Raw genomic sequence first — 72,089 nt, forward strand, 5'->3', positions numbered from 1 at the left:
CAGAGGTTGACTTTAGTCAAACAGAGTTTTAGATACCTCAAACAAATGATACACTCTTTTGAAACCTAAAATTTGTTTATTAACTAGAAATTTGGTTTTTTAAAACAAAGGTTAAATGTCTGTTCACTTTTGGTCTCAGATGTTTGTTTTTCCTTTTGTAATCTTTGATTTTGATACAGAGGTTAGGATTTCAAACAGTGGTATGAGAAACATATGTTTGATACCTCTCTTTGGTTACAAACAGAGTCTTGAGAAACAGTGATTTGGCGAAACAGAGATTACCCTTTACAACCAGTGGTTGACTTTAGTCAAATAGAGTTTTAGAGACCTAAAACAAATGATACACTCTTTTGAAACTTAAAATCTGTTTATTAACCAGAGGTTTGGTTTTTGAAAACAAAGGTTAAATGTTTGTTTACTTTTGGTCAATCAAATGTTTGTTTTTCCTTTAGTAATCTATGTTTTGAAACAAATGTTAGGATTTGAAACAGTAGTATGAGAAACATTTAGTGATTCGTTGTTTAATAAAATATGGTATGAATGGTTTTTAAAAACAACCTGTGTTTGCTTATACTTTCAACTAGATATCACCATTTAAAATAGTAGTCATTACTGCATCATAAAGCCTAATATAGATAACACGTTTTGGTACAATATCTATACATGTATCTATATGTTCTATCAATATGTGTTATGCATGGTTTTCTAAGAAACGACCCGTGTTTGCACACGGGTCTTACCGCTAGTTAATTTAAAAGGGTAAACAGTAACTTTATCATTGATTTATTTAATTGATAACATTCCATAACCGCCACCCTTATTTATAGGAACATGATTTTTTAAAGATCTCTATAAAAACACTATGAATAACACTGCAACCAACATTCAGCACATATATAACACCATCCAATAATTATATATAACACCATTCAATAAGTATATAACACCATTTTAAAGATCTCTATAAAAACACTACGAATAACACTGCATCCACCATTTAGCACATATATAACACCATTCAATAATTATATAACACCATTCAATAAGAATATAACACCATTCAATAAGTATATAACACCATTTTAAAGATCTCTATAAAAACACTACGAATAACACTGCAACCACCATTCAGCACATATATAACACCATTCAACAATTATATAACACCATTCAATAAGTATATAACACTATTAAAGACACTACAGAACACCATTCAACAGTTCATAACACTTTAATAAGTACATAACACTACAAAACAAGATATAACACTACAATTCACTATAAAAACACAATGAATAGTATATAACACAATATTACCCTATTATAACTATGTATAACACTACAACCCCGTCGTTCCATTGCTTGCACCACCACAGCCGCCCGCCGTCGTGGGGAGGTGGCCGGCGCCGCCTCTATACAGTCTCTCTTCTCTTTCTCTCACTCGAAGCCAACCACCCGACACCACCTTGTCGTCGCTCCACTGCCGGCACCACCGCTGATGATGATGATGATGATTCGAGATGGACTGATCTGAAGAAGAAGGATGATTCGATAATCTGTAGAAGAAAGAGGATTCGAATATCACACCCCAACCGATGGCGGAAACATCGGGATGAGAAGAACAAATTACTCAAAACTTCATAACACTATGTGACAATATAATTTAAATTCAAATTTCATTGCAATAGTAAATTGCCATACAAAGATTTACAATAGAACAACATTGTCTCAAAACAAACATAACATTAAAATGATAGATTAATCTAGGTGTGTATCTAAGTCCACCTAAATTGCATTTCTTCTCAACATCATCTCATCAATCAACCTGCAACATGTATTAAAATATATCAACAAAAAGTTGGCGAGTATACAAGATTTGTTACATAGCATAATATAGAATAAAAATCGTTTAAAGTCTCATATCCAACATGAATCATAATGTGCAAGTCTACTAGCATGCTGAAACGGTGTATAATATGTTCAAACCCAAGAATCCAACGCGTTAATATAGCCTATCCCAAAGAATAACGGGAGGTTAACATGTTTAACTTAACAATACCCCAAGTTTCGTGGGCGGTGCCTTACTCCTATAGCGCTATAATTGTTAAGGTAGGCTAGCAAAGTTAATGAAGCATATATCGACACAAAAAGTTTACATAGCATACAAGTCTAACAAGCACCATATAGTTTCATGTTAAAGCATGGATAGAGTGTGATTGAAATAGTTTCATGTGAAGTGTAATTTTGTATAACATACATGTTGCACCCAAAAGTGATTAAAAGGAAAACGGGATCAAGTATACCCACAGTTTTGCAAGCTTCCTACTTGATATCCCGAGAATGTTTGGTTGATTAGATTGGAGCACCTTGTCCTTCTACACGAAGAAACATAGGTGTGTGAGTATGGGGAGTTTAACGGAAGATCAAAGTTTCGGAGCTTAAATTACATGAAACTAACATATGAGAAAGTAATCATCTAGCACACATATACTTTTCTTGACACTATGAAACTCAAAGAGTTCAAATGTTTTCATGGGACAAAACCCATTAGAATCATGACAAGCATTATGGTCCTTAGATGATATAACCTACTATCTTGACAAATGACCACTAGTTCATCATCAAAAGTTTGATTATTTGGATAATATATAAGTATTATATAGTGTACATTATGCCATATAGGTCAAGCATGAGGTAGGAGGATGAATCCCCCATTTAGGAACCTCTTTATAATTCACATAAGTCATGCATGAGGTAGGAAGAACAAGTCTTCCATTTAGGTACCTCTTCGGTGTTCACCACTACACTTGTTGTTATAAACAATCAAGGAGGGTCATGAACATACAAATAAAGAATGAATAAGTACAACTAATCTAAGGAAAACATCAAGTAATGTGTGGATTTTCAAGTAGGATAGCCCAAGCTAGTCCTATAATCACATAAACTACAAGCTTTAAGCTTGTACACTACTTGTGGGTTAAACCCTAACCAAAACAGAAAGTTTATGAGATTTTAACCTCTGATTTTAAGTGTCGCAACCTTGTTTTTAAGTCCAACTAACCATTCAATTGATTATGAGCATAAGGACATAGGAATGTGTATGAGAAACCTCAAGTTCAAGCAAGTTTAACAAAGTTTAAATCAAAACAGAAAGTTTGTTCACTTTGGAGCCTGTTTTGGTGAAGTTCCAGGCCTTGGTTTTCCATGGAAAACCTGTGGAATCATCCCTTAGGTTGTTCCAAGTGATTAGGAAAAAGAATCAAAGGAAAAGACTAAGAAAGGAAAAAGTTATGCATACTTAAACAATTTGTGATGAATCTGTCCTAGTTCTTGATTTCTAGCACATTGAGAGTGAATTGAGAGTGCTTTGAGAGAGTTGTAAAGTGAAAAATGTGTGGAAGACACTTGGTTTTTTTAGGGAAGTGTTAGTGTAGGGTTTGGTGAGCATTTAAGACAAGAAACACACTTTAAAACCCAACTAAACCACACAAACTCATCCAATCAGCAAAGCTGATCAACCTGATCTCGAATTCGATTGCCTCGCAGGCTGCGAGGCTGGATGGTCATGCGGGTCGCGGCCGGTGAGCCACACCCCTTGATGTTCCAAGTTTGGATTTTGTACAATTTCCCCCCTATACTTCCTTATGAGCATGCTTTAAGTGTAATCCAGGGTGTTTCAACTATAAAAGTCATATTTAAGGGTATGCTATGCAATTATATCATAAACCAAATATAAAACAAGTATAATCATGTATATTTGTCGATAATAAGTGTCGTTTTAGCGTAAGTTGAACATATGATCGTGTGTTTGCAAGTTGACGTATTTAGCACATAGTATAAACAAAGTATCACATGTTTAATATTTTTGAACGTATAAACATGTATGAAGTGTATATAACATAAATGTAATGAAAAACACGAATTTCATTATGATCCAAGTCTCGGATTTTACATCGATTACAATGAAAGAACGATTACAAGAACATAAGACTTCCAAAAATAGAATTACAAGCAAAGGTTTCTAATTATGGAAAGTATGAAAACGCAGGGCGTTACATCGAAGATCTGGAGAAGAAAGAGATTCGAAAATATAGGGATTTGATTTACAGTTTCCTATTTCAAGTGGATATAAATGACTCTATTACCCCTACAATTTTCAAATCAGTCCAAAATAATAAAACTCATTTTACAATTTGGTCTCTATTAATCTCAATCATTAGATCAAAGATCTAATGGCTGAGATTCTTTCTTACCCTTCTCACACTTTTGGTCTTTTTTACATGGTCTTTTTTACAGGAACCTCAATCTATATATATGTGTATATATATATATACACATATATATATATATATATATACTACTTTAATAAGCATATAGGAAGGGCAAGAATGGTCATTTGCCATTGTACAACCATTTGAAGCCCATTGTACAAACATTTAAGCATGAATGTGTTGAAACTTTCTCCATCACGTGGAGCAGCTCATGGATCCTCTTTGACCCGTTTTACCTCTTATGGATCCAATATAATGTTTCTTTCACTCGATTTCTAAACCCTAACTTCATTTCATCCACAGCCGCTCCTCCTTCTTTCTCTCTCTGGTGATTTTCAATTTAGGGTTTCACGAGATCTGTGGTATGAGCAAGATCTCACCAGATCCAACAATGGTGTGGTGATCTCTGGCGATATATGTGCTTCAGTTTTGTTAACCATCTCCTTCCTTTCTCCAGGCGATTCTAGGGTTTCTTTATAAGTCGCTTCAAGATCTACGCTTCCTCAGTGATGAATCTCTCTAGATCCGACACTAGAGTCGACCGCTCGGTACCTTACTTTTTACCATATCTTTTTTTTTGTTATTTGAATCGGATCTGTGTAATATTTCAGATTACCTGGTGGTTGTGGTGGAAGATGGTGGCGATGACACAGATCTACCGTTTGGTGGCCAGATCTACCGTTTGAAGTTGAAGGTACTGGTTGTGGTATGATTCTTTTCTTTCGTTCTCATTTGTGTGTTCATTTATATGGTTGTCTGTTGGTCTCATTGTTCAGGTATACAAGCTTTCTACCGGATCTGTGTGTTCACTCGCGTGGCCGTCCAACTTTTTCATTGTTCAGGTTCTTAGTGACTTCACCAATAAAGTTCTAATGGTACCCCCCACCCCCTTTACATTTGATATCTCAAATAGTCAAAGGATAAGTGATGTTTATGAAGTGCGAATGAATTCAGTAATTATTTGCAGACATTGGTGGAATTGGAGTGTAAAAAGATCCATAAAGAGGAGTGAATGTCAAATATGAAACCAAAAACAACAAAAAAGGACACAAAGCTGGTGCTCTTCGTGAAGATTACAATATGTGACCGATTGTGAGTTTGTAGTCATTTTCCATGCATATTTCCAACCAGATGTATTTTTTTTAAGAACTGTATTTTATTTTCTTAAAAATCCATAACTGGTTTGGCACATGCGAGATGGAAATTCAGTCATTTCTCATATTTTCCCTATTTTGCCCCTACTCAATAATTTTGAGTATTGAATACAATAATTTATTTGAACCAAATTATTGAAATCCCACATGAGTGGGTTGACTTGCATCTTTAACACAAGAAATGATCTTGAGTTATTGACTTAAAATGCTTACTAAATTATCATCTGCTATGTTTCTGTTAATTTGATGTAGTGGAAGCTGTTGGGAATTTTCTGGCCATGAAAGAAAGAAGTTGGAGACTTAATGGTGATGATTTTCTAAAGTGGCCAGGCTATTTCAAAAAACTAATGCTCGCATTGGATTTGATTGCAACATTAGAAAGGGTACCTATTGTCATGTCGAAAGGATGTATTAAAATATTTTTTAGTTTTATTCGCTCATTTTTCGATTTTAGTTATCAAGTAAGAGTACACATGTTCCAAAATGAAAACACTTTGACTTTAAAAGTCAAACTATGCATTTTATAACGCAATACATACAGGTCTAAACCCATGCTTATCTTTTTTCTATGTTTAGAACCATTAACATCTTGACTTTGAGATTAGCGTCCATATACTCATTTTTAAAGTATAATTAACCGAGGAGGTGTGGCCAGGGGTTAGCAGCCTAAAGGACTGGCATGTCTATCTGCATTGGGAAGCACAGAATTTTGCACGCGTTGTTCCGTCATTGGGCCTGAGGGTGTAGCCCTTCTATTGGTATTCATCATACACATAATGTTTTTAAGTTAATTAATAGTTAGGTTTTGTTAACTTCTGATTTGACTTAATTTCATGCTTTGTTGTTTTCAGAAAATGCTGAAATACGACCCTGCTGACAGGATTTCGGCTAAACATGCTATGGATCATCCTTATTTCGACAGAGTTTATCTCTAGGTGAAAAAATATAGGTAACCTGATCTTAGTTTAGGAGTGTTTGACAGTTTGGTAGCTGATTTTTTTTACCTCTAATTCAGTTAACAGTGGATCTGGCAGAATGGGTGGTCTGGGTTGGGTAGAGTCACGGGTCAGAATGGGTTCGGGTCAAAATGGGTTCGGGTCGGAACAGGGTATTTTAATAATGGTTCATTGATTTTGGTGGTGTTGTTGTAGATTTTGTACCACAGAACCACCGAGCGATGGTTCCTTCATATTCTGTTTCATGTTATATCAACCCTTCGTCTTTTTGTTCAGCCACCATGATTTGTTTGCGTAAAGTACACCACATTTATTGACTCTTTGTTCTACTCTATGGTTTGGGGCCGGGGTCTGGTTTGGGTTGATTTACCGTTTCCTGTCCTTTTTGCCTGTGGGTGGATGCGCACGGGTTGGGCTGGAGATACAGGGGGTGGTGGGTAGTTATAACCTGTAATACCTCTGGTAGTAATATGGTGATTTGCTCCTTACCCTTTCTTTGGTCTTTAGGCGTTTGTACTGTTTCTCAAACCGACTTAAGCCATAGGGTGATTCTCAGGGGGTCATTTGTGGGGAGGCCATGAAAGTAGGGAGGACATGAAAGTGGAGAGGACATGATAGGTTTGTTTACTGATTATGATTATTAGTTTTCGATTTGGATTTGGATTTAATTGTTGATTCGTCAGATTAATTGAATAAATCAAGACGGGAGTACGGGACCAACAAAACTTGGATTGAAATTATGAGCCAGCGCCTCTTGTTTTCACCTTTATTTGCAGTACTCAATTATCGGTTCAATATTGACGATTGGAGTAAGGGTAGGTGCTGTTATGAGTGGGAAATAGCTGATCAACTTGGACGGAGATGGGTAATTTTCCTGCTGTTTATTACTGATACTTCTTCTCGCTCCATTTCCATTGAACCGTAACCAAGGTTTAAAAAAACGGAAACGAGTTTCGAGGCGTTTTCCCTTCGCCTCACGAGGCGTAAGCCTCGAGGCGAACCGAGGCGGAGTTAAAAAATAAATATAAATATTATATATCTTATAAAAATAGTAATACTAACTAAATTCATCAGCAAATTCATCAAAATAATAAAAAAACACACATAAAAAAAGACATAAACTGCTTGAAATTGACACAAAAACTCAAAAACATCAAAAACACATATCAAAAACCCCTGAGGCGCACCTGAGGCGCAGCCTTTTTAGCGCCTCTGCCCCTCTGAGGCGCACATACAGTTTAAACTCCCTGAGGCGCGCCTCAGAATCGTTTTTTGGCCGTTTCGCCTTGAGGCGCGCCTGGAGGCGCACGCCTTAGCCGTTTTTTAGAACCATGACCGTAACTTGTTATAGTCAGGTTTTATTTTCTTGTTCTTCAGTTGTCTTACTGTTTGATTTGATCTCATATGCAGACCATGGGACTGTCTCAAATGGGTTTGTTAGGGTGGTTTGCGATATTGATGTGCAAAGACAAGGTTTTTACAGCCATAACTCTTATGTCAATGCTTTCTATAAATAAATAAATAAACTTATATATTTTTTTAGTTTGTGGAATACTGGGTATCATCCTTATATGGTTTCGGATTCTCCCATTTAGTTTTTGTCGCTGGAGTTATGTACTTTGCAATGCTATTAATTGGTTGGAATTCTCATTACACCATGAAAAAGTAAGTCATCATAATTCATTATCTTTGATCTTGCAAATATATATCCAAATGTGTATTTACCTAAATAACCTGCATTGCATTTCAGGTGGACTATTGATGTTGGTTGGACAAGTACCTGGGTCAGAATAGTAAATGAGTGGCTAGCAGTCTGTGTTTACTGTAAGTATTTGATCCATATGAAATACGACTTTTGGGTTGTCGGGTTGCGGGTTAGTGGGTTGGAATGTTCAACCCAAACCCGACCCATATTATTATACATATTATTATACGGGTCAAAGATTTCAACCCTAAACCGCACACATGTAAATGCGGGTCAACCCAATCCCAACCTGTTTAACCCGTATTTTTAAATGAATCATACAAGTTGACGATTTATAAGCGAGTTGTTGGGTTTTAAGCAGGTTATCGATAACATGTTTAATGTTGAGTATGAGTGAGAGAAGTAAATAATATAATGTGTTGAAACTAACATTATTATGACTAACAATGTAAAATAGAAACAGAAAAAACAAAAACAAAAATATAAAAGTTTTTTTTTTCTAAATAGTTAAACGGGTTAATGGGTCAACCCGAACCCGACCCATTTTTTAAACGGGTCATGTTAGTCGACCCAAACCTGTCTTTTTTGTGTCGGGTTTGAAATATAAAAAAAAACCTTTGCGGTACATTTTAGACATATCGATATATAGACAAACCATTGTAGAACATCACTCCACAAACGCAACAAGTAAAATGTTTTTATATATTTTTCCCGATAAGTAGACGGGTCAACAGGTCAGCATATGATATATGCTTTTAGCTAAATCTAATTCCATTACAGATGTTATTAAGTCCAAATTTACACATTTTTAAGTAATTGTTGTTATTCCATTTGCTTAGTTTGACTTGTTTTTTGGCAGTGTAGATGCTGGTAGCACTGATCGTGTGGAAAAGTCGGAAGGTAGCAGAAGATCCCAAATAAGCAAGCTGGAAGGAGACAATCGTCACTGTGTATGTTAACATAATTTATACACAATCACATGATATAGAAGCCAGAGTGATGACAAAGAAATGGCATCCATGGAGTCTAAACATGTCAATTATTGGAAGTCGACATGCTTTTGATCTTATTCGTTTTAGTCAAAAACTAAAGATGTGAGTATAGCACCAAAGTACCAAACGACATTGGACGTCTTACAGATTTTTGTTTGTATATAATCCTTGATTTTAGAATAAGAGGAACGTGATTTGTCTCACATAAAAAGGAATAAATGTTCAAATTTTGTTCCCCTTTTTACCAAATTGGAATAAATTTTCATATTTTACATTACTACTCTTAACAATGAGGATGTGATTGGGACAACATCCTATATTGAACTGCTTGAATATCATGATATCAGCATTAGTGCATTTTATAAACAAACGTGTTCACAATTTCAGATAACCAAAGTATTACCATAAACTAACTTGTACTTCCGTGTAATTAATATGTTTGAATCTAAGTGTATCAACCATGTTGTGTTGGTGAGTGTCGAATTGAATTTTAAACCATAACATGATCCATATGTTTATTCGTGTGGTCATGTCAAAGACATCAACCCTAACAACTTAAAATCGTGTAATGCCAAGACGAACCGTTTAACCCATTGTTAACGTGTTAAATGGGTTAAACAAGTCGTAAATGGGTTGGCAAGTTGACCCATTTAACTAAATGGGTTGGCGGGTCAACTAGTATAATCGAATGGGTTAAACATGACAACCTGAACACAACCAGTTTATCAATGCTTTATTAATCAATACATTATTTATATCAATAATCGTGTCTTGTACAAGTGATACAGGCTCTCAAAAAGACTTTTAAGTATAAATATACAACTCTCTTTACATTTATATATAAATATCATACAAGTTGAAGGGGATAGCATGCATCCAAACAGACAAGTCTTGAACTTCTCACTTTCTACCATCAAACATGTGAGGCAACACCAAAAATTCACTCTCACCCACCCACCCACAATAAACACAATTTCTATCAACTTAATCTACAAAAGTCGAAACATATTTGACCTGTTTCAACCAAACCGAATATTTGGATTTTAGTTATGACCCAAGTGAACTGAACCTTCTCATGCACACCCTTAGAATTACTAACAGGTGTTGCGTTTCCATCGCATCGCGAATTTGATTTTGGTTATGGCTCAAAACCGAACTGCCTCGTACATAGCCTTAAACTCACCAAGCTAAGTGATATGTTTCCCGCCGCATCGCGCGGGTAAACGACTAGTATATATATATATATATATATTAGTACGAAGCATTTTATCTCAAAGATCAATAATCCTAACTTCAGGAATATAATAGTTTTTTCCGTGTATATTGCAAGAGGAATTTAAAAGGCTTTCACAAGTTCAGTAACATTAAATCATTCTCCACTGTCCAAAAAGAGTACGGATATCGAAAACCTATCCAATTCTTTCACGTGTCCATCTCACCTTCTCTCTTTATCCCCCTAGCCCCACAACAAAAACTCTCTCTTTCATTATCTTCTTCCTCACAAACTATAATCCAGTTGCCGGAGCTCACAAAATTTTGCCGGAAATGAAGTTTTATAAAAAAAAAACTCGCGTTTTCACTTCTCTCAAAAATCAAAGGGGGGTGATTGCAAAATCTTATGGGGTGCGCTCGGAATTTTCACACATATATAACACTAATTATTCTTTTTTGAAGGGGTGCGCCGCCCACCCTGGGATGACGGTAGATCCGCCCCAGGCTATGTTTATTGTTGTAAGAAACGGTAGGCGCTAGTTGTTCGGTGAGGTACCGACTAGCAATTAATCGAGATTAGTAAGGAATTAGGGATTAAATGGATTGGAATTTTTATATGTAATTTTTAGTTTAATATATATACACCCATATTCATATGTATTTTTTAAGTAGATGTGTTTTAACCGTTATTGACCCGTTTTTAAGCAACTGAAGGGAATTTATAAAGTTTGTTCGAAATTTTGTCGGAATCTGGCCAAAATTTGGCTGTAATAGGACCACTGTTAACCGCCTAGTGATTAATCGGCCATTACCCGGTAAACCTTCGATTAGTAATTAATCGACGACTAATCAGAGCCTAGGTGAGACTTCTACAACCATGGTTGTGACATTAACAACACTAGTGTTTGCTCAAGGAGCTATCTAAAGCTGTTTGTTGGGATTTAGGATCTTGGTACCTAGGTGTCAAAGATGGGCCTTGGCTTGCTTTGGGTGGTGGCGAATAGACGGCGTTGCTACTTTGGTTGGGATTTAAGATCTTGGTACCTAGGTCTCAAAGATGGGTCTTGGCTTGCTTCGCACCCTCCTGGTTATTACTGGGTGTGAGTTGTCATACAAGAATACATTCGTGTAGAGAATTATAATTATAAATTCACAAAAGATTTATCTCTCCACCTATGTGGGACAAGCTCAATTTCTCATGTATTTATGGTTCCAACACATAAACTTAATGCTCAAGATCTCTAATTCATCTTGACTTAATTATTAAATAATCATTATATTAATTTATAATATAATATTATTTATAAAATTTTCAACAATTTACTCTAAAACATCTTTAAAGCAAACAGATAAAAATGACATAAAAGCAAAATTAGACTCAAAAATAAGACTCAGCACTTCAGCAGCCTCCATAATAGTGTTACCTGGCGTCAGAATTCAAAATGTGTTTTATTATAACCTTCTTTAATACAATAAAAAAAAATAAATAGCAATTTATTTGTCAATTTTGGGGAAGGAAGAAAGCAAATTCAAGTGGCAACAAATGATCTTATGAAAGATGGGAAATTTGAGGCACTCATCCTCGCCTTTGTCTACACCTTTTAAAATTGCATTATCACACTTTTCTAGCTTCTTTTTGACTCATTTCCTTTTTTAAAACAAACATTGTAAAATAATAATACTTTATATTTAAAATTTGGCACTCACTATATATTCTGGTCAATTTACAATTTGTATGGTCTATATTCTTTTGTAGTTTTCTATAATAATACTATATATATATATATATATATTGCCACTACTGGGTCATAAAAAGATTTTTTTATATGAAAATCACATAAATTGTTAAATTGGAAAAAGTATAATAAGAGTTGTACTTCTTCAATCCGAATCTATACTATATAATTAGGGACACTTGTCATCATATTAGACCATGTTTTATAGATAATTATTATTTTAGTTCAATTTTTTCTAATTAATTATAGATAATCCTCCTATTAAATATTATTTAGTTTAATTTCTTATGGATAATTATTATTTAGTTTAATCTTCTTCTTATTTATAATATTATTTATTTAACTAATAGAGTAAATTACGATTTTGGCCCATGTGGTTATATCACTTTTACTTTTTAGCCGAAAAAGAATTTTTAACATCTGAACCCCCAACATCTTTTTTCTAATCTTCTTGGCCCCTAACGTCTTTTTTCTAACCCTTATGGCCCCTAACATTTAATGGATGGGGTTAGTGTTAGGGGCCAAAAGGGTTAGAAAAAAAGACGTTGGGGGCTCATATGTTAAAAAAAAATTTTGAGCTAAATGGGTAAAAGTGATATAACCACATGGGCCAAAATCATAATTTACTCTAACTAATATTATTTATCATTTATACATTTACGGAGTTTTAAATAATGGGTTAAATTTATTGAGACTTCGTTAACAAATTTTACATTTACTAACTTTTTATTATTTGGTATATAAAATTACATTTATTTAACTCGTGTAATAAATGAGGTTTTTTAAAGATGTATTATTTTATTATTTGGTAAACAATATTACATTTATTCAACCCGTGTAATACATGTGGTTTTAAATATATATAATTTTTTTTAGTTTGGTATATAAAATTGCATTAATTCAACCCATACAATATGGTTCTTATATATATATAACTTTTTATTATTTAATATATAAAATTATATCCATTCAACCCTTGCAATAAAGGAAGTTTTTAAAGATATAATGTTTTATTATTTAGTATATAAATTTATTTACTTAACCCGTGTAATACACGAGGTTATAACCTAGTTTGAATTATTAAAATAAATACTAGTTTAGTTTTATATGTAGTATGGTTATAATTAAAAAAAAGTTTAGCTTCAACATATATTATATTATACTATACGAATTACATAGGATTATGAATAGCATTTTACAAGTAAGTTATGCGTAGGTTTAAGTACAAGCTTTTTAGATGAGTGATTTTGTTATTTGTTTTTATGTTTTTTTTAGTATATTATTATTGTAACTACCGGCAGAGTATGCATTGTTTTTCTTATAACTTTTAAGATACGATAGTTTATAAAAATTTTAATTTGTCGTTGCGACGTGTCTATGTGTCAATATAAATTTTATTCAAAAACAAGTTGTGAATAGTATTATACAAGCGATCTAAGCACAAACATAAATCTTCCTCAAGGTTTATGCTTTTTTTATAAAGTGATACGGTTTACTTTTTCCGTCCGTTGAACCTTTACGTTATTTTATAAAGTTCTGAATATACAGTTGACATGCTTTTTATCAACCTTTCGTTAAAACTTTTATTTATAAGCGAACAAGTCAAACATAATTCATTTTGTTCTACCTTGGCGAACCGAATATCGTCCGAACATAGGCATTGCCATTCGTTCTAATGCTTTTTTCGACATTCCTACTAGTGCAGTGACGAATCAAATAGATTTTGACCTAATAACATCGGTATCCATAAATGGTGTTGTATTCATACCTATAATTGCTTTTATCTTTTGCGGTTGCTATACCGATTGGTCGTATCCTACCGATCACATAATGAACTGAACCGATACCGATCAAAAACTTGTCGCGAAACACGAAAAATCACACAATTTTTCAAAAAAAATCAAAAAACCTTGATTTGATTGAGAATGTACAAAAGAAATATATGGGGCCGAGAAATATGAATGTCAAAGATAAAAATACGTGTTCAACGCAGGGCTGCATATTCAAAAAACCTTGATTTGATTTGATTTGATTTGGTTGTTCGTTTGATTGGTCGGGAAAACTGAATCAATGAGATGAAACATACTATTTTCGGTTTATCATTAAAACAATGAATAAATTAGTTAATCTTAATATCAACCGGTGCATATAAATCCTTGCATATCAACCGGTGCATATAAATTAGTTAGCTTGAGTGGGAGGTGGGGGGTGGGGGTTTAGCTTTTTTTTTTTTTTTTTTTTTTTTGGGGGGGGGGGTGGGGGGTTAGGTTTTTTAGGTTTTTTTTGGTGTGTTCAAATTAGTTATCATGGTTCTCACAATAAAGGTAGTTCTCAAATGAACCTAACCATGATTATATATATATATATATATATATATATATATATATATATATATATATATGGGTTGGTTAACATACAATACTCCTTAACGTACGATGCATACGAGATGAAATTACGCACGTTATAAAACTCAAAATCCTAATCACGCATGTTGAAAAAACATAATCACGCATGTTGAAAACCATAATCACTCATGTAAAAAATCAGAAATCACCCATGGGGTAAAACCCTAATCACGCATGTTATAAAACTAATCATGCATGTTATTATTTCATCTCGTACGTATTGTACGTTAAGCGATATTGTATTTTACACTTTCACTATATATATAGTGAAAGTGTAATGTACAATATGGGTTATCGTACGAGCATACGCAATGTCAAGTTCACACGTTATAACCCAAGTAAAGAAATATCGCATGTTGAAAAAAAAAAAAAACAAACAAACGTCGCATGTTAAAGAAAATAAATAATTTTTGCATGTTAAAAAAATCGCATGTTGTTAAAAAACCAAACTCGAATGTTATGAACCGTTATTTGCATCTTGATACTACATCTCGTACATATATATATATATATATATATATATATATATATATGGGAGTGTTATCATGAGAACGCTAAATATTGCGAGAACCGTGAGAACAAATGGAAAAAACAATCAAAACCAATTTTTTTTAATACAAACCTCATTATAATTAAGATACAACTTCAAAAAAAGAATTTACAACATTAAATAATTCATTTCTCCTTTCAAAATCACTCATTGTAGGTTTTTTACACATCTGTAAATATAACAGATTTACACGTGTAAATGGCAAACTTACACTTGTGTAAATTTTCTTTATTTATGAATTCACGTAGAGTTAAATGTGTAAATTAAATTTCTAACATTGTATTCGAGTAATAATGATAAGCTGTAGAAAATTTTTTTGAATTTGAATTGTTTTTGACCAAATTCTCGCGGTTTTTTCTTTTGTTCTCACGGTTCTCACAATATTTAGCGTTCTCATTTAAACTTTCCCATATATATATATATATATATAGAGAGAGAGAGAGAGAGAGAGAGAGAGAGGAGAGTTATCTTGAGAACGCTAAATATTGCGAGAACCGTGAGAATACATGAAAAAACCAATCAATTACATTTTAAACATTTGAAATCATTGAACTTGATTTAAAAAAAATGAACTTTGTTTGTGTGTGTATCCGTGACGTCGAGAGAGAGAGAGAGAGAGAGAGAGAGAGAGAGATGAGATTTTTTTTTTTGTTATTGTTGGGTGATTTAAAGGATGATGGTGTGATATTTGAAATAAATAAAATCCAAATATGATCATTTCAATTACAATCAAAGTATGTAGAGATTTCAATGGAAAATCTCATAAGATATGAGGTAAGACCATGTGTAGTCGTTGGGAGAATAACAAATCTCATAAGATATAAGGACATAGGAATGTGTATGAAGAACTTCAAGTTCAAGCAAGTTTAACAAAGTTTAAATCAAAACAGAAAGTTTGTTCACTTTGGAGCCTGTTTTGGTGATGTAATAAAATTTCTCAGAGATTGAAATTGTAATAATTATTTTTAGGCATTAACTTTTTTTTTTAATATGTGATGAGGTTATTTATTTTTGCATATATGTGATATGTTTCGTGTTCATTAATTTCATAATTTTTATATGAATCTACTCGTGTGCATGCATAATATATTATATGTTGTTAATATACACATATGTAACTATTTCTGAATATAATACACAAATGTGTAAAAGACTGTACACATATGTATAAACTAACACCTGTGCATCTTGTATAAACTGATACTAGCGAGACTGTACACATGCGTATACACTAACAGCTGTGTATCTTGTATATACGGAAACTAGCGAGATTTTAGGGATTTTGATTATATTGTTTAACAAATGCAATTTACAAAAAACGCAAATACCCTTCCGTCAATTATTTTTATAGGGGAGTTACAACACTATAATTACAATCTTGTCATTGTTTAAAAATCTCTAGATGATGTAATCCAATGGCCCAGATTAGTTCACACGGTTCACTCTCAACCTAGTGTTCACTCTAGAACCCTACCATATATATATATATATATATATATATATATATATATATATATATATATATATATATATATATATATATATATAGAGAGAGAGAGAGAGAGAGAGAGAGAGAGAGAGAGGAGAGTTATCTTGAGAACGCTAAATATTGCGAGAATCGTGAGAATACATGAAAAAACCAATCAATTACATTTTAAACATTTGAAATCATTGAACTTGATTTAAAAAAAATGAACTTTGTTTGTGTGTGTATCCGTGACGTCGAGAGAGAGAGAGATGAGATTTTTTTTTGTTATTGTTGGGTGATTTAAAGGATGATGGTGTGATATTTGAAATAAATAAAATCCAAATATGATCATTTCAATTACAATCAATGTATGTAGAGATTTCAATGGAAAATCTCATAAGATATGAGGTAAGACCATGTGTAGTCGTTGGGAGAATAATGTCTCACTCTAGGATGTTTTGTGTCATGTGGCAGCCCAGTCAACAATGGGGCATTATGGGACGTTTTCTAAAATGGGGGTAGTGGGGATGTGAGCCATTATGTTAAATGAGATGTAATATAATTAAATAAAACAAAAACCATCAAAAACTCTTATTGGACAACGGATAGGAAGATGAAGGGTAATTGGACAAACAAATGGGGGCAAAGCATGGAAAATACAACGCCAAATGCCATTTTAGGTTGAAAAACGCCCCTGGGAGCCGAGCTCGGGCGTGTTTCGGGAGTGCTTGGGCTTAAAAACGCCCAAATCTAAACGATTACGGTGGTCTAAGGGTGGGTATAGATCGGCCATATGGCTAGGGGCTAGAGGTGGTGTAACACCTCGAATTTTTGCGTCCAATAATGTATTGACTCGTGTCATAAGTTTACACGTGGTATTAAATATTAAATAAGGACTAATATTGACAAACATTGAAAGTATGTGAATCCGAGGGTTCAGAATGTCAACGAGGGATAAATATACTGTATAGTAACCCTAAATGATGCTCGTACCTTCAAACGAATAAATCATGGATCGTACGGAACGAAATGCGGAAGAAAATGAGAGGTTGCAAACTACAGGGGTTAATTGTGTCAACATGTTTAAGTTATACCTCTGAGTGACCCTTTAACGAACCCGAGACTTTGTAACAGTAAATTACGCTCACTAGAATGTACGATATAAATTTGCGAAGTTCCGTTTTAAAACGAGAAAGTTATGATCGAATTCGTTAAAAAGGGTTAAAAGCGTCCAACATTGAAAGTTATGACTTTTCGGGAAATTATAAGTTAACCAAGGGTTAATAAGTTGGGTAGAGGTCACAAGGCCCTTATACGTAAATTAACGAGGCCCAAAATGCAAAGTTACCCCTTCGAAACCGAAAGGCCAGGGCAATAATTACAAAAGATTTGAAAATCTTGAAAAAACAAGTCTCAGGCGGGTCGCGTTAAAGAATTAAAGGATCTTACGCGGGCCGCATTGTCAGACAAGATATGGGCTCTGACGTATGGATTCAGGCGACCCGCGTAAAGGTTGCATGATCCTTAACGCGGGCCGCGTCAGCCTCCCAGATGCAGAAAACGTGGACAGAAGCACTGTTTGGTGTTTTAACCGACCTTAGAGCCAATAATAAGAGCATGGGCGCCCCCTAAACGTCCCCTAGCACTCAGGGACAACTGTTGATCATCCATGAACAATTATAGGTCTTGTTGTAATGATCTCATGCTTCAAATTTCACTATAAAAGGCCTTGTTGTGCACACTTTAGAAACACACCTAAACCTGCTTTCTTGATCACATCTGGAGCTCAAGAACACTCTTCTAGCATCTCTGGTCGTGTACCAAACTTCTGTAAGTGTGCCTAACCCTTTGTGGTTTAGTTTTTGCATAGTTATAGCTTAAAAGTCAATCCGTCGTAATTAACGATTGACTTAACAGTTAATCACAAATGGTCCAGTGATTAATCGAAACAAAGGTAGTTATATGTTGGTAATCATGTGGGCTTTAAACCCGTAAAAGGGCACCCTCTGATTCCCACTCTAACTAGTCCAAATGTCGAGTCAAACTTGCTTAGAAAAAGTCAACAGAATGCTAACTTTCGATTTTATGCATAATCAGTAATGTAGATGGCGTGTAACCTGTTTAGACACTCATAAAACATGATAATAAGTATATTAACTAGTCTAAGCTTGTTTGATCCGACCATTTACTATTTTGACCCGGTTCGGAACCGAAAGTCGCAAAGCTTTGACTTCAGTTCTGACCCATTATGGTATGATTTAGATATGCCTTAGGACTCTCTTAGGACCAGGTTACATGATGGTATAACCCTCTGTGACCGGTTCGTTGTTTGTCCGAGTCTTTTACACATTTCCGTTAAAAGCTCAAAAGTTGACCATAACGCCCTTTTTACTTTAAAACGAGAATTTTGGATATGCGAAAGGACAATAACCTTAGTTACTGATTTCTAAGCATGTCCCTGGAATTTCACGTCAATCCGAGGTCTAGAATAGGAGTTATGCTAACTAGCGCAATTACGGAAACTTTAGTAATTAAACGGCGCAATTAGAATAAAGCCTATCTAAACCCAAATTTCGACACCAAACCTTTTACACACTGATGTAAAATAATATTTTGAGATTTTTAAAGATTTTTAATTATTTTAACCTGCTCATAACCTGCGGTTATGGCATTGATTCGGTAAATACCGAATATACCCTTTTGGACATAACTTGAGTTCTACATGGTATTTTGACCCGATTCCAGTTGCTACTGATTTTAGATAATAAATAGAGTAATTTGGACTTTGTAAACTATTCGGAAAACTCAGATTCCCTGTAGAACTCGGAAACCTCTTTTATAATCTTTAAAATGACCAAAATACCCCTACGGGGCATATATTGGATATTAAACTCGTTACGGGCATTATGGAAGATATCCTACTGATACCACAGCCCCTTTAGAGCATATTAACTTAGGAAACCTGTGTAGGACTCTTACGGTTACCCGTTACGCCTTTTGCGCGCACGGTTCGGTTTATGTAACTAGTTTACACAAACTAGCTGAAACGGGTCAAACCTTATCGTTTTTACTTCAAAATCCAGAATGTGATTATATTACCCACATAAAACAAGTCCTCAAACTTGTTGGGTCCAAATCACATTCCATTACATTCCCGGGTTTCGCCTTTCACGCGATTAAACCGTATATATCCTTTAAAACTGACCGGTCTAAGCTAAGGCTAAATTAAAGACCCGTTAGGATTCTAATAGGTTGTTATAAACCTTCGTTCCAGAATAGGAGACCAGTAAAAGATACTTGCATTTGTTTATTGAGGTTATTACTTGCTCAGGTAAATACTTTTAACTTATTTTCCGTTATACGGGCTTGGGTTACGGTATTTAAATACCGCTTGGTCGGGCAATTGACCCCAACTCATTGGTAGTTGGGTATTATCAATGTAACCCGTTTAAAAATTGGTTTTGTTGGCTTTATGCCTTTGGGAGCTTAATGACCATGTCCCGGATATCCTTGACAACATTTTATGAAATGGCCGCGACCTTGATACGCGGGTGTAGGCGTACACCCGACAATGTGTCCATAATTATAAAGGTATAACCGTTGTTCTTCCCGCCACGATTTTATGCTATGTGGTGTGTCAATTAACCTTAAACCCGGCACGACCCGGGCGATCGAATGCATAGTGAACATGTAATTTTTTTTACAAGATTTAATTTATAAATTATCCCAAGTTATAAAGAGTTTGTGCCTTGTGCATTCAAATCAATTTTATTAAACATTTTACAAAAGTGTTGGTTGAATGTATTTACCAGTGTAAACTGACGTATTTTCCCCAAAAGATTAAATGCAGGATCTACACGAAATAGGCTGGCCACTCCTTAGCATCGTTAGAGTCTCGCAAGCTTGGGATTCCAATATCTGTTGAACAATATTTCTATTTTTTATTTTGATCCCCTGTGGATTTATTTCGACTATTCGTGATACTTAGATATTACAATCGATGGTTGAAATATAATCTATCTTTATGCTTCCACTGTGCATTTAAATATTGTGGTTTGACTAATTGTTGCCAACTACGTCACGGTAATCCTCCACCGGGCCCACCGGTGAAACACGTGGAAATCGGGGTGTGACAGGTTGGTATCAGAGCCAACGTTGAGTGAATTGAACACTATCCTTACGTGTTTAATCTCAATGACACAATTGCACATACTCGAGTCTAGACAAGAACATAGGACAAATTCGAATTGTTATTCTAGTTTGTCTTTTATTATTTATTGTGATTTAAAGTTTGATAAGCAGGAAATATGCCACCAGCAATTAGAAGAGGAGGAAGTGGCAAAGGGCCGATCACTACTCACAATGATCACGAGGCCGGACCTTCACATATGCGAGCTCCTTCCAGCACAAGGAGTGAAGAACCTCAGAGGCGTAGGAGAAACCTCTTTGAGCCCGCAAGACGGTCTACCTCACACAGTTCGACACCCTCATATCGTCACTCTTTTGGACCAAATTTGGAGAACGAGTCCAGTAACCCTCAACCTTCGTTTATACCTCTCCAGCGTTCTATTTCGCACCGTTCCTATGGCGACCCCACTCCTTTCTTCCAAGGCCAGTTCAACCCGGCTGATTATGTCCAAGAACCAATAGGTTATAACCCTTTAGGACCCGAAGACCATTTCTCCGAAGATAATGCGGTAGATATGGACGAGGACACGGATCCCATAGAACCCGCAAGAGGTACTCCCAACCATCCTATCAAGATCTCGGATGGGTCATCCTTTCATGGAACACCCTATCAAGGTCCCAACAGTTATCAGGCGAGGTTTAACCAGTGCGAGTGGTACTTTACACCCTCTCACCATACATCACCTCACCAGCAGCAGCAGCAGCAACAGGATCCTTCCGAGGATTCGCGTTTCGTGGCAGTTACGCCACCGCCTCCACCGCCACCAGATCAACAAGCACCTCCAGATCCGCCAAGGCGTAGGAGATCAGGCGCGTGGATGTCCACCCGAGGAGGGGAATTCCACTTTAGCACCCCTCGCCACTCGAGTGCAAGTCATTTTCCGCCGTTGCCTGAAGAACCACAATTGGGTGAACCTTCGAGCCACCCTGCAGAGGTGAATTCTGCACCAATTGCACCACCTCCGCCACCATTTGGGTATGATAACCCTATACCTGCATACGCTGGTTCCACATTGTACAACCCGTTTGAGCAGCCAGCTCACACGCACTACAACTATAATTATGCGGATGCCGACCCATACGTGGTAGCGGCCAATTACAACGCCCTCCATCCCGAAGGACCTTATGGAAACCCTTGGGGATTAGGATACGCAGCTCATGGGTATCCAGCACCTACTAGACCTCCGGTTCAACAACCGTCGCAGCAGCCACGTTTTTCCCACCAGAGCAGGAAGAAATTCTTCACCGTTTAAATAGGGTAGAACGAGACTTTGAGCAAGAACGTAAGAATAATCGTGGTTTCCTTAAAGGCCTAGCGAACCTACTAAAAGGGAAAAAGAAGCGAGATCATTAGTTTTTATATGTTCTATTGTATTTTCTATTGCAATCAAGTCCCTGTGTGGACATTTATTATGTTTAGTCCCTGCGAGGACAATTGCCTTTCAGTCCCTGCGTGGACTTATCTTTTGTCCCTGTGCGGACATCTATCCTTGTATTTGGTCCCTGCGTGGACTTGTTTCTGTAAACCTCTGCGTAGGTATTTGTCTATTAAAAGTCCCGTTTAGGGCAGTGTGTAATCATTATTATGGTTAATGGAATGTTAAGTTTATAAATTTCATTTTGTCATTTTAATACATTATTATATGAAATAAATTAAAAATCATTCCTTTTAAATAAGTCTGCCTAAATAAAGAATATCTGAGTAAAAGGTTCAGATTCCTGTTAACCTCTGTATACGTGTTAACATTCTTGGCAGATGTGATTCGTTAAAGTCACACGCGTCATTCTTATATAAGAATCCTTCAGGGGATTCCAAGACCCAAGTTAATGATTTATAAATCATGGGTTAAACCATCCATTAGTGATGCAGTGCCTACGGGCCATACTTATTATCATATAAGACAAGAGACAGTTGTAGTCTATGACTCCCTGTCAGAAAAGGTAAAAGAACTCTGGTTCAAACCTTCATGCCTTGATTCTCTGAAATCCTGGCTAATAATATATAAAACGTCCTAGTGACTAGGCTTTTGTGCCACTAACAATGTTGATTGTAATTAGGATAAGTTATATTCAAATCCTAAATAAAAGTGAGTAACAAATTAACCGAATATGGTCTATGTTTACCATGGTTAATGAATTGCCATAAAGGACAATTCCATAATAAACTCCTAAATAAAATTCTGTCATATTCCTTGTAGCAGATCAAGATCTCGATGGCTGACCCAAATGGAGTTAATAGTCAATCAAAGGAGGATGAAAATGATAACGCCCAAATCAATATAACGGGCGCAGAATTAAAAGCTTTAGGAGACGACGCTGTTAAGGCGGCCTTAGATCGGCAATACGAAGAATATACCGAGTCGCGAAGTAGGACCCGATCTGCACCACACTCTAAACCAAAAACCCATTCTGAGCATCACAGCAAACCACCCTCGACCCAGTCTAAGCCTAAGAAGGACGACGATCGACACTCATCAAATGAGGATAGTGTCCGTCCTAAGAAGAAAGTGGTCGATGATGCACCTCGCGCCAGGGGTTGCACGTATAAGTATTTCGTTTCTTGCAAACCCCGAGATTTTACTGGGGAAAAGGGCGCTGTGGATTGCATGACCTGGCTGGACGAAATGGACACCGTGGTGGACATTAGTGGTTGTGCTGAGAGGGATGTGGTGAAGTTTGTATCCCAGTCATTTAAGGGTGAAGCCCTAGCGTGGTGGAGATCATTGGTTCAAGCCTCGGGGAAGGCTGTTTTGTATAACATGTCATGGGAGGAATTTATTGCTCTCATTAAGGAAAACTACTGCCCTCAGCATGAGGTTGAGAAGATAGAATCTGACTTCTTATCATTGGTCATGAAGAACCTGGATTGCCGGGCATACCTCACGAGTTTCAAAACTCTGTCAAGATTGGTTCCGTACCTTGTGACCCCAGAACTGAAACGGATCGCGCGTTTCATTGGGGGTTTGGCCCCAGAGATAAAAGCTAGCGTGCAGGCTTCTAGGCCTGCTACATTTAGACCCGTGGCAGATATATCTCTGTCTCTTACGCTGGATGCAGTAAGACAGAGATCTCTGAGAAATGTTGACGGTGAGAAGAGGAAACGTGAAGATGATGATTCACGTAGGTCAAGCAAGAAGAACCGGGGGAATCATGACCATAAGAAGGGATCGGAGACCAAGAAGAATGACCGACAGTCGAGCGATAAGCCCTTGTGCAAGGTTTGTCAGAAGCACCATTTCGGAAGGTGCAGGTATGAAAAGAAATCCCAGCCGAAGGCATGTGGGATTTGCAAGTCCTCTGAGCATAGGACACTTGAGTGCAAGAAACTCAAAGATGCAACATGTTATAGTTGCAACGAAAAAGGGCACATCAAGACTAACTGCCCGAAGATAGTAAAGAAGACTGAAGAAGGGAAAAAGACCAATGCGAGGGTCTTTCAGATGAATGTTCAAGAGGCTATCCAGAACGACAACGTCATAACCGGTACGTTTCTTATCAATGATGTATTCGCAAGAGTATTATTTGATTCTGGAGCAGATAAATCCTTTGTGCATGATAAGTTCTGTGAGTTGTTAAAATTGCCTGTTAAAACCTTGAATGTGAAATATGAAGTAGAACTAGCTGATGGGACTATGGGAACAGTCTCAACTGTTTTAGATGGATGTGTTATATCCATTAGGAATCACTCATTTCCTTTATCCTTGTTACCCTTTAAACTAGCTGGTTTCGACGTAGTATTGGGTATGGATTGGTTATCGCATAACCAAGCCCAAATCATGTGCAACAAGAAGCAAGTGGTGATGAAGACTCCGTCTGGAGAACCACTTACCATTCAGGGAGATACTCGACATGGATTGCCTGCACAAGTATCTATGCTAAAGGCATCCAGATGTTTGAAGAAAGGATGTATCATTTATATGGCACAGGTGACTATTGGTGAAGAGAGACCCAAGATTGAAGACATCCCAATCATCTCTGACTATCCTGAAGTCTTCCCGGAAGAACTGCCTGGTTTGCCACCAGACAGGCAAGTGGAATTCAGTATCGACATCATTCCAGGAGTCGCGCCTATTGCGAGAGCACCTTATAGATTGGCACCCATGGAAATGAAAGAATTAAGGACGCAACTAGATGATCTGCTAGCCAAAGGTTTTGTTAGACCAAGTTCATCTCCTTGGGGAGCACCAATCCTATTCGTCAAGAAGAAAGATGGTTCGATGCGTCTATGCATCGATTACCGTGAGCTGAATAAAGTTACAATCAAGAATAGGTATCCTTTGCCCAGGATCGACGATATGTTCAATCAGTTGCAAGGAGCGAGCTACTTTTCCAAAATTGATCTAAGGTCAGGCTACCATCAATTGAAAGTTAAAGACGAAGATGTGCACAAGACCGCATTCAGGACTCGATATGGCCATTTCGAGTTCCTAGTGATGCCTTTTGGGCTCACAAACGCACCTGCCGCATTCATGGATCTCATGAATCGCGTTTGTAAGCCTTATTTGGACAAATTTGTCATTGTCTTCATCGATGACATCCTCATCTACTCCAAGAGTCAAGCTGACCACGAGAAGCATCTTCGATGTATTCTTAAACTGCTCCATCAAGAAAAGCTTTATGCCAAATTCTTTAAATGTGAATTTTGGCTACGAGAAGTCCAATTCCTTGGACAGTAGTCAGCGAGCGTGGTATCCAGGTGGATCCCCCCAAAGTTGAAGCCGTCATGAATTGGCAGGAGCCGAAGACACCTACGGAAATTCGCGGTTTCCTAGGTCTAGCAGGATACTACAGACGCTTCATCGAAAATTTCTCAAGAATTGCTGCACCCCTAACTTCTTTAACTAGAAAGAGTATAAAGTTTAATTGGGGCCCTAAGCAGCAAGAAGCTTTTGATATCCTCAAACAAAAGCTGAGCAATGCTCTAGTGTTGACATTGCCGGAAGGAATGGAAGAATTTGTCGTATATTGTGATGCATCGCACACCGGTATGGGTTGTGTGCTTATGCAGAGGGGCAAGGTGATTGCCTATGTGTCACGACAATTGAAAGTGCATGAAAATAATTACACCACCCATGACTTGGAGTTGGGTGCCGTTGTGTTTGCACTAAAGCTCTGGAGACACTATTTGTATGGCATTAAATTTGTGATCTATTCTGATCACAAGAGCCTTCAGCACCTGTTCAATCAGAAAGATTTGAATATGAGGCAGCGACGATGGATGGAAACTCTGAACGATTATGACTGTGAAATAAGATACCATCCAGGCAAGGCCAACGTAGTCGCAGATGCCTTGAGCAGAAAAGAAAGAGTGAAACCAATAAGGATCAATGCCAAGAGCATTGAAATCAAGAATAGTCTGAATGAGAGATTGTTAGCTGCACAGAAAGAAGCTGTGTCAGAAGCTAACTATCCTAACGAAAAGCTTGGGGTAACTGAAGAACATTTATCCTATGGCAAGGACGGAATTCTGAGATTGAATGGAAGGATATGGGTTCCTGTTTACGGAGGTCTTCGTGACGTTATCGTTCAGGAATCCCATAGTTCCCGATATTCCGTTCATCCTGGTGCTGATAAAATGTACCAGGACTTGAAGGCAAACTTTTGGTGGATAGGCTTGAAAAAGTCTATAGCCACCTACGTAGCAAAGTGTTTGACTTATGCGCAAGTAAAAGCTGAACATCAAAAGCCGTCGGGCTTGCTACAACAGCCTGAACTTCCCGAGTGGAAATGGGAAATGGTGACGATGGATTTCATCACCAAGTTGCCCAAGACAAAGAAGGGAAACGACACAATATGGGTAATAGTTGATAGACTGACTAAGTCAGCACATTTCCTACCCATAAAGGAGACTCATAGCTCCGATATATTAGCCCAGTTGTTTATAGATAAGATTGTAGCCCTTCATGGCGTGCCTGTGTCTATCATCTCTGATAGAGATACCAGATACACGTCACACTTTTGGAAAAGTTTCCAACAATCTTTGGGCACACGTTTGAATTCCAGTACGGCTTACCACCCTCAGACAGATGGACAGAGTGAGCGTACAATCCAAACGTTGGAAGACATGCTTCGTGCATGTCCGATCGACTTAGGTGGTAGCTGGGATAACCACCTACCATTGGTCGAGTTCTCCTATAACAACAGCTACCATACGAGCATTAAGGCTGCACCTTTTGACGCTCTATATGGTAGAAAGTGTAGAACGCCCGTTTGTTGGGCATAAGTGGGAGATGTCCATATAATAGGACCTGATATAATATTTGAAACGACGGACAAGATTGTCCAAATTCGCGATCGATTGAAAGCTGCCCGAGACAGGCAGAAAAGCTACGTAGATTTGAAGCATAAGCCTTTCAATTTCGAAGTAGGCGACAAGGTACTACTTAAGGTATCACCCTGGAAGGGGGTGATGCCGTTCGGTAAGAAAGGCAAGCTAAGCCCGAGATATATTGGACCTTTCGAGGTAATCGAACGAGTCGGATCGGTTGCCTACAAATTAAACTTACCGGAGGAGCTCAGTGGTATCCACAATGTGTTTCACATCTGTAACTTGAAGAAGTGTTTCGCTGATGAATCACTGGTTGTACCGCATACAGATGTACACATCGACGAGAGCTTAAAGTTCATTGAAAAACCTGTGTCGATCGAGGATTGACAGGTTAAGAAGCTTCGCATGAAGTATATACCTATTGTGAAGGTAAAATGGGATGCCCGTAGAGGTCCCGAATACACGTGGGAAGTAGAGTCCACGATGAAGGAAAAGTACCCTCATTTATTTCAATAAATCTCGAGGTCGAGATTTCTTTTAAGGGGGTGAGGATGTAACACCTAGAATTTTTGCGTCCAATAATGTATTGACACGTGTCATAAGTTTACACGTGGTATTAAATATTAAATAAGGACTAATGTTGACAAACATTGAAAGTATGTGAATCCGAGGGTTCAGAATGTCAACGAGGGATAAATATACTGTATAGTAACCCTAAATGATGCTCGTACCTTCAAACGAATAAATCATGGATCGTACGGAACGAAATACGGAGGTTACAAACTACAGGGGTTAATTGTGTCAACATGTTTAAGTTATACCTCTGAGTGACCCTTTAACAAACCCGAGACTTTGTAACAGTAAATTACGCTCACTAGAATGTACGATATAAATTTCGCGAAGTTCCGTTTTAAAACAAGAAAGTTATAATCGAATTCGTTAAAAAGGGTTAAAAGTGTCCAACATTGAAAGTTATGACTTTTCGGGAAATAATAAGTTATCCAAGGGTTAATAAGTTGGGTAGAAGTCACGAGGCCCTTATACGTAAATTAACGAGGCCCAAAATGCAAAGTTACCCCTTCGAAACTGAAAGGCCAGGGCAATAATTACAAAAGATTTGAAAATCTTGAAAAAACAAGTCTCAGGCGGCCTGCGTTAAAGAATTAAAGGATCTTACGCAGGCCGCATTGTCAGACAAGATATGGGCTCTGACGTATGGATTCAGGCGACCCGCGTAAAGGTTGCATGATCTTTAACACGGGCCGCGTCAGCCTCCCAGATGCAGAAAACGTGGACAGAAGCACTGTTTGGTGTTTTAACCGACCTTAGAGCCAATAATGAGAGCATGGGCGCCCCCTAAACGTCCCCTAGCACTCAGGGACAACTGTTGATCATCCATGAACAATTATAGGTCTTGTTGTAATGATCTCATGCTTCAAATTTCACTATAAAAGGCCTTGTTGTGCACACTTTAGAAACACACCTAAACCTGCTTTCTTGATCACATTTGGAGCTCAAGAACACTCTTCTAGCATCTCTGGTCGTGTACCAAACTTCTGTAAGTGTGCCTAACCCTTTGTGGTTTAGTTTTTGCATAGTTATAGCTCAAAAGTCAATCCGTCGTAATTAACGATTGACTTAACGGTTAATCACAAATGGTCCAGTGATTAATTGAAACAAAGGTAGTTATATGTTGGTAATCATGTGGGCTTTAAACCCCTAAAAGGGCACCCTCTGATTCCCACTCTAACTAGTCCAAATGTCGAGTCAAACTTGCTTAGAAAAAGTCCACAGAATGCTAACTTTCGATTTTATGCATAATCAGTAATGTAGATGGCGTGTAACCTGTTTAGACACTCATAAAACATGATAATAAGTATATTAACTAGTCTAAGCTTGTTTGATCCGACCATTTACTATTTTGACCCGGTTCGGAACCGAAAGTCGCAAAGCTTTGACTTTTGCTTTGACTTCAGTTCTGACCCGTTATGGTATGATTTAGATATGCCTTAGGACTCTCTTAGGACCAGGTTACATGATGGTATAACCCTCTGTGACCGGTTCGTTGTTTGTCCAAGTCTTTTACACATTTCCGTTAAAAGCTCAAAAGTTAACCATAACGCCCTTTTTACTTTAAAACGAGAATTTTGGATATGCGAAAGGGCAATAACCTTAGTTACTGATTTCTAAGCATGTCCCTAAAATTTCACATCAATCCGAGGTCTATAATAGGAGTTATGCTAAATAGCGCAATTACGGAAACTTTAGTAATTAAACGGCGCAATTAGCATAAAGCCTATCTAAACCCAAATTTCGACACCAAACCTTCTACACACTGATGTAAAATAATATTTTGAGATTTTTAAAGATTTTTAATTATTTTTAACCTGCTCATAACCTGCGGTTATGGCATTGATTCGGTATTTACCGAATATACCCTTTTGGACATAACTTGAGTTCTACATGGTATTTTGACCCGATTCCAGTTGCTACTGATTTTAAATAATAAATAGAGTATTTTGGACTTTATAAACTATTTGGAAAACTCAGATTCCCTGTAGAACTCGGAAACCTTTTTTATAATCTTTAAAATGACCAAAATACCCCTACGGGGCATATATTGGATATTAAACTCGTTACGGGCATTATGGAAGGTATCCTACTGATACCACAACCCCTTTAGAGCATATTAACTTAGGAAATCTGTGTAGGACTCTTACGGTTACCCGTTACGCCTTTTGCGCGCACGGTTCTGTTTATGTGACTAGTTTACATAAACTAGCCGAAACGGGTCAAACCTTATCGTTTTTACTTCAAAATCCAGAATGTGATTATATTACCCACATAAAACAAGTCCTCAAACTTGTTGGGTCCAAATCATATTCCATTCCCGGTTTTCGCCTTTCACGCGATTAAACCGTATATATCCTTTGAAACTGACCGGTCTAAGCTAAGGCTAAATTAAAGACCCGTTAGGATTCTAATAGGTTGTTATAAACCTTCGTTCCAGAATAGGAGACCAGTAAAAGATACTTGCATTTGTTTATTGAGGTTATTACTTGCTCAGGTAAATACTTTTAACTTATTTTCCGTTATACGGGCTTGGGTTACGGTATTTAAAATGCCGCTTGGTCGGGCAATTGACCCCATTGGTATTTGGGTATTATCAATGTGACCCGTTTAAAAATTGATTTTGTTGGCTTTACGCCTTTGGGAGCTTAATTACCATGTCCCGGATATCCTTGGCAGCATTTTACGAAATGGCCACGACCTTGACACGCGGGTGTAGGCGTACGCCCGACAATGTGTCCATAATTATAAAGGTATAACCGTTGGTCTTCCCCCCACGGTTTTATTCTATGTGGTGTGTCAATTAACCTTAAACCCGGCACGACCCGGGCGACCGAACGCATAGTGAACATGTAATTCTTTTACAAGATTTAATTTATAAATTATCCCAAGTTATAAAGAGTTTGTGCATTGTGCATTCAAATCAATTTTATTAAACATTTTACAAAAGTGTCGGTTGAATGTATTTACCAGTGTAAAATGACGTATTTTCCCCAAAAGATTAAATGCAGGATCTACACGAAATAGGCTGGCCACTCCTTAGCATCGTTAGAGTCTCGCAAGCTTGGGATGCCAATATCTGTTGAACAATATTTCTATTTTTTATTTTGATCCCCTGTGGATTTATTTCGACTATTCGTGATACTTGGATTTTACAATCGATGGTTGAAATATAATCTATCTTTATGCTTCCGCTGTGCATTTAAATATTGTGGTTTGACTATATTGTTGCCAACTACGTCACGGTAATCCCCCACCGGGCCCACCAGTGAAACACGTGGAAATCGTGGTGTGACAGGTGGGTAGGTGATGGTTGAGTGTATGATTGTTTAGTTTGAGTGTTGGTTATGTTTCGTTAGGTATATAAAATAGCCACTTATTTATACCCACCATTTATTCATTTTTCATAAAATATAAGAATAGAGTTGTAAAAAGAATATGAATTTGTCTATGTGACAACCCTCACAAGTCCAGGTATCCGTACAGATTAATTAATATTTAATTAGTGTTGTGCTTGATTACAACTATGAATAAACTGCCTTCTATTTTCTGATACATACATACTCATGCATCATACTTTATTACTGTCCCCGAACACCCTAACACACTTTATATTAAATAACACATAACTACACTCTAACTAAACACTTACATCCTAACTAAATAAGTAACCAAGGATCACCACCCAACCCCATACCCCCCCCCCTCCATTCGACGGTCACAAGGGGTGACCCACCCCTTGCCTTCTTTTTGATTATTATAATGGGTAACGTTGGGCAATTAGAGACATAAGACATGTTAGTTAATAGGAAACTTGGATTATAAATTAGCACAAGGGACTTGAACTTCATTTCACAAACAAACCAACAACTCATCTTCTTCCTCTCTTCTCTTGTGTTCGGCCGAGACCAAGCACACCACCATCACCACTTTCAAGCTTTCATCCAAGTAATTTTCATACACTCAATGGTGCAAGAGGTCATACAAACAAGCTTGGTGCACTCGGAAGTTCAAGAACCACTCTAGTTTTCTTTTAACTACCACTTTTACGCCTTGTTTCTCCCCTAGCCTTGTGCTAGTAGTAAGTATTCTAAAACATCATCTTGTTCTTGATTTTAGTGGTTAATAGATGGTTGAATGATGAAATGATAAGAAACACTAATGAACATAATCTAGAGTCTTGAACATAAGTGTTAAAGGGTGGATAAAGAGAAGATATATGGGTAAATCATGTAGATCTTGTGTAGTTATGATTATTTGATATAAGTAGGATGGATCATCATCTAGACATACTAGATCATGTTCAAGAACATGAGCTAGTAGGATGTAAATACTAGAAATATGAAGGATGATGAAACCATCCACCCATGAACTTGAAACTTGAATAAACACAAGTTTTCTTGAAAAATAAGGTTACAAACTTGTAGATCTAAAGATCTACAAGTGGTTTTTCGGAAGAACCAAGTGAAAGATACTAGTTTGTTAAAACCCGGATATTTTATGAACTAAAAGCATTCTTGGTAAATAAACAAGTGTATGAACACTTGCGTAACGAGGAAATTTAACAAGGAAATATTTTTGTAAATCATGACTAGAAGTTGTGAAACTTCAAATTCTTTAAAAATAAAGTTTTCAAGAAACTAATCTTATTTTTAAAGATAAAAAGACCTACTAAGTGTGTTAGTGATTTACTACATATTTTTACAAAACCTTCAAGTTCATGAGTTTATGATTTGGGTTTATTTTGTCAAGATAAAGATTGTATGTTGTTGATTATTGATTGTTTGCATGATTTCTCAAAAGAAAATGATATGTTAAAAGCATGGAAACCTCCATTTACAGAGGAAACTCTGGCGAAATTTTCTCAGAAATATAACACTTAGAAATATTTTCTAACAAATATTTACAAATATATTTTTAACTTGGTTTTCAAAATAAACTTCGCCATGACTTTTATTTCAAAAATTACCAAGTATCGGAGGTGGATTTTCGTAAATAAAACTTGATAAATATATATTTAGAATATATATTTAATAATAAAACGCTTGTGTGATTATGTGATTATTTTGTGAACTAGATATATATTATTTTTAGGATGAAAATAATATAACTTGAAAACACCGTGAAATTTCGACTCCAAAATAATACCAACGCTCTCACAAAATAATTATTTAAGATGTACAAGTACTGTTATTACAACGCGACATGTTAAAAATGTAACTTATGTATTTTTCAGAAAATACTCCTATTTGTACATTTTGGTGAAATATTATTTTGGAAAAATTTATGAAATAAAATATAATATTTTTGGGAAAAATATATAATTTGGAATTAAAGTATTTTTGACAAGTGATTAAAATATATTTTTCAAGTGAGACTTAAAAATATATTTTCAGAATTATAAAGCACACATGTATTATTACCCCCATCCTTGGGAAGGAATATACTTATAAAATAAATAAGAAGTGTGAATACGGAATAGTTACCTAACTATTTCTCCAAAAACGTTAAACCTTAAGCCAAGGCACGGCCGTCCGTCTAATAGGAATTAGTACATGTAGGTCGTCACGCAGCAGGTTGAGTTGGGATCGACTATTTCACGAGACGCACTTCAGTGAGTTCATGTCACCCTTTTCTCTTAACTGTTTTCAGTTTTATAACTTCGGGGGTGAAATACATGTTACAATTATTCCTGCCGGTTCACCTGTCCCAGATTCCTTTGAGTCTGTGGCATCTGCGTCCTTACACACTCAGGGAGTGCAACATCACTCTCAAGACGCCGAACCAGACATGGCGTTATCAGTTGCATCTGCTCCAGCACACGAGTACGAGTTTGATCACGAGGTTGACGATGATTTTGATCTTGTCTTTCCCCCTGGTTTTGATCCTGACCAGGATATCGAGTTCATTCACCTGGACCAGCCCCTAGAGGCGCCTGTAGCCCCTATCGATCCTTTGTTTGATGATCCAGCCGATTTTGATATGGATTTTCTTGACCCGGAGCCTATCGTGGCCCCTGAGCCTGTAGCTGCTCCTGACCCTGCATTAGAGCATGACCCTGTTCATGATGGTGCACCAGCCATTGCACCCTTTGTTGATGATGTACCGGTTGCTGACGCTCCTGTTGATGCTCCACTCTTGATAGAGGATCCTATTGTTGCACCATTTCATGATCCTGTGCCGGTGCTGTTCGACCGTGCACTTTTTGCTACTCATGTGGATCCACGTTACGCCGACACCCGTAACGGGTGGATTGATGAAGATGACGATTACCCACCATTTGTGTTACCTGTTACACCTCCAGTATCCCCTGTTTCAGCACCCGTTTCAACACCCACTGATATCCCATTGTTTCCCCCACACACCACAGACGCACACCGCACTGATCTCCCTATTACGTTCCTTCAGGACATACCACCACCGCGTCCTGGAGAGGGGTCATCTAGGCAGCCACCCGTTTCTGCTCCACCCATGATGTCATCACCTTTTCCATTCGCATCTCAGTTTCCCACTGTTGCACCACCTACTGCACCATCTTTCACTCCATCGAGCGCGCCATTCTTATGGACTACGCCCCCTATCATGCCATTGTCTGATCCGTACCACCCATACCATGTTGGGTACTCTACGGAGGACATCCTTACTTCTCTGATGATACAGCAGGAGGCATTGACACGTCGTATTCAGGATTTAGAGAGAGCTCCACGTCCGTCCTGTCATTGCCAGACCCCGTTTGCAGCATCACACCCTCTGCGTCCACTTTCCCCCGACTCGGACGCTCGCTTTTCGACTTCTGAGCAGCAGATAGCATATTTGCTGCGCGTCTGTCGTGCTTTAGAGCAGGATTGGTTACACATGCGTCGCCTGTATTACTTTCATTTTCCTCCTCCTCCTCCGCCATCAGCATAGGCATTTTGATTCGATGCAGGTAGACTTTTGGTGAGAAGACCGCGATCGTGCCGACTATGCAGCTTTTTGAAGACCACATTTTGATGTCATGACTTTTGATATTTTGTATTTTGGTTGTTGTTGTAGCTGACTAGATAGTTCGGACAAGGGCGATGTGGCCCTTAGTCACTGTTGATGTACGATATAGTTATGAACTTGTAAACACTACATTGTGGTCTTGGTTTTTATAGTGCAATCGCAGTATTCTCATTAAATGCATTGTTGGATTATTTGTTTTAAATTTTTAACATGAGATGTTATGTGCTTGATTAATTCGTAACATGAGATGTTATGTGCTTGATGATGTTGTTACGTATACCATTTATTTATTATGACTTGACTAATGTGAAACATCTTTTAGAAGATGCCACCAAGACGTGATCCGCGCATGCCCACTAATGAGGCAGAACTCCAAGGAATCATTGTCGCCGCTATCGCGCAATATGCTGCTTCTCATGCACAAACAAGTGGAAATATCTCTCAAAACCACGGCAATAACAATCCACCCAATGGTAATGTTAAGTCGTTTGAGATATACTATGATACATTTGGATATTTTTAGCACGTTCCCTAATACCATTTGTAAATTCAAACGTATGTGCAGGGTGCACTGACAAGCAATTTCTCGATTGCAAGCCTGTGAATTTCGACGGCATAGGAGGTGCTGTTGCGTTTGTTAGATGGGCTGAGAAGACTGAGTCCGTTCTTAGAATGAGCAAGTGTGCTCCCGAGAAACAAGTGACCTACATCTCAGGGCTATCTCTGGATGGAGCCCTATCTTGGTGGAACCTGCAAGTGCAAACTCTTGGTGAAGCTGCTGCTTATGCGATGTCATGGAATGAGCTGAAGGAGCTCATGAAAAGGAAGTACTGCTCACGTGCTGAAATTCAGAAGCTGTAGACTGAGTTCTGGCACCTAAAAATGGAAGGTCCCAAGATTGCTGAGTATGTTCAGAGATTCCACGATTTGTCCCATGTAGTGCCATACATAGTCACACCGGAGTTCAAACGAATTGAGCGCTTTATCTGGGGATTGGCACCTCAGATCATGAGTATGGTTACTACTTCCAAGCCTGCAACAATCACAGAAGCCATAGATCTCAGCGTGGCTCTGACTGAGGAAGCTATTCGATTGAACAAGTTCTCGAATTCTGAACGAAAGAAAAAAGAGACTCATGTGGAGTCGTCTGGTGAAAATAAAAGGAAATTTTCGAACTTCAAGCAAGGTACAAGCAATGTGAACAAGAAGGGTGAATCAAGCACACCGGCCAGAGCTGCAACCGGTGTTGAGAACAAAGGAAAGGGTTACATGGGCACTCTGCCCAAGTGAGGATTATGCCAGTATCATCATGCTGGTCAGTGCAGAAATAGAAAATGTGAAACTTGTGGGAAAATTGGCAACTTGAAGAATACTTGCTGGGTTGGTTCCGGCCAGGGTGGCCAAAGGGGTTTTGGTAAGAACAACCGCGGTGGTAATGGAAACCGACCGCAAGGGAATAATGGAGGAAATGGTAATCGTGGGAACGTTGTAAATCAAGCTGGGAATGGGAATCGCAACCAGAACAACACTCAAGCTGGAAACAGAGGTGGTAATGGTCAAGGACCCGGACGTTTTAATTGCGGAGAAGTTGGGCACTTTAAGAAGGAATGCCCAAAGCTGAACCAAGCCCGTGGAAGAGTGTTTAACATAGGAACAAGGGAAGCGTGCCAGGATCCCAACGTTGTCACTGGTACATTCCTTATGAGTTAATGCTTTGCATCTGTTCTGTTTGATACTGGTGCTGACTATAGCTTTATATCGTTAGAATTTAAGAGAATGCTTGGGTTAACTGCTAGTAAGTTAGATATTCCGTATTTAATTGAACTGGCTAATGGGAAGCTAGTTGAGGCGAATGAAGTTGTTAGAGGATGTGTAATTGAATTGGGAGAACGCGAGTTTACTTTGGATCTACTACCAGTCAAGTTGGGAAGCTTCGACGTGGTAGTAGGGATGGATTGGTTGTCAAGCAACAAAGCCGAGATTATTTGTCACGAAAAGACCATTCGCATCCCAGTAGAAGATGGAGAGACGATCGTGGTTCACGTAGAGAAGCGCGATACGCCCTTGAGAATCATCAGCTGTCTGAAAGCTCGAAAGTGTTTATAGAAGGGATGTGTTAAAGGAATATCCCAGTGGTAAAGGAATAAAGAAGCTGCTGAGCCGAAGATTGAAGACATCCCAGTGGTAAAGGAATATCATGAAGTCTTTCCAGAAGACTTGCCAGGATTGCCACCTCAGAGACAAGTCGAGTTCCACATTGACTTAGTTCCAGGCGCGACGCCTGTGGCTAAGGCACCTTATCGACTTGCACCTTCAGAGATGCAGGAGTTTTCGACGCAACTCAAGGAGCTGTTAGACAAAGGATTTATCAGACCAAGCTTCTCGCCTTGGGGAGCTCCAATTTTGTTTGTTAAGAAGAAGGATGGTAGCTTTCGTATGTGTATCGATTATCGGGAATTGAACAACTTGACTATCAAGAATAGGTATCCCCTGCCGAGAATTGATGACCTATTCGATCAGCTTCAAGGTTCAAGTTACTACTCAAAGATCGATTTGCGATCAGGTTATCATCAGCTAAGAATACAAGAGGAAAGTATTCCCAAGGCTGCTTTTAGAACTCGTTATGGACATTACGAGTTTCTAGTGATGCCGTTTGGGTTGACAAACGCGCCAGCTATTTTCATGGATTTGATGAACAGAGTTTGTAAGCCATATCTCGACAAGTTCTTGATCGTATTCATTGATGATATTTTGATCTACTCGAAGACGAAGGACGAGCACGAACAACATCTAAGAGCTATTTTGGAGTTACTTAAAAAGGAACAGTTGTACGCCAAGTTCTCGAAGTGCAAGTTCTGGTTACGTGAAGTCCAATTTCTTGGACATGTGGTTAACGGAGATGGAATCCACGTAGATCCAACAAAGATCGAAGCTATAAAGAACTGGGAGACTCTAAAGACGCCAACCGAAATTCGACAATTCTTAGGCTTGGCTGGTTATTATCGAAGGTTCATTGAGGATTTCTCAAAAATCGCTCAACCTTTGACTTCCCTCACGCAGAAGGATAAGAAGTTTGATTGGGGAATCAAACAGGAGGAAGCATTTCAATTGTTGAAGGACAAGCTTTGCAATGCGCCGATCTTATCACTACCCGAAGGAACTGATGATTTTGTGGTATATTGTGACACCTCGCGTCAAGGTTTGGGTTGCGTGTTGATTCAACGACAGAAAGTTATAGCATACGCGTCACGCCAATTGAAGGTTCATGAGAAGAATTATACCACGCACGACTTGGAGTTAGGCACAGTGGTATTTGCGTTAAAGATCTGGCGACATTATTTGTATGGTACACGATGTACAATCTTCACTGATCACAAGAGCCTGCAACACATATTTGACCAGAAGGAACTAAACATGAGACAAAGACGCTGGGTTGAACTGTTGAACGATTACGACTGCGAAATTAAGTATCATCCAGGGAAGGCGAATGCGGTCGCCGATGCCCTAAGTCGAAAGGAAAGGATCAAGCCCATAAGGGTTAGGGCTCTAGAGATGATTGTCCAGACAGATCTCTCACTGCGCATTCGTGCCGCGCAGAGAGAAGCTCTCAAGGAAACAAACATTGAAGAGGAATATCTCCGTGGGATGGAGAAACAGTTGGTACCAAACGAGGAAGGAACTTTATGTTTCATGAGACGAATTTGGGTTCCTCTGTTTGGTGGTTTGAGAAAGGTTATTTTCGATGAAGCTCACAAGTCACGGTACTCTATCCATCAAGGAGCGGATAAGATGTACCAAGATCTTAAGGATTTCTACTGGTGGCCTAGGATGAAAGGCGATGTTGCAGTTTATGTTAGCAAGTGTTTAACGTGCGCCAAGGTCAAAGAAGAATACCAGAAGCCTTCAGGACTTCTGCAGCAACCTGAAATACCCAAATGGAAATGGGAACAGATTTCAATGGATTTCATCATGAAGCTGCCAATAACGCCCAAAGGTCACGATACTATTTGGGTAATAGTAGACCGGTTAACAAAATATGCGCATTTTTTGCCAATCAGGGAAAAAGATAACACGAGCAAACTTGCTGAGATATACATGAGAGAGATTGTTGCACGACATGGAGTGCCTCTCTCAATCATCTCTGATCGAGACGGAAGATTTGTGTCAAGAATTTTGCAATCCTTTCAGGAAGCATTCGGATCTCAGTTGAACCTGAGTATAACTTTTCACCCACAAACGGATGGACAGAGCGAACGAACGATTCAGACTTTAGAAGACATGCTGAGAGCTTGCGTAATGGATTTAGGTGGAAGTTGGGACACTCACCTACCATTGTTCGAATTTTCATACAACAACAGTTATCACGCGAGTATTCAAGCCGCACCGTTCGAAGCTCTTTACGGACGCAAATGTCGATCATCGATTTGCTGGGCTGACGCAGGTGATAGACAATTAGTTGGTCCGGAAGTGGTCCAGGAAACTACAGACAAGAATGCACAGATCCGAGAACGCATCAAGGCGGCTCGCGATCGACAAAAGTGTTATGTGGATCGAAGAAGGAAACCTCTGGAATTTGAGGTAGGAGACATGGTTTTGCTGAAGGTTTCACCCTGGAAGGGTGTGGCACGCTTCGGAAAGCGTGGAAAGTGAAATCCGCGATACATTGGTCCCTTCAAGATTTTGAAGAGGGTTGGTTTAGTAGCATACAAGTTGGACTTACCTGCCGAACTTAACGGTGTTCATGATACATTCCATGTATCAAACCTGAAGAATAGTCCAACACAAGAAACTGTTGTCATTCCTGCTGACGAAATTCATATTGATGACACGCTCCACTTTCTTGAAGAACCCGTTGAGGTTATTGATTGGATGGTGAACAAAACACGCAGGAGCAGTGTCAAACTCGTCAAAGTTCGTTGGAATGCAAGACATGGTCTAGAATACACATGGGAACGTGAGGATCGTATGAAAGAAAAGTACCCCATCTATTTCCTAAGACCCCTGCAATTAGAAGCAGAGCCTAAAATTTCGGGACGAAATTTTCTTAACGGGGGGAGAATGTGACAACCCTCACAAATCCAGGTATCCGTACAGATTAATAAATATTTAATTAGTGTTGTGCTTGATTACAACTATGAATAAACTGCCTTCTGTTTTCTGATACATACATACTCATGCATCATACTTTATTACTGTCACTCCATTTATTATACACAAACAATAGTGACAAACTCGATGCACAAAAGCACAGTTAGCACAGTGAGCGGATAACCCAGTAAACATGCTGACATTGCCAACACCAGACAGACATTGTTTTGAGGCCGGTATGAGCCAGGAATTGATTACTACACTAGTAGGGAGTGTAGGGAGGTGAGGACCATAAAACCGCGTCACTAGGTGATAGTTATAGTGACCGAAAGTGCCTAAAACATACTTAAAGTGCAGAATTCTGCACTAAACACCAAAATTCAGCATTTAACAATGCTAGTAAAGTGCAAAAACTTGGCAAAATAGTCCTAGATATTTTCCAAAGTGTTGGGAATTTATAGTGTTACTAAAAACAACATAAAAGACACTAAAAGCTTTATTTAGCACTTTAACGGATCAACATCCAACCGAATAACCGGACTTTACCCGGGACATAAAAATATTGCCAAATACATTGTTTCTACTTTTCTGAGCTAGTTAGGGTCCCCAAACACCGTAACACACATTATATTAAATAACACATAACAACACTCTAACTAAACACTTACATCCTAACTAAATAAGTAACCAAGGATCACCACCTAACCCCATACCCCCCCTCCATTCGACGGTCACAAGGGGTGACCCACCCCTTGCCTTATTTTTTATTATTATAATGGGTAATGTTGGGCAATTAGAGACATAAGACATGTTGGTTAATAGGAAACTTGGATTATAAATTAGCACAAGGGACTTGAACTTCATTTCACAAACAAACCAACAACTCATCTTCTTCCTCTCTTCTCTTGTGTTCGGCCGAGACCAAGCACACTACCATCACCACTTTCAAGCTTTCATCCAAGTAATTTTCATACACTCAAAGGTGCAAGAGGTCATACAAACAAGCTTGTTGCACTCGGAAGTTCAAGAACCACTCTAGTTTTCTTTTATCCACCACTTTTACGCTTTGTTTCTCCCCTAGCCTTGTGCTAGTGGTAAGTATTCTAAAACATCATCTTGTTCTTGATTTTAGTGGTTAATAGATGGTTGAATGATAAAATGATAAGAAACACTAATGAACATAATCTAAAGTCTTGAACATAAGTGTTAAAGGGTGGATAAAGAGAAGATATATGGGTAAATCATATAGATCTTGTGTAGTTATGATTATTTGATGTTGTTGTTAGTATAAGTAGGATGGATCATCATCTAGACATACTAGATCATGTTCAAGAACATGAGCTAGTAGGATGTAAATACTCTAAATATGAAGGATGATGAAACCATCCACCCATGAACTTGAAACTTGAATAAACATAATTTTTCTTGAAAAATAAGGTTACAAACTTGTAGATCTAAAGATCTACAAGTGGTTTTTCGGAAGAACCAAGTGAAAGATACTAGTTTTGTTAAAACCCGGATATTTTATGAACTAAAAACATTCTTGGTAAATAAACAAGTGTATGAACACTTGCGTAACGAGGAAATTTAACAAGGAAATATTTTTGTAAATCATGACTAGAAGTTGTGAAACTTCAAATTCTTTAAAAATAAAGTTTTCAAGAAACTAATCTTATTCTTAAAGATAAAAAGACCTACTAAGTGTGTTAGTGATTTACTACATATTTTTACAAAACCTTCAAGTTCATGAGTTTATGATTTGGGTTTATTTTGTCAACATAAAGATTGTATGTTGTTGATTATTGATTGTTTGAATGATTTCTCAAAAGAAAATGATATGCTAAAAGCATGGACACCTCCATTTACAGAGGAAACTCTGGCGAAATTTTTCCAGAAATATAACACTTAGAAATATTTTCTAACAAATATTTACAAATATATTTTTAACTTGGTTTTCAAAATAAACTTCGCCATGACTTTTATTTCAAAAATTACCAAGTATCAGAGGTGGATTTTCGTAAATAAAACTTGATAAATGTATATTTAGAATATATATTTTATAATAAAACGCTTGTGTGATTATGTGATTATTTTGTGAACTAGATATATATTATTTTTAGGATGAAAATAATATAACTTGAAAACACCATGAAATTTCGACTCCAAAATAATACCAACGCTCTCACAAAATAATTATTTAAGATGTACAAGTATTGTTATTACAACGCGACACGTTAAAAATGTAACTTATGTATTTTTCAGAAAATACTCCTATTTGTACATTTTTGGTGAAATATTATTTTGGAAAAATTTATGAAATAAAATATAATAATTTTGGGAAAAATATATAATTTGGAATTAAAGTATTTTTGACAAGTGATTAAAATATATTTTTCAAGTGAGACTTAAAAATATATTTTCAGAATTATAAAGCACACATGTATTATTACCCCCATCCTTGGGAAGGAATATACTTATAAAATAAATAAGAAGTGTGAATACAGAATAGTTACCTAACTATTTCTCCAAAAACGTTAAACCTTAAGCCAAGGCACGACCGTCTGTCTAATAGGAATTAGTACGTGTAGGTCGTCACGTAGCAGGTTGAGTTGGGATCGACTATTTCACGAGACGCACTTCAGTGAGTTCATGTCCCCCTTTTCTCTTAACTGTTTTCAGTTTTATAACTTCGGGGGTGAAATACATGTTACAATTATTTAGGACATTTTTATACATGGTATGGTTAGCTTAAGGAGGGTTGGGACGTTCAGATCATGTGAGTGGTGGGTACAACACTTAAAGCCATTAATCCTCGTTGTTAGGACCGAGGGACATAAGAGTGATAGATCTATTTGGGTGTAGCGAGCCCACACCCGTGAGGTCAGGGTGACCCATAGAGGTGACTATGTCTTACAGCCGAGGCACGGTACAAATTTGCTAGGTTTGAGTTTTCCTGCATCACTTCACACATACCAGTGGCTTTGCAACCCAGTGGTGATCTCTTTTCCTTAGTTGCTACATACTAGGAATATTTAAACATTGGGACGTACTTTAACGATTTATAAACATACTCACTTTTACATGAACTCGCTCAACTTTTTGTTGATTTTTCAAACTGCATGTATTTCAGGAAATTAGTGGATCTGGCAAGGTATGCTATGTCGTCAAGCTGCGTAGGAGAAATGATGTCATCCGAGTTTAGGGATTGTGACTTTTGCCTGGACGAGTCACTAGTCTTAAACTGTGTTTTTAATTCATGTCATTCGTTATGTTGTTGAACATGTTGTCTTTATGTCATGGTTGTATTCGGTTTGTCGTGTCAACTTTTAAAACAATGTTGTCGTATTTTACTTTTTAAAACTTGTTTAATGGATGAACATCATATGTTTTAATTCATATAGCATGGTTGTGATTATGCTAAGGTATTAAGAAGTCACACTAAATAAACCCACGTTTCCGCAAAAGCCAGGGTGTGACGGTCTAAGTATATAAAAATATATTTTTATACATCTCTATTTGTGTCACCCTAACCCCGTGTAGCAAATATATTACAATTCACGCGTCAAAAACTTTAAATAATAACTTGTATATATATCTAAATGTATTTATAGTATTGCATACATAATAATACTATAAGAAAGATTTTCAAGTAGTTTGACTATCACCAACGTGCATGTCTGGTTAGCTCGTGTGTCACCCAGTAATTTCTAGAAATACCAGATGAAAAAAATTTGTGACAAGAATGGATATTGTTATGCATATGACGGCCTAATTAAAAAAAATAAGTCTAAAACATTAGATCAAGATGTGTGCAAGATTCGGGTTTGTATGGGTGGTAGCTTGAAATTTTGGGTTGTCACAGTGTCCCACTTAATATATTTAATAATTAATTAAGAGTTAATTAATTTTCTATGCATTACTTGTTTTTTTATTTGTAAGAAAAAGAGTATTTTTGCTATTGAGACACATTTAATTGAAAAAACTAACAGTTGTTTAATGTGAGAAGCATCTTAATTATAAAAGGCACCATCTTTCTAAGAGTTAAATGTCTGGATAGTCCCTATGGTTTGCTCTTTTTTCATCTTTAGCCCCTAACTTTCTAAAATTACAGCTATAGTCCCTAACTTTTCAATTTTCATTCCGGATAATGTAACGCCTCGTATTTGAAACTTACCTTAATTAGAAAGATTGTTTACACTCCTATTTTTTATAACTTATATCCGTAACGTATTCATATTGCATTTCGGTTTTGTAATTCGTATGATCGTAATAAAATTTCCTTTTTCATACCAATTCGTACCTTGCCTACTTGCTCATACTTGTGCATTCAAGCTCATTTAAACCCTTGTTATGTTATACACGAGTCTCGTAAACATATGTACAACTTACAAGCAAACGTCGTGTACACATGATCCCTACGTATCACACACATGCTCATACTCCTTTGACACGTACTTCCATGTTTCGGTTAAATGAAATACCTTGGTTTATACCAAATTACATGATAATTATACTTGAATTATCATAAAGCACCTTATAATAGACAACAAACCAAAGTCTAGGGATCAAAAATGGAAAAAATCAAATAATTTCCCAGCTGCATAGCGTCGCCACCAGCGACGGGTGGAGGAGGATTCCTCCATGGGCCGCCACAGGTGTCACACCCCAACCGATGGCGGAAACAACGGGGCGCGGCACTGAGCGAAACAGATTGTCCAAGAGAATCCATAACACTATTAGTGAGAATATGTTTAACGTTCATTTCCATACCATAAACATATAAAGCATAAATAGTTATTATAGACATTGTTCTCAAAGAGAAATAATTGTTCTGACAACTTAGATTTTATTTAGTTTGTTTCTAGACTCCCCTAGTTTGATTCCACAAAGTCCAGCAAAACATAGCATCCTAAACACATGTCACATACGTTAAAATAGAGTCAATACACATAGTGTAAAGGTGAGCATACAAGTTTAATAGCATATAGTAGCGAAAAGCGATTTACGCATAGCAGCATGGAACACGTAGAAATGTGAAGCAAGTAAGCTATCGACAATGACATATGCACAGACATGACTGCGAGTTGTTGAATGCGCAACACATTATCACCACTGTGACCATGTGAAGTAAAGCCCTTAGTAACCCCTGTCCACGACAGGTGCTGAGTCCAAACTATAGTACTATCATTGCTAAGGTGTCAGGCAACACTCACTGTGTAAACATAACATACAAGTATTCATCGAATAACACGTATAACATGCGAGGGCGGTTAGCTTATAAAAAGTGTTTGCGTTGTGTGATCTATGTGATTTTATATAGGTAACGTATGTAACACCCAAAAGTACGTTAAGCAAAAAGGGGTCAAGTATACTCACAGAGCGTGTTTAGTAAACAAACACAATCTTGGATTGAAGGGAGCACTTGAGAGATTAGCCTGATCAGAGAAGGATAGTGTAAGCGTTGAACAACATGTTAAACAGTGTGTCGAGTGAGATGAGGAACGGATGGTGGTTCAGTCGGATGACCGTCCGGACGGATGGTCATCTGGACGGATGACCATTTGGTCGGTTGGTCATTCGACTGAAGGAGTGTGTTTGTGAAATGTTGAACTTTTGAAGTTTTTGTTGTAGTATAATTCAAGTCATTCGATTGAAAAGCTGGTATTCTTTGAAGTTTTGGAAATTCTTAAGTGTTTGAACTTACCAGTCACCTGGTCGAGCAGTCGTTCGATCGGATGGTCATCTGATCGGACGGCTATTCGATCGGTGATCTGATGTTTTGCAAATCTGTAAAATCAACTAAGTTGAAAAGTCTTGCGGTTTAACGGAGACGACATGACGATGTATTAAACAACGGGAATCACACCAAGTCCAGCTCAATCGATCGGATGGGAACCACCCCATTCGATCAGACTCAACTGTTCAAGACGGAGTTCCATGTTCAACCCGTGAATCGGTCGTCTCTTCGGTAGAAATCCATTCTCAGACCGGCTCTTCGCTAGAGGACGAGTAGAAGGCCAGAACGAGTCCAGATTCTACCGGTTTGGAGTAAAAAGTTAAAGGATGTTGAAGAAAAGTTTGAAACATTTTGAAAATGTTTAGATCTAGTTGAATTTAGTGTAAAAACATGTGGAAATCCTTTAGATCCGAACCGTTCTTGATGAGATGAGGTCACACTTTAGTGTTCATGTGAACCCATGGTGACGTCACCCTAGAACAGCCCCAAATCAGATGATTTCACGGTGAAAATATAAGATTTGATGGAGAAGATGATGAGAAAGTGTGTGATGAAGATGGGAGTACAAGATTTAGGAAGAAAACTTACAAGAATCCTGAGAAATCGAGAGAAAAGAGCTTGAGAGTGCATGGGTCGAACGGAGTTGTCACATCAATGAACAGTTGATGTGACAGGAGGGGTATTTATAGGTGAAGGGTGAAAGGCGGCAGAGGGTTAAGCGAGTCGGACAGCCGTTCGATCGGACGACCATCCGATCGGATGATCATCCGGTCAGATGTCCATTCGATCGTATGGTCATTCGATCGGATGGCTGGTGAGGGCTAGTTTTCTGACTTTCGTTTCGTGCGTTGAGCGTTGCGTTGCGTTTAGGTGATTTGCAAGTAAGTGATGCGATAGTATTAAACAATAGTTACACAAATAACATAACACATAAAGTGCATGAAAGTAAATCTTAATTTCGAGTTTGCGATGAGATTTTGTTGCGATAGAGTTGCGATTGTGTTTGCAAATAATCATTCCAAAATACATATAAGGCACACACAAGTAAGCACATAAGAACACACACACATAGAATAATGTCACTAACTGCGTTTCGAGTTGCGATGCGATCGTGATGTGATAGCATTTAGACTAACATGCGATGCGATAAAATGCGTTAATGCGTTAAATGCGGTAAACGCGTTTCGTTATAAAACGTGTTGTAAAACTCTTAGTTTAAAATACCGTTACCATACATATCGTCAATTGAGTCTCGAGAGTACAAGGCAATAATTAAGCAAGAAATGTCAGATCTGAGTAACGACCTGACTTTGACTTTGACTTTGACTTGTACTTTGACTTTGACTTGAAAAGTCGGGTTGTTACAACAGGCACCAATCCGCAGATTATTATTTCCAGCCCAACTATTGGTCATTTGTGTGTTTCTTTATTTATTGTGTTTCTTGCATTGAAGACCCCAAACCCTAAGCTCAACTATAAAACCAAGCCTCCCAACACTCATTTTCACTTTTCCAACTCATGTACACTCTCAGAACACTCTCAAATCAGTTGCAAATACTAGTTTTGGCAGATTTCTCTAAGTGCCAAGATGAAAACCAAGGTGAAACATCACCATATTGAGGTCCAACTTTCTATTTTGGAAGAAAACTTATTAAAAATTACTTTAAACTTATGTTTATTCATACAAACCAGTGTCCTTATGCTCCTAATCAAGTCTATGATTAGTGTGCTTATTAACATGGTTGTTACATACAAATTGGAGGTGTTTAATCCCTCTAAACTTTCTGTTTTTAAAAGGGTTTTAACCCACATGTGTTGAACAAGACTTGAGCTTGTATAGTGTGATTACTTGGAAAGCTTTGGTTATCCTACTTCCAATCCACACCTCACTTGATGATTTCCATTAGTATAGTGTTTATATTTCATTCCTTATTGTATTCATAGCCATCCTTGTTGTTCTTGTAACAACTTGTGCGTTGGTGAAATCTATGAAAGAGGTCTTAAAATGGAAGGTTATCCTCCTACCTCCTTGCATGACTTATATGAGATTCTTGTAATATATGTTGGACTAAAGTTGTATAATGTACCATATAGAATATATAGAACATATATCTATACACTATATATAAGCATTTCCCATGTACAAAATAGTAAATTAACACTCATTTTTTTAAGATGGCAGACTAAAAGTCTTAGAAAAAACCCACTAATTTTACAATTTTCTTCCAACTCTACCATGCTCTCCATACATCCCCTATCAGATATCAAATCGCATAAGGAATTCGATGAATTAGGTTTTAATGAATGTGGCACATTGAATCACGAAATCAAACGTTTCATCGGTTATGGCAACGGAATCATTCTTCATTGACGATGAATTGAAACCTGGAGCAATTAATGGAAACCACTAGCAGCAAACTAAGGATTGGAAATTGATTACATGCCTACAATTCTTTAATATATAAGGAACGACCATTCTTTCTCTCTCTCTGTGTAACTGAAAATTGAAACCCTAACAGCCGAATATATTGAAAATTGAAACCCTAACAGCACTGGGATCTACATAAAGAGAAGGGAGAGATCGTAGACCTCTGGCGACCGATGATTTTTCCGATCATTGGGATTTGGCATGAGCACGAAGATGATGTCGGAACAATGATTTAGACGGCAGTGTGATCATTGGTAAGGTTTCATGGGATTTTTTAGCGGTATGTATCTACTGCCTCCGTTCAGACGAAATTGAAGGGTCCTTCCACATCCCCTCATTTCCCTGGGTTTTAATTCCTATTTGGATTCCAAAATTGAAGCGTGTGTGATTAGGGCTTAGGGGGCACTGGTGGTTCGCATGAAAACTCAGTCAATCGAATTCAGGTAACCTTCCTCACATCTAATCTGTTTTTTTAATTGTTAGTACGACTGATCAAGATGATTAGTGATCGAGTTCATGGGTTCAGGTTGCATGAATGGATACCGGGTGTGGCATGAATGGATGCTAATAACCCGAGACTTTATCGAATCAGGTAGCCTTCCTCACATCTAATATGTATTCTTAAATGTTAGTACGACTGATCAAGAGGATTTGTGATCGAGTTCTAGGGTTTTGAACAATGTACACATCGAAGGTTAAATATTTTCATTGATTGATATATTGAGTATGTGTGTCTGTAATTTGTGGAATGTGTTTAAACTTGAATATGTATTTGAATCAAAATTGAGTTCTGATGTTAGTTTTCAAATTATAGTTACGCAAGGGCATTTTTTTGACATTGGATGCATCAGCACAGAAGACAATTGGTTTGTGCTTAGCTTATAAGGCGATCATGTTGGCCTTGCTACAAAAGAAGTGGTAAACACACACTTCAAGCTTATAGAGTGGTTGTTTAATTGATATATTTAAACATTGAATCTGTTTAATAAAAGTGTTGTTAATTAATCATTAGTTGACTCCAAAATAGAGGGGGGTATCATTGCTGCTGGTAGGCTTCTTCTAGAAAGGGGAGCAAATGTAAACAAGCGCACCCACCACAACGAGCGGTTCGGGCTTCGATCAAAGTTGGGCAACAGAAAATGAGCTTCTATTTTGGCTATTAAGGAGTCTTGCAAGTAATTCTTTTTTTTTTTTTGTCTTTATTATTTCAGCTTATTTTAACTGTTGATGAGTTATTGAAATATTTAATGGAGGTGACAAGGGACCACCAGCCACTACATCATATCTTTTGTTCTTAGTTCTTATATAGGGTTTTACTCCTATGGTGTATGTTATGAAACTAACGTGACCTGCCCAAAGTTACATATCTTTACCTGAGTTTTGTTTTGACCCATTACACAAACTGGCTTCTTTACTTTATGTGTCTGTTTGTGATTGAGCCGGTGAAGCAAGTGAGGAAAGCAGCATCCATGTTAAGGGAAAGGATGCTGGAAGCCTATTAGTAAATGCATATGCTTGGTGGACTTCTTTTACTTCGTGCTTACATATTGTGTAATAAGCCAACTGAAACAAAAATGGTTATCTTGAGTTTTCAAATCTGGTAAGTAGGAGGTTTTATACACCATTGTGGTTCTTACAAGTAGGCTTTTTTCTACGAAAAATGGATACTTGTGCACCAACTCACATTGGTTGGTGGTGCGTGGCTTAGCCCCAACATATTAATCTTCTAACAAATTCGAAGCCTCATAGGTTGGGGTTGACTGATCTATATTGTATGCAAGTTTTGAGCTGTCTGTAGGCATGAATACCTTCAATATGTTTCGAGTCCAGTGGGTCCTATGTCTAGAAATGTAATTTCACCCACAATTTTTAAGACGTCATTCCAAACATCATCTTGTGTTTCCCTAATTTTACACCCCCTCTCCCAAATCTGCCCCATTCAGTGCAATCTCAATGTTTCCTTCAACCAAAACCCTTGTAAATCGAAGAAGCAAATGAAACGGTGGGAGCAATAATCATGGTTATATTGAACTGAATGTTATTGAATCATTTGCCATCTCCATTTATAGTTATATTGAATGTCGAATTTCATGAGTTCTTCAGTTGCGAAACCGTTGTATAAATCAAATACCTCAAGGCTGAAACGATTCCCGTCACCGCCAATATTTGCGTCACCACGCTCGATTGTTTTTCTCTTCCTCCCATCTCGAATCAGTTGGCTGCTGAAACCTCCATATGAACCCTCCATCACATAAAGCAATCGATGGAAACGGATGTTTCCTCCGGCCAACGGAATCTTGATTTCGTCGTTCGGTTTCATCCTGCTGTTGAAGTTTCACTCAAACAAAACAATTTGACAGGGTTGAAGTTTACAAGTACCGTTATCCTACAGATCTAAGTTCTTACTTTCCCTAAATTTTTTGTCTACTTTTTTTTGACACAGATTCTATGAAGAAAATAACTTGTATATGATTTAGTTTTATCTAATTCTTACTTTTTTATATATGTTTTTGTGTGTATTGATGCAGGGTTATTTAAATAGATTCTTTTGTACAGATATTGCACTGATACTAGGGCTTGGTTCAGATGCTATCTCGGACAAGGTAGATTCATTGAGAAAAAGGTAATAGTTAAGTGATTGAAAACAACCACATACTCTTTGTAGGATCGTTAGACGACCTGATGAGTCGATCAGAAGAGTGCTCAGACTGAATCAGAGGCGGAATTCATTGATTCAGGCTTTGTTTAGGTTGATTTCACACTTTAGCGTCTCTTTTATTAATCTGCTAACAATTTACAAGCTCTGGAGACAAACTGGCAGGGCTTCGCCGTTACACCACACAACTACTACCTGGTTCCGCTTATAAGACCACCTATATATAGGCATGGGGTTTCGCTTATATGGACATGTCCATATAAGCGAACCTACATGACAGATAAGCGGAACTATATGATGACATTCAAGCGGAACCTCTACCTATGACACATAAGCGGAACCATGTCTAAAACATGATTTCTCGATTTCTGTGCATAATACAAACAGCCCTAACCTAAGACTCGAACTAAGATGTAGTCGACAGACAACTGCACCAACAGACTCCCCCTTGAATGTTGACGGAATCTTCAGTGAGAGTCTTCAATCATGACAGCTCTCCAATCTTGATCGGTCTTTTTCAGGAACTCTTCCTGGAATCATATATCAGGATCTTTCTCTGGCTCTAACTTTCATCAGACTCCCCTATCATCATGCTGGGATTGCCGTCTGGAATTCGTTATCACCATTGAAATCAACTCATGGCTTTATCAACTTAAACTCTTCTCAGGTTCTGATGTATCTCCTGGCTTTCCGTAGCAACAGGATCAGAAACCTGCACAACTCAAACACTCTATCACAATCAAACACAATTGTGATTCATTCTTAATGAATCAACTAATCATTTAAGAATATACAAGAATTTTTCTCATTTAAAACCTATTCAACTTTCCAAAATCTAATTAACCATTTCCAACCAATTTAACCAAACCTCTATTCAATATGTTTAGCCTTTGAGATTTTGAATATCAGTTCTCCAACATCAGTTGTTGAAAATCTTTTTGGATTTTCAAAATATAAATGCAAAAATTAAATGCAGAAATGAAATATGTACAAACATATTTTTGTGAGTTCGTGCAAGGGGATCATATCGGCTGCTGACTAAACACAAGTACCGTTAAGCTATTAATTCTTTTTAAGCTTTTTAAACAATTCGCATAGATTGCCGATATTCTTATCCACTTAAATTCTCACAAAATGTTCAACCTATTCGGGATACAGATTTAGTGTTTTAAAACTTAAACCTCTACATGTGTCCCACCTCAGAATACTCCCGTATCCAGACCCCAATATTCAGTCTTACAGGTGAGTATACCACAGCTGATATCTGTTAAGGGGTTAAATGCGAGGGCCGTGAGAGCTCGGGTCGATACTTCCGTATACGCAGAGAGATGACGGCTTCGACTTTAAGGTGTGTCCCCTTTAGAGGATCTTTTATTTTCAACAGCAGCGACTATCAATTTTATTGTGTTATCAGCATGCTGAGGGTGAGCTTATATTTCAAAGCTTTTTGCAGAAAGTATTATCCAGGGACTAGGTCAGTACTTCCATACAGCAGAAGTCCCGGGATAATACCCCAGATATCAGTGAGCATAAAGACCTAGTATCTTAGAATACAAGACCCTTCAAACAGGATTTCAGGGGTTACCTATATATCCTGGAGGTGTTCCCCACGTAGACGCAAGTGAAATTTATGTTTATATCCCAAACTGATCTACTAATTATGTGAAAACCTACCGGCACATCTTTAGCGAGACTGCTTAATTACATTTATACATTACAAATCTTTAGCGTACTGTGCCAGTCTAGCAAATGTACTATCATTTCCCCTATTCACACTAAAACTCATTTTTAATTTTTCAATGTTTTTGACATTTTCAAATTTTCTAATTTTTTAAATTTTACTTCTCCTAAAATCAAAATATGTTTCAATTTTGATTTTCTTGGAAAATTTGAAACAAACTGTACAAAGTTGACAACATGATATCGAATCACTTCAATTCGCCATCCACTTGACGTAAACAATCAGAACTCCCCCTCTCAACAAACTATTTTCCCATTATGATCTCAAAACACTTAAGTTTATTTTAATCAAAATTGTTTTTCAGGAAAAATTAGTTTGTTTACCAAACATTTGTAGGTTCGGGGCTACTTCATTACATTGTTTTCTTCAAACATTTGAAAGATTTATCATTTCCAGATTTACCATAAACCATATGTAGAAAATCAAGTACAACTTAATGTCCCTGATTTACCACATGTAAGGCGAAATATCACCAGAGTGAAATTTCTCAAGAAATGTGTCGATTCATGTTCCACGCTTACCAACCTGGGAACTCCGGCAAGTCAGGTTTTTCATTTAAACAGATTCACCCAAGCCTGACTGTCCTTGGGTGATTTCGAATTCTTGTTCAACAATGGTGGAAAGTTTGCATCATCCATTGTTAAACCTGAATTCTCCTTTTTTACCTCAACCAATGGCTCCCCTGGCTTTGACGAACCAGAATCATTGCATGAATGTGGCTTGTCTGACTTAGATGAGCCAGATTCATCGCCGACACCTTTCTTCTTCTTCTTTTCTTCTTTCGTCCTCAGATTTGTATCTGATGAACTCATCTTGCTTGACTTTGCAATCGAGGAAGTTGATTCATCAGAACTCTTATTTTTACCAACAGATGAACCCGAGGACAAAATTTTCTCGAGATACTCTCTCGCCTTCTTCCTCAGTCTGTCTTTCTGCCCCTGTAAAAGTTTAACTTTCTTTTCTTGAATTGTCTGTTCTTGAACTTTAGGTTTTAGAACTTTCTGTTCATGGGGCTTGACTTTGACTGGAATCTTTGCCACTTTCTTAGAATTAACCCTCAATCTGTCATTCAATTTCCTTGGGCATTCTCTGGCAATGTGACCTTTGATTTGGCAGTTATAGCATCTTCTCGTCTCATAGCTCCAACCTTGGCAGTTAACAGCAATGTGTCCTTGATAACCGCATCGGTAACACACTCTGTTATCATACCATGTACCACCTTTACACCAAACGCTCAGATCATAACATTGTCTGGCTTGGTGATATTCCTTCCTCAAGTTTGCTGGATTTGTCTTTTGAGCATTGTGGTCCGACCTGCACCACTTATTACCAACAATTTTTGAGTTTTCATTTTTTACTTTTTGTAATTTTTCATTGCGATTGGATGATTGATCTGATGAACTTTTATTATCTTTTTGAACATTTTTCAAATTTTAAATTTTTTGTTTCTGTTCCACTTTCTTCTTCAAAGGTTTTTGCTTAGAGCATTCTCCCTTTTCAGTTGATTGTAGAACAGTTTTCTGAAATTTTTCTTTTACATCATCAGATTTCTCATCACAATCTTCAACTTTGACATTGTCAAAGTTTGTGACATTGTCACTTATTGGAACTGAATTGATCGGTTTTGGACAGGGAAAATTTAAACTGTCTGAGGAAGTCACAAAACCTTTCAATTTCTTCTCAAGTACATCAATCTTGCTTCTGGAATTCTCAGCTTCGTTTTCAAGCTGAGATATTCTTACAAGATGAGACTTGATTGAAATTTCATTCTCATTCTTCATGTTTTCAAGAACAGACTTTTCATTTTCCAAAACTTTTATCTGTTCTTGAAATTTCGTTTCATTTGCTTTCAAATTCTTGTTTTCCAGCTTAATCCAGAAATCCTCATCTTCTGAAGATTTCTTTTTGCTTTCAAACTCTTTTTCTAACTCTTTGATTTTCTTTTGAGCACATTCACCTTCTTTTTCCAATTTTATAATTTTCTGAAGATGGGAATTTATCATTTTTTTTCAATGTTATTTTTGCTAAACACATTTCTCCCATCTTGAAGAATTTTCATTTGATTTTGAAATTCTTTTTCAATTCTTGATTATTCAATTTCAAAATTTTTAATCTTCTCTTCAAAAACTTTTGCCTTTTCTTTCTCACTTTTGTTTTCAGATTTCAAACTGTTCAAACCATCCAACAGTTTGTCATTTTTAGCTTTCAGTTTCTCACAATTTTCATGCAACATAAGAATCTGTTTAATATCAGCTTGCTTCTCGTCTTCCAACTTCTTGACTTGATGTCAAACTTTCCGCATCTTTCAAGAGTTTTTCATTCTCAGTCTTGAAGCTGTCACATTTGAAGCACACTGTTTCAGAACTTGAAGTTTCATACTTCACAGATTCTTCAACCTTTGGCACTTGTTCTTTCTCTATCTTATATGTACCTGCACCAAAGATTGTAACAAAATCAATAGGATTTCCATTATCATCAATATAACAACCTCATTTCATATCATATATCAAATTTCTTTTTGCTGCCCAAAAAACATTGATTCTTTTGTTTATTTCTTTTATCACATCTAGATTCAAATCTTCCAAATTCATTTTTATCTTATCCAACACATATCTCTTCTTTTGATAATTTTCATAATCGTGATTTTTAAGTTTTCTAATGAATTTATTCAGAGATAATTGTGAAAAATTATAATTTTCTCTCAAATTTTTCAAGCAATCATCCCATTCAGCTGATAATCCATTAGCAAACTTTGATATCTTATCAGCTTCTGTTATTACTATTTGATTTTCCTTCAAATAGTCAATCAAACGATCAAAACGTTTCTCTAAATCATCCAATTTTTCATCTTTCTTACTCAGAAAACATTCGAAACATTTACACCAAACCTCTTTGGGCAATTTCTGATAAGAACTACTAAGATATCCTCGATACCAATCATTCAACCTTTTAAGATCATTGTTTTCCTGCTCATCAAACCTCATTGTCATTTTTCAAATAATCCCGACAAGTTTTTGTTGTTCACAAAAGCGAAACAAGTAGTGTCCGAATAAGCGAAATCAGTCGAGTCCAAATAAGCGAAACCTTATAATGGACGATTAAGCGAAATCACTTATGTTCAAACAAGCGGAACTACTTGACTGTCAACCAAGCGGAACTGATTTGTTTACAAAAGCGGAACTATCACAACTATCCCTTGAAGCGGAACCTTTCAAGCGGAACTGTGGATGTTGACAAGAGCGGAACTACTGATGTTCTTTGAAGCGAAACTATCAAAATATGTCCCTTGAAGCGAAACCTTACAAGCGTAACCTCTGGATTTTGTTGACACAAAAGCGAAACTATGTGACTTTTGAAGCGAAACCACCTGATTTTGTTGACGTAGAAGCAGAACTAGGTGGTCATATAAGCGAGACTATACACTGTCCGAATAAGTGAAACCTAGTCCGAAGGTAGTTTGACCCAGTTTCAGTCCATATTTTGGTCCGACACTTTCCAGGGTTTGTTAATGTTCAGTAATACACAATCTGTGAAATTTTGATCCAATTTTGACCAGTAAAACTCCCTGAACTGATGAAAGAAGGTGTAGAAATCAGAATTTTTGAGCGAAAACGAACTAAACGGTAAGAACTCTTCCTCCTGAGCTCTGATACCACATGTAGGATCGTTAGACAACCTGATGAGTCGATCAGAAGAGTGCTCAGACTGAATCAGAGGCGGAATTCATTGATTCAGTCTTTGTTTAGGTTGATTTCACACTTTAACGTCTCTTTTATTAATCTGCTGACAATTTACAAGCTCTGGAAACAAACTGGCAGGGCTTCGCCATTACACCACACAACTACTACCTGGTTCCGCTTATAAGACCACCTATATATAGGCATGGGGTTTCGCTTATATGGACATGTCCATATAAGCGAACCTACATGACAGATAAGCGGAACTATATGATGACATTCAAGCGGAACCTCTACCTATGACACATAAGCGGAACCATGTCTAAAACATGATTTCTCGATTTCTGTGCATAATACAAACAACCCTAACCTAAGACTCGAACTAAGATGTAGTCGACAGACAACTGCACCAACACTCTTTCTTGGATGGAGTGACAAATTGTTTAGATTTTCGTTGTTTTGTGCGTTTCCTTTATTATGAAGTTTCATTTACATTTAGCTTGTTTGGGTTATAGGGTTCTCTTTTAAAGCAACTAGCAATAGCAAATAAGAGCATTGGTGCCGTTGTTGTTGTTATGGTTGAGAGAGATATAGAGGAGATGGATATAGTAAAACCTGATTTTAGATTCATAGGCACTTTAGTTATATGCAGAAGTAGTTTTGGTTTCGAAGGCACGGGCTATAATTGTACTCGCAGCAGATGAAAATGTAGATCAGGTATGTGATACTTAATGATTTTGTTTTCCGCTTAAATTGTTTTTATACTCAAATTCTTTACATGATCAGAGTAATGCACATGCGTTGAGGGTTGTGCTAGCCCTACTTGAGTAAAAGAGGGGCTGAGGGTCATGTTGTTGTTGAGATGTCAACTCTTACAATTACCATTTTTTGGGCTGAGGGTCAGCTAGGTTACGGGTCAAAACTCTTGGCAATCTTTTAATAAAACAAGGAAAGGCCGAAGATGCTGAAAATGCTTTTACGTGGTTCTTCTATATATTTGCTTAATTAATTTTCCATATTTTTCGCTTGGTTAAGCTTAATTGTAGGCGTGTATACCAAGTTATATGGAGAAAATGATCAAAGGGTTAGAATGGACATGTGCCCTCTAGCTTACGCAAAGTGTGCAAAAAGTAAGACTTTTTTTACGTTTTTTTGTATATGCATAAAAACTGTCTTTTGGTACATGTCAAAACATGTTAGGCTGAATTAACCCATAATACTTCTATGATATACAATAATAAACTGAATATAAGAACATAATGATCTAAGGGGTTTTTAGTATTATTTATTAAACATAAGTAAATGGGTCAAAACTGTTTTGAGCTAGATTGTTTTTTGTTTGCTCCCGTGGAACAGATAAAAAGTTAGTTCTCGGTTTCCTTAATATATCTTATGAAAGGAAATTAATAATTTCGAAATTTTGATTGCGATTTTAATAACAAAAGATGCAGATTCTGCCATCCAATTGTACAAAAATGCCCTTTAGGTGCTCGAGCATTCAAAAAGTATGAATTTAGATGACTTGGAGAAGACACGGATAGGCCTGGCATAGTTGCTTCATGTTGTAGGAGGTATGAAATGTTTGTCTATATTTCAAGTTATAATTTATTGATAACGGGTCAAAAGAAGTCAATTACCATTGTAAATGTTATAGCTTGCTCTGTAACTCTTTACAACATGAATCATGATGAAGAAGCTGAACTGGCTCTTAAAGCCTTGTGGGTTGGTGAGTAAGAACCAGCCTTCTACTTCTTTTCTCTTTCGCGGATTTACAAAAATAAAAAGAAACGAAAAAATATAGATAACATGAGTTTGAAATTTGTGGGTCGGGTCAACCAGGTACCATCTTAAAACATGTCACCTTAACAGGGCTCACTCTCATTCCGGTCGAAACGGGTTTTGATTAAATTAGATACGGGTAAAACGAGTCATTTTTAATGTAGTCTATTTGTTTCCGGTTAAAGTAGTCTATTTGTTTCCGATGTTGACTTTCAATTAACCGGTGATACAAGGAAGCCAACAAGTGCATTTTTCAACTTAGGAAAACAATGAAAACATATTCAAACTCTACTCGCTTTGCTCTTGAAGGATAGTCGAAATGGCGTACCAAGGAGGAGGTAACCTGAAGGAGGAATGAAGATGTATACGGTGGTGGGGCCGCTCGCTGGCCACTTGGCTACCACCAAATAAGCTTAGACCTCTTCGCAAAGGCAAAAGTACTGATTTTGTTGATTGTTTTCATTTTCCTTACTAAAAATGAAAGTTTTACTAGATAAATATGCTTATATGTCAAACAGTTGAGAAAGATGCAGTCCCTAATAGTAAAATAAAGCTTATTATTTTGTAGTACATTGACACGCACCTCACGTATGTTATGCGCGCCTTAGATTTTGGGACCAAAACGCCTTCCATTTATTGAAACCAAGCTCCACCCACATAAAAAGACACTTTTTTTTTTCATTCAGATTGATCTTATAATAAAGTTTTCAAACTATATAACATGATGTCGATTCCCCTACTGAAACAGAAATAATAAGGCTAATTGTCTAAAAGCTGTTTAGACATATAATATTAGTTTCTAATTGTATTGTTTGTATTTTTACTTAATTCAGAGGTGTCTCCCAAGGGATGGACTGGATGAGCATATTCATATACACATGGTAATTTTTCTTTTGAATCAATGTCATCCTTTGAAGTACAAGCTAAAGATGGCAAGGTGGGCTAGTTAGATAAGTTGCATAAAGAGTTAAATGTGTTCGGGTGTTGACCTAACATAGATTGATCCGTTAACCCTCTTTTGTTTTAGTTCTATCATTATTAATGTGGAAAAACAATACCATTACAAACAATAATATAAACCATGGATACCATGATTTGGGTGATTTTTGTCTGTTCCAATTTGTTTTTTCGAGCCCGCCCCTTTTAAGTTCCTACAAATTCAATATGTTTCGATAAGATGCATTCTTGATCAACAAACCTAACTCATCCCAACCCAAGTTCGCATGCTTTGCTCTTTTCCAAGTGATGTATGGTTGACTCCGCCGCAACGCCCAGGTTTCCCACTAGTATAATATAATAACCGAACCCTTGATGATAATCAAGTGATTATTCGTCATGGTACTAAGTTACATCATCTAAATTCTTAGTTTCTCGTTACGATTCTAATGGGCATTTAAACCCATGAAATCATTCTAACCCATTCGGGTTTATAGTGTCAAAACCGAGTACTAAGTCTAGATGATTACTTTCTTACATACATACTTTATGTACCTTAAATTCCTAATGCCGAATATAAACATTCCTTGAACTCTAATCCGAATGCATTCAACCTCCAAATCTCATTCACTCGTTAACACTTGGATAATCGGAAGACTTAGCAATTTTGTGAGTATACTTGACCCATTTTACCGTTTTCACACTTTTTGGGTGTAACATGTTTATTTATACAAAACACATTTAGCATTCATATTCTTATGCAATTATACAAATAACAATCCAATACATGCTTACTATTTGCTATGCTTGATTCATGTTTTCTGGGTGATTCTTATGTGATGAACTTGTCATTAACTTCGATCAAGCCTCCATTAACATGTATAGCGCTGTAGGAGTAACGCACCACCCGTGAATGAGAGGTCATATTAAGTTAATCATTCTTTATACTTGCGTTAATCTTTGGTTTGACTTGTTTGTTCACATGCCGGTTTATACGTTAATCTTGATAACTAGGTTTGCTATGTGGATTGTTCATTACCATTTTATACTATTATGCTAGTACACCAAACTTGTATACTCGCCAATACTTTTGTATAGAACTACGCTTTTAAAACATGTTGTAGGTTTAATGATGATGTTGATGATGCATGGAACATAGTAGGATGCCTAGATACTCATTTCAAATTTTGTATACTTATTGTAATGCAATTCTTTTATTTCAAGTTGTTATAATTGTACTTTCCTTTCCATGCTGTAATCAAATTCTTATAGTAATAAAATGAAATTCATCATTTAAATACTCATCGCAAATTTTAGTGTTATGTGTAATGAGCAATCTATTTCGTCTCTCTCCGATGTTTCCGCCATCGGTTGGGGTGTGACAGATAGTCCCTGTACCTAACATCAGTTAGTTTTCTGAGTTAACAGGGTGTGAATGACTAGATTGCTCCTGAACAATAAAAAATAAATAATAAAGATGGCCCACCCTCATCTTCCTCCTCCCCTCTCTCTCTCTCTAAAACCCACCACCATCGCCATCGTGAAACATAATCCCCAAATTGATCAGACCTGATGCCTCTTCCCATCTTCCTCTGAAACCCTATTCAAATTGATCAGACCTGATCACATAATCCTAACGTTATTTTCGTTTTACAATCTAATCTGATTCATATCCTCCCGTGAACTGCTTGAATTGGTAAATTGGATGTTTGAAGAATTAACGTTCAAGAATCTTCCGTTCTTGAATCTTACAAAGTCTCCACTCTATCCCTTGGATTAAACATTGCCGGTATTGGATTTGATTTCTTGTTGCCGTTTAGTGGCATACAAGATTTTGACGTTGCTTTGCTTGATAAAGTGTATATTCACATAGTTGAATCGCCTCTGATTATGATTTAGTCGTTGCAGATTTTTGCTTGCTGAAAGCGGTTAAGATTGCAAGTAAATTTAAGGGTGAAAGTCAAACTCTTCAATCTCTTTTAGATCACATGGCGATGACACGCGTAATAGCAAGCACACCCGTGAGTTTGCTTTCAAATTGCTTTGAAACAACAAGCATGGTTCAGACTCAAATATCGTTTCATTTAACTGAATCAAGTCTCCTCCATTTATCTTTCTTCGGGTACCGATTATGTGATTAGGTTTGATCAATTTGATTAGGGTTTTAGAGGAAGATGGGAAGAGGGATCAGGTCTGATCAATTTGGGGATTATGTTTCACGATGGCGATGGTTGCGTGTTTTAGAGAGAGAGGGGGGGGATGAAGAAGATGAGGGTGGGCTATCTTTATTTTTTTATTGTTCAGGAGCAATCTAGTCATTTCACACCCTCTTAATTGAGAAAACTAACTAATGTTAGGTACAGGGACTATCCGGGAACGGAAATTGAAAAGTTGGGAACTATAGTTGTAATTTTAGAAAGTTAGGGACTAAAGGTGGAAAAGAGAGAGACAGAGATGAGAGAGAGACATGTTTTTATATATTATTTTGGGTAAATTACACTTTTTGTCTTTTATGTTTGTATCAGATTGCAATTGCAATAGATGACCTTTAACTTTAATAATTACAGTCACAATCCTTTATTTGTAAAACACATTACACCTTACGTCCTTTAACACTAACCTTGTCAAAATTTTCAGTTAAGTATGACATGTGCCTTGCACATGAGGGTAAGTTGGTAATTTTACACTAAAACTAAATTAATTAAAATAAAAATATATATAAATAAACACACTCCTTATCTACCCATCTCCTTCATCCACTTCCACTATAACCACCACTATGGTTTCCTCTCTCTCCTCTACCTTCTCTACCCCTTCTCTCCGCCGCTTCTCTCTCCTCCCCACCCACCTCTCTCTGCCGTTGTTCTACGACTTCTTGCTGAATGGTGAATCCCAATAAACCCCAATGGATATTCTTCTCATCAATGAAATAGAGAACCCACAAAGCAGTCGGTGACCCAGATCGATATTAACATTTAACAATAATAATAATAATAATACGATGATAATGATGAAGAACAAGAACCCCAAAGATTAAATCACAAAGATTTTGGTGATGATGATGCAAAGCAGAGAACTTTTTGGAATATTTCTTTCTACCTCTGGATGATTAACAGGTGCCATTCTTTTACAATCGCAACCAGTTTAAGATGCATAACCTGCAAAATCCAAAACATCATATAAAGAACAATAAACACAATCACAATCACAGTTTCATCTTCGTAAAGATCCTATAGCAAGGATGAAAACAAAACACTAGAAAAGAGAATATGTGCGGTAAGTTTACAAGCTTATCAGTAATAATGTTAAGACACCACCAAGCAAAACATTGAAAATGCAGAATCTAGGGCCGAGTATTATAAAACCAGTGACGGTCATTCGTTGGGGTGGTGGCTGTTGGAATGGGTGGTGGCGGCTGTTGGATTGGGTGGTGGTGGTTGTCGAAGATGGCGGTTCTTGCCGGTGTCGGCTGTGTATTTTTATGGAGGTTGAGGTGGAGTGGTGGTTTCTCTCAAGAGAAAGAGAAGAGAGTTGTTAGAAGAAACTTGACACCGGCGGGATTGTGCGGGTGGCGCTGCCGCCGTGGCTCCGCCAGAAGGGTGGTGGTGGCTGTTGGATTGGGTGGTGGTGGTTGTCGAAGATGGCGGTTCTTGCCGGTGTCGGCTGTGTTGGCTGTTATGGAGGTTGAGGTGGGGTGGGGTGGTGGTGATGTGCACAAAATGCAACATATAAATTACATCAATTGTGGCATAAACTAACCCTTTTTTAGTAATCATGTTGGAAAAAGTGTGCTTTTGTCTTCCTTTTGTATTTTCAGGATTAAATGAGCTCAAATAAACAAAAGAAGCAAAAAGGCAGCTAAATCTAACATAAATACAAGAAAAGGAAAAAATGTGGCATGCCCGGCCTTCCGACAACATCTTCCCAAGCAAAACAAGGAAACAGAGGGCTGAACACGCCCTGTGCTCAATGAGCACGGGGGCGTGCCCAAGTGTCAGCAGAAAAGACAGTTGTAGAAGCTTCCATCGCCCACCACGGGGCCGTGCTCAGCGGACACGGGGCTGTGGTCAACTATAAGATTCGCGGAATCCAGGCAAATCTTGATAGTAAAGATATGCTTCTGCACACGGGGTCGTGATCAGCGGACACGGGGGCGTGGTCAACTAATGCAGACAAACTGCATTTAATGAAGAAAGAGAGGAGGATGAACACGGGGCCGTGCCCAATGGACACGGGGCCGTGCCCGAGCTTCTGTTCAGCCTACAAATAGGAGTGCTTGGAGCTCTTGCAACTCATCTCTTGGCACGCCACCTCTCTCACACTTCACCCACCACCTCTCTCACACTTCACCCACCACCCACCACCATCACAACACCATCATCCATTGTCCATCATAGAGTGTGTGAGTCGTCTCGGGATCCAAGATTGATTGTAAGAGTTCTTGACAATCAAAGGCCATGTTTGTCTAAGTCTCTAACATCACTTGGTGAAGACAAGTGCTTAGTGTAATACTTTTTATTTTTAATCTTTTGCACTTTTTAATTGGTTATGTATTAATGACTTTAATAACTAGTTTCTTATGTTGAAGGTGATTCTTCCTTATCGTTTGTCCGTGATCTTATCAACAACTACATCATTAGAAAATGCAAAGTCCAAAAACAAATCCACATTGTCACAATATTCAGAACTAAGAAATCCGTCAGTATCAGTCTTTTCATACATCCATTGTCGATTGGTAAACCACGCCATTACTAATCAATGCTCCCTAAAATTATTGGTTCAAGTAAAGAGGATTAAGTCGTGTTCTAAAACCATTGGCAAAATCAAAATCCAAAACAAAACATATGGAAACTTCAACTTAATGCTAATAGTTTAATTCTAAAAATTAAATTATTAATAAATTAATTTCACTAAATTAAACAAATAGAAATATGTATTTTGTAAATGAAGTTATGAATAATCTATTAAAGGTTACTTGGGTTGATATATCAGATCATTGCTATGTACTTACTGTACATACATACTCTTTATTCAACACTTTTTTTTATTCTACTAGAAACATGCAGATCCACAGGTAAGTCAAATGATTCAAAGTGTAACTGATCAGACCTTGAGGTTTTGGACTTATGCGGCTTTATTTTTGTAACTTTCCTCTTTCGGTTTCTATAATGAGTGTCAGCACCATATCGATGCCGTAATGAACGGTAACGATATTGACCGGATTTCCGCCATTAGCATTAGTTTTACCACCGCATCTACATTTCCATTTAAAATTTATTGAAAATCGGGTCGCCTCCGCTGCGAAGCGTGGATGTAACCCACTAGCTAGATTTAAGTTGCATTGAATTTTCAAAGGAACTTTTTAATGGTTGAAATGTGGCATAGCCAATACAATGACTATGCTTGAAAATATGACAGAAAGAATATGTGCCACACATTCCTTCTGCAAATTCACTAGGACAGAACAAAAGGTTATCTGATCTTTGTGTAGCAGTGAACTTGTTATTGGAAGAAAAAGAATATAAGTGAAAACAACAATAAGAATAAGAATACAAAGCATAAACGCAGCAGCGGCTGCATAAACACAGCAGCAGCAGTAGCTGCGTTTTGATTATCGAGATGCAGTAAGTAGCTGAAAAGATGAAGATTATGATCCATAATACGAGAAATCCAAGTGTTGGGTATTCGAACAAAGGATCAGAAGATGAAACAAACGAAAATATGAAGAACTGACGCCTGTCGCGCGTCGCGACAGGTCTGAGTGTTCTTTTCTGCGTGCCGCAAATCCTAGTTGGGCCGATTTGATTGTTTTGGGTAGCGCCATGGGTCACGATACCCATGGGCTTACCTACCGCGGGCTGTGAAAGTCTCCTAGCCCATCAGAATTACGTGAAAGTTGGATTTGGGCCCTTAAAACGGGTTCGGGTCGGAACGGGTCAATTACAAAAAGGGTTGTTTTGGTTCAGGTCGAAACGGGTTTGGGTCGGAAAGGGTTCGGGTTGAAACGGTCCGGGTCAGAATGGTTTTTTTTTATTTTTTGATTTTTTTAATTTTTTTGATTTTTTAATTTTTTCGTTTTTTTATTTATATATATTTTTAGCCTATCATGCCCAAATCCATCTTGACAAAAACCCATCTTGACGTTAAATCCCTTATAAGTTTAGGAGCCTCATCACATAAGGAATTAATCCTTGGAATAAAGAAGATTTGTAACAGCTAGTTGGAGTTCCTATTATACCCCTGGTTTCAATACAGCCGAGGCTGGGTGGGTATAAAAGATGGCTGATCGTTGTTAAGTTGTACATGGATCTGCTGTTTTCGTTGCTGAACACCCAAAGCTGGGACTTTTGGAGCTGGTGTACATGGGTTGCCTATTACCGGATCTTGATTCCGAGTTTGGCTTGTTTCTTTTGGCTCTGGGGTTGGTATTCTGTCCCTGTTCTTCGGTTAACGAAACAACACCTTCGCTCAAAACTTCAATAATCTGATAACTTTTCGCTCAAAAAAATCGCCTACGCTCCAAAAGCGCGCGCTTTTGATAACTATGACTATTTTGACCCATATCGACCCAAACTCGTTTGATCCGTTATCAAACACACCCGACCTGCGCTTTAGCTAAACGGGTTCGCGGGTTCAACCTGAAACTGACCCGAACCCGTTTAGACTAAACCCAAACCCACGGAAAAGTTGCTAAATCCATCCAAAATGACTAACACTCTAACAAAACTAACTTGATAAAGGGGTAATTTAGTCATTGTCTTAATTTATTTAATATACTCTTTTTTAACAGGTTATTACATGCCCCACCCTTTTATAAACAAGATCAGGTGCGACAGTGGTGTTTTAAACACCTACGTTACAGCTGTGTTACAGCTGATCACACAACCTACAACATCCAGCAATCCCTCTTCCTCTTGCTGAATAAAAATATATGTACTAATATTATATAATTATAATAAAAATAAGGTGTGTAAACAATAAAATGAAGAAAAAAGAATATGAGGCAGTAAGTGAATTATATAGTTTTTAAATCAATGCTATACAAGCAAATCAAATTGCAGCTATTGAATTTGATTATCTAATGATCGTAAGTGTTCAGCTGGAGCAGCCGCTGCTGTGTTTCTGCAGCCGGCGCTGCTGCGTTAAAACGATAAGACAACCTCAAATATATTTTACATATATATGTAATATAATTAATGGAAAATTAAATAAACATTTGGCGCGTTTAGGCTCGCGAGTCGGCTCGAGCTCGATAAGCGAAGCTCGGGCTCGGGCTCGGGCTCACTTACCAAACGAGCTCGGGCTCACTTACTTATTGGCTTTAGCTCGATAAGTGAAGCTCGGGCTCGGATCGATCCATATAAAAAAATATAATAAAAAACCTCTAAAAATTAAAAAAAATCACAAAAAATCAAAAAAATAAAAAAAATCTAAAAAAATAAAGAAAATAAAAAAAATCCTAAAAAATAAAACAAAAATCTAAAAAATTAAAAAAAATAATGAAAGTTAAAATCACACACAGTGGCGAACCCATGATTTTTTTTCAACGGGGTTCGCTTTTTCAGGTCTTAAGATTTTTCACAACCGAACGTTAGAATTTTCGAGTCGGTCGTCATTCGGGTCGGGTCAGACGAGAAGTGTAATAAAGAGGGATCAAAACATTCTACCAGGTGTGGCTTTAGAGGGATCAAAACAGATGCTTCCGATCGAGGATGCCGACACGTCATCTGAGTCAAAGGAACTAGCTGGCTGTTTAAATGGGAATGGTGGACCGACTCCCGCTGTTGGAAAAGACCAGAAAGATAAGCAGAGCGGTTCTTTAGCAACCGCGACTAATGAGCAAAAAGAACAAGAAAAGAGGTAACAAGCTGGTTTTTAGTAGGCTTGGTGTATTTATCTCACAAAATCTCACGATTTGTATATCATTGTCACAAATGACATTGTGGAGCTTGGAGTTTGTTGCATTGTGTAAATTGTTAATTGCTTCGGGTTTTTCTCCCCTGATCATGGAGCTGGAACCTGATCTGTTCGAACTAACATTGATAAGTATGCCCCCGTCGTGTAGCTCAGTTGGTTAAGGGGGCGTGAGATTTGCAACAACATTGATAAGTACAAAGTATTTCAACCAGAAAACAGAATGTACTTCACGTGTTCAGTTTCGGTCTGTAACTTAACGTGTTAACAGATGACTGATAACCGACCCATTATCAAACCGGTCAACTGATGGTTTTAATGGACTTAACAGAACTGGTTATATTGTTGGTTCGCAGTTTGACTTATTTCCAAATAAAATAATATGGCTACATATAAACATAAATCGTACAATTATATATCTCAAAATCCCTATCTGATCAATCACAAACCCTATCATCATCTGAACATTCAATAATCCATAAAACAAACACTCAAAAAAATGAAATAAAAGTTACCTGTCAAACAGAAGCACAAACAGAACCTCAATCCAGCAGCAGCAACTGGAAAATAAATAAAACTATTGTTAACCATCTATTGAAAAGAAAAAAAAACTCAATTACACATGAAGAAGGTCGTACAAACCAGAACTCTAAAATAATTGATATTCCAATACTATGTAGATGATTAATTCCACATCAATTGATATTTTGAAGAAAAGAATTCCATCAAGGAGAAAAGGAAATTGCATTCAATTAGGGTTCTAGGGTCTCATAGGAACAAGAATCATACCTTCTGCAGAAGCTCCAGTTCTTCGATTCAGAGGTTGATAGAATGATGTATAAGGGTACGTAGTATTATGTTTCTTGTTTTAATATTCAATCAAAACCCTAATTAGTGGAGAGGCTGGTTATGTGAGTTAATTGTGGATAATATATGGCGCTCTAAAAATAAAAATAATCCCGCTCAAATTTTATGGTGACTAATACAGTGGCAATTCAATCCCCAAATTAAATTTTAATGTTGCCACCATTCTTCCGGTCACAATTACAAAAATCTGGCCCACGAATTTCGTTAGTCACAATTTTAAAACCCAATATAGATAATGGCAATATGTTTCCCACGAATTTGTGATGGGAAATAAATGGTGACAAATTTTGCCACCGCTTAGCTACCAATTTCTATAAGCACGCTTAATTTGCTAGATTGCTACCTTTTTTTTTCGGTAGCAAAACTTTGGTGACAATTGCCTAATTTTCTAGTAGTGTTATTTTACAGTCTATATAAAATAAAAGATTTTCACCATTCATATCTCTACGGTCTATATGGAGGTATGTTGGCTACCTGGTCGGGGGTTAAGGGAACGGTTTGGTAAGAGTCTTGCCATTGTTCAGTGTATAGATCTTGCAAAGGACCTGGGTCAAATTTAGTAGGACCTCCTTCAATACCTAACGGTATTAGATGGCGGGGGCCCAAACTCTTTGACCCCCTCATAAGTTAAACTACTATTAAAACTTTAACCCGGCTACTTAGGACTGTATCCTTGCTGACTCAGACGACTTAGCCGAGGGTAACGTCTGTCACACCCCCAAAATCCCACCTGCGGAGTACTACCGCTTGGAGGCGTGACTGACCAGGATCCAGCCACCAATCATACTGAACAAGCATATAAGTAGTTATAAAAGTTTAACCATCACGATTGGTGTTTCAAAACAAAACAAGTTAAGTTGCAAGCGGAAGCATAAGTTTAAAGTTTTAACATAAGTTCAAAAGTTCCAAGTTAACATAGCATGTAGCAATCCGTGTCCCACAACGATCCTCCTCCATGCAAGCTCCAGCTCAGTACCTATGATCCTGCAAAGCATGTAGTAACGAGTCAACAACTAGTTGAGTGAGTTCACGGGTGGGCGTTTGTTTTAGTTATTCCGAAAACAGTTTCCTTTTACTGGCATCCTGCCGTGGGGGTTACCCCATAGTTTAAAAACGTGACATGTTCATTCCCAGTTACTCCGGCACTCCGGCCGTGGGGGCTACCCCATGATAGTTATCAGGCATTTCGGCCGTGGGGGCTACCCCATGCGTACACTAGACTCGTTACCATATCGACTGCTGACTGTAGTCATGTTTATGTGCCCTGAAAACATCAATGTCTATCATCATTGACGTGCCCCAGATCCATTAGTTCACGCCCGTCCTCTGCGGCACGGTGTGAGGCTTGTCAGACCTAAATAGCGCTATCTAACTAATGACCCGCTCGCCATTGGCCCGGCGATTAGTCGATACAAAAAGGAGGGACTTCGTGATAGAGTTTTAGTCTAGTACGTTTATCCGTCCATCCGGACGAGGAATCACATTCCTGAACCACTGACGTCCTACCCAAGGAGGACGAGGAATCCATGTTCCTTAACCCCGTTCCCAACCCAGGGAATCCCATGCTTTATAGAGGGTGTGAACTCACCTTGGTTTGCTCGGCAGTTAATCACAGAAAGATCAATCAAGTCGCAAGTAGTCAATAACGTCCTAACACGGATATCACTTATAATCAGATTCGAACCAAGTAGTGCACGAATGTTCAACACGTATGGCAAACACGGGTAATAATCATGGCAACACGTTTAACATACACAGTTCACAGTTATCATTCAATCATAGCCCAAAGTCTAAGTGTGAGGCCCAAACAGTTGGGCTCGTGATAACAGGCCCAAATAACACATCAACAGTAGCACAGAAGTCCATAAATTCGGCCCACTAACTTAGGCCCAAAGTGTGGTCTCGAGTCGCAACCGGACTCGCAAGCATGGTCTCGAGTCATGCTGTGTGTGCTGATCTCAGGTGGTTACGAGTCGCAACCTATGTCGCAACCATGGTTTCGGCTTGTCATGCTGTGGTCTCGAGTCGCAACGAGACTCGTAACCTGTGGTCTCGGCTTGTCCTGTTATGGTTGCGAGTCGCAACCGCGTGGTCTCGAGTCATCACGCTGTGGTTGCGAGTCGCAACCGGGTGATTGCGAGTCGGTAGCAGTCGTTTTCATGTTCACGTGTTGATGCAGATGTAGTCAGCCAAATTGTACAATATAATCAGGCCCAAATCCGGAAATAACCAATAGAATTCCACTAACATATTTCCTAATCAGGCCATTAGTCAAAGGTGGATCAAAATCACAAGGGTTTTCAATCTTCAACTATCATTCAAAGTGTTCTTCAAATATTCAAACCCATATTCAACAAGTTCATAACATATTAATCACTTATTCAACCAAAACTATGAACAAGCATCAAAACACTTAACATAACATACAACTCATATATGTCCGATTTCATGCCAAGTGCAACCCGATTTTATGTATCATCAAGATCTAGTAGTTTAAACTCTATTTATCCCAAGATATCATAACCCATGCATATAGTTTCATCTTTTGACAACAAATGGTTATTTCATCAAACAAGCTTCTTGATAAACAATCATCTCATATAAAAGAACAACTTAACCATCAAACTCAAAACACTAAGCATAACATGAATCATCAATATTCATACATCACAAATCACAACAAAAAATCAACCATAAACATTAAAAACACTAACCGGTTAAATGGGTTTCGAGGGTGTGTGTAAAGCTTCCAACCGGGTGTGTGTGTGAGCCGATCCAAGTCCAAATCCGAGAATGATGAAGTGTTTGTGTTCTAGATTTTAAGTGAGAGAGAAGTAGGAGAGTGTGTGTGTTCTAATGTTCAACAAAATGGTAAAACTAACTAAGGTGTGGTATATATAGGCTAGTTCAAGTGGTGCACCCTTAATGGGTTTCGAGTGGGGGGTTTACGGCCCAAAGGCCCAACCGGTCACTATGCACTCGAGACCTCATGGTCTCGAGTCGGGTTCTTTGTTCTCGGGTTGGGTTCTCGGTTTCCTTATAACACGTATAAATATATACAATGCACACATAACAAGCACATATCACATAAAAAGGTTCACGTTATCATTAAGTTTGATCGGTTAACTAGTCGCATAACGTACAAGCAAGTCACATCACGACACAACGAAAGGTTCTAGATTTCGGGTTGTCACATCATCCCCAAGTTGAAAGAAATTTCGTCCCGAAATTTGATGGCACTCACTGAGGAAGCTAGTCGAGTTGTAAGGTTTTCCCGGTTATCCTGGGGTGTCACATCCACCCCCCGTTGATCTGGAATTTCGTCCCGAAATTCCGTAGCTTCAGCCTCAGTAGCGTTGGTACTGTTCTCAAACAGTTGGGGATACTTTTGTTTCATCCGATCTTCGCGCTCCCAGGTGAACTCTGGGCCGCGACGTGAGTTCCAACGAACTCGAACAAGAGGTATTCTAGTGCTCTTGAGGACCTTAACATCCCGGTCCGTGATTTCGACAGGTTCTTCGACGAATTTCAACTGTTCGTCGATCGTGAGTTCCTTCAGAGGAACTACGTGCGTCTCATCTGACAGACACTTCTTCAGATTTGACACATGGAAAACGTTGTGAACTGCACCGAGTTCTGCTGGCAATTTCAGTCTGTAGGCCACCTTGCCTATTTTCTCGATGATTTCAAAAGGTCCAACGTATCGTGGGTTAAGTTTGCCTCGTTTACCAAAACGAACAACACCCTTCCAGGGTGAAACTTTGAGTAATACCCGCTCCCCAACCTGGAGCTCAAGTGGTTTCCGGCCCTTATCGGCGTAGGCCTTCTGACGGTCTCGAGCGGCCGCCATGCGTTGTCGTATTTGAGCAATCCGCTCAGTAGTGTCTACCACATGTTCTGGACCAGTGATCTGACTATCCCCCACCTCTGCCCAACAGAGGGGTGACCGGCATTTACGTCCGTACAATGCCTCAAACGGAGCAGCTTTAATGCTGGTGTGGTAGCTGTTATTATACGAGAATTCCACAAGTGGCAGATGCCTTTCCCAGCTGTTGCCAAAGTCGATTACACAAGCGCGAAGCATGTCTTCTAATGTCTGAATAGTTCGCTCGGACTGCCCGTCCGTCTGTGGGTGATACGCTGTGCTCATATCTAGACGTGAGCCAAAAGACTTGTGCATTGCCTGCCACAGTTCTGAAGTAAAACGTGCATCTCGATCAGAGATAATAGAGGTGGGCACCCCGTGCCTCGAAACAACTTCCTTGAGGTATATTTCTGCTAAAGTGGAGAACTTATCCGTCTCCTTGATTGCCAAAAAGTGTGCGGATTTCGTGAGTCGATCCACGATCACCCAGATAGTATCGTTTCCGCGCTGTGATCTAGGTAGGCTAGTAACAAAATCCATGGAAATTTGCTCCCATTTCCATTGTGGTATCTCTGGTTGCTGAAGTAGGCCTGAGGGTTTCTGATATTCTGTCTTGACTCGCGCACAAGTCAAACACTTGCTGACATAAGTTGCTATGTGGGCCTTCATGCTAGGCCACCAATACGTAGTTTTAATATCGTGGTACATCTTATCCGAACCAGGGTGTACCGAGTAGCGAGATTTGTGTGCTTCATCCATCACAAGTTCCCGTAAATCGCCATAGAGTGGGACCCAGATGCGTCCTGTTACATAATAAGCACCGTCTTCCTTCTGTTCTAAGCGTTGCCTTGACCCGCGTAGGGCTTCAGCTCTAACGTTCTCTGGTTTTAGTGCTTCTATCTGAGCAGCTCGTATTTGCGAAGGTAGACTAGAATGTAT

The 72,089-nt window shown here is 37.9% G+C and overlaps 2 protein-coding genes and 2 long non-coding RNA genes across 27 annotated transcripts; 3 read left to right on the forward strand and 1 right to left on the reverse strand.

Moving 5' to 3' along the window:
• The first annotated feature begins 4,544 nt into the window (after positions 1 to 4,544).
• On the forward strand, positions 4,545 to 9,352 carry LOC110879830. 24 transcript variants are annotated; one of them, XR_004884518.1, is made up of 14 exons: positions 4,577 to 4,633; positions 4,729 to 4,819; positions 4,883 to 4,965; positions 5,048 to 5,146; positions 5,239 to 5,363; positions 5,678 to 5,808; positions 6,081 to 6,183; positions 6,277 to 6,374; positions 6,889 to 6,999; positions 7,065 to 7,246; positions 7,792 to 7,854; positions 7,977 to 8,046; positions 8,132 to 8,205; positions 8,946 to 9,352. XR_004884518.1 is itself a non-coding variant. In XM_022128365.2 (12 exons), the coding sequence occupies exons 7-12, from the start codon at positions 6,993 to 6,995 to the stop codon at positions 9,043 to 9,045; spliced, it is 450 nt and encodes a 149-aa protein (XP_021984057.1). In that variant the 5' UTR covers positions 4,545 to 4,965; positions 5,048 to 5,146; positions 5,239 to 5,363; positions 5,678 to 5,808; positions 6,081 to 6,183; positions 6,277 to 6,374; positions 6,889 to 6,992; the 3' UTR covers positions 9,046 to 9,322. The 24 variants fall into 24 exon arrangements, 5 of the variants coding, with proteins under 5 accessions (XP_021984057.1, XP_021984059.1, XP_021984058.1 ...); XR_004884519.1 differs by having other exon boundaries at positions 4,907 to 4,965; XR_002559026.2 differs by having other exon boundaries at positions 4,548 to 4,819.
• Positions 9,353 to 33,265: 23,913 nt separating this feature from the next.
• Positions 33,266 to 34,514, forward strand: LOC110876864 (proline-rich protein 36-like). Its single transcript, XM_022125024.1, has 2 exons — positions 33,266 to 34,095; positions 34,511 to 34,514. Exons 1-2 carry the CDS (start codon positions 33,266 to 33,268, stop codon positions 34,512 to 34,514), a joined length of 834 nt encoding a protein of 277 aa, XP_021980716.1.
• Positions 34,515 to 57,892: 23,378 nt separating this feature from the next.
• On the forward strand, positions 57,893 to 58,487 carry LOC110875043. The gene is made up of 2 exons (XR_002556465.2): positions 57,893 to 58,005; positions 58,402 to 58,487. It is a non-coding gene; the product is annotated as an uncharacterized LOC110875043 (long non-coding RNA).
• Positions 58,488 to 61,457: 2,970 nt separating this feature from the next.
• LOC110879832 lies at positions 61,458 to 67,502 on the reverse strand. The gene is made up of 3 exons (XR_002559044.2): positions 67,208 to 67,502; positions 66,934 to 66,978; positions 61,458 to 61,662 (listed from the first exon to the last, which is right to left on the reverse strand). It is a non-coding gene; the product is annotated as an uncharacterized LOC110879832 (long non-coding RNA).
• Between the last annotated feature and the right edge of the window lie 4,587 nt (positions 67,503 to 72,089).

The sequence above is a fragment of the Helianthus annuus genome, chromosome 16, assembly GCF_002127325.2.
Source record: "Helianthus annuus cultivar XRQ/B chromosome 16, HanXRQr2.0-SUNRISE, whole genome shotgun sequence".
NCBI classification, from domain to species: Eukaryota; Viridiplantae; Streptophyta; class Magnoliopsida; order Asterales; family Asteraceae; genus Helianthus; species Helianthus annuus.

Coding starts and splice junctions, on each gene's coding strand:
- LOC110879830 (XM_022128365.2), top strand. Junction 7,855..7,924: donor TATTGATGTGCAAAGACAAG/GTTTTTACAGCC, acceptor ATATTTTTTTAG/TTTGTGGAATACTGGGTATC. Junction 8,206..8,950: donor GCTAGCAGTCTGTGTTTACT/GTAAGTATTTGA, acceptor TTGGCAGTGTAG/ATGCTGGTAGCACTGATCGT.
- LOC110876864 (XM_022125024.1), top strand. CDS start 33,266: ATGGCGTTATCAGTTGCATCTGCTCCAGCACACGAGTACGAGTTTGAT.